At 38.2% G+C, this 72,089-nt stretch overlaps 1 pseudogene across 1 annotated transcript; it reads right to left on the bottom strand.

Annotated features, from left to right (window-relative positions):
- Window positions 1-35,078: 35,078 nt before the first annotated feature.
- Window positions 35,079-35,708, bottom strand: LOC308418885 (large ribosomal subunit protein uL16-like; annotated as a pseudogene). The gene has a single exon. The product of its transcript is annotated as a large ribosomal subunit protein uL16-like (transcript).
- Between the last annotated feature and the right edge of the window lie 36,381 nt (window positions 35,709-72,089).

Below are 72,089 nucleotides of genomic sequence, written 5' to 3'. Positions count from 1 at the left end.
GCCTAGTATCCAAGGTGTACAAGAAACTCAAAAAGCTAGACACCAGAGAATCAAATAACCCTATTAAAAAATGGGGTACAGAGCTAAACAAAACGTTTTCAGTTGAGGAACACCAAATGGCCAAGAAACACCTGAGGAAGTGCTCTACATCTTTAGCCATCAGGGAAATGCAAATCAAAACAACCCTGAGATTCCACCTCACACCAGTCAGATTGGCCAAGATCCAAAACTCAGATGACAACAGATGCTGGCGAGGCTGCGGAGAAAGAGGAACACTTCTCCACTCTTGGTGGGGTTGCAAGCTAATACAACCACTCTGAAAATCTGTCTGGCGATACCTCAGAAAATTGGATATAGTACTACCTGAAGACCCAGCTATTCCACTTCTGGGCATATACCCCAGAGACACTTTAATACACAACAAAGATATATGCACCACAATGTTCATAGAAGCTCTATTTATAATAGCCAGAAGCTGGAAGGAACCCAGATGTCCTTCAGAAGACGAATGGATACAAAAATTGTGGTACATATACACAATGGAATACTACTCAGCCACCAGAAACAATGACTTAACCAAATTCTTAAGAAAATGGCTGCATCTAGAGAATATCATCCTGAGTGAGATAACCCAGTCACAAAAGAACAGACATAATATGCAGTCACTTATAGTGGGATGCTAACCCCAGAGGCTTGCACTCCCCCAGAAACAACTCACAGACTGTATGAAGTTCAAGAAATAAAGAAAACAAAAAAAATACATATATTTACCAAACAAGAAGACTTTGACTATTTTCATGTTTCGTTTTTTTTTGCATGTACTTTATGCTTATTGTAACTATTAGGTTTTCAATGCATACTCTCAAGCCCTTGAAAAAATCAAGTACTGACTAAAAAAATATATTCACATGGTTTTATGTAAAAATTATTTTAATGTCTGAAAAAACAGTACTGACAAAAATGTTAGGTAGTGTTACATCTGATTCTTTTTTATGGAATAATTTGGAGAGTATTGGTGTTAGGTCGCCAATAAATGTCTGATAAAATTCTGCACTGAATCCATCTGGACCTGAGCTTTTTTTTGTTCGGAGTCTTTCGATGACTACTTCTATTTCTTTAAGTGTTATGGGATTATCTAGATGGTTTACCAGGTCCTGGTTTAACTTTAGTATTTGGTATTTCTCTAGGAATTCATCCATTTCCTTTAGATTTTCCAGTCTTCTTGGTAGATGTTTGTTAATTCCATATGATTCATAATCCTCTAGTTTCTGTGTCTATATTCAGGTTCTCCTTTCATAATCTGTCCACTGATGAGAGTAGGGTGTTGAAGTCTCCCACTGTCATTGTGTGTTTTGCAATATATGCTTTGAGCTTTAGTTGCGTTTCTTTTATGAATGTGATTTCCCTTGTATTTGGAGCATAGATGTTCAAGATTGAGTTTGTCTTGATAAATTTTTCCTTATCTTTTTTGATAACTTTTGGTTGAAAATTTATTTTATTCGATTTTAGAATGGTTACTCCAGCTTGTTTCTATAAACTATTTGTGTGGAAGTTTTTTTTTTCTTTTTCCTGACTTTTACTCTGAGGTAGTCTTTGTCTTTGTCTTTGAGATGAGTTTCCTGCATGCAGAAAAATGCTCAGTCCTGTTTATGTATCAAGTCTAATAGTCTATGTCTCTTTATTGTGGTTTTTAGTTCATTCATATTAACAGATATTAAGGAATGGTGATTGTTGTTTCCTTTTATTTTTATTGTTAGAGGTAGAATTATATTTGTGTGTCATTCTTCTTTTGGTTTTCTTGCTTAGTTATTTTCTTGCATTTTCTATTATGTAGTTTTCCTCCCTGTCTTGGATTTTCCATCTGTTATGGTTTGTAGGGCTGAATTTGTGGTCAGTTATTGTGTCAATTTGTTTTTGTCTTGGAATATTGTTCTCTCCATCTATGGTAATTGAGAGTTTTGCTGGATATCTTAACTTTGGCTGTCATTTATGTTTTCTTCGGTTCTGTATGATGTCTGTTCAGTATCTTCTTGCTTTCATAGTCTTTGTTGAGAAGTCTGGTGTAATTCTTATTGGTCTGCCTTTATATGTTACATGTCATGTTTTCCTTACTGCTTTTATTATTCTTTCTTTGTTTTTAACACTTAGTGTTTTCACTATTATGTGTTGGGAAATATTTCTTTTCTGGTCCAATCTATTTGTAGTTCTTAAGGCTTCCTGTATGTTCACGGTCATTTCATTCTTATGGGTAGGGAAGTTTTCTTCTATGATTTTGTTGAAGATATTTACCGTGTTTTTTAGTTGATATTCTTCACCCTCTTCTCCACCTGTCATCCTTAGGTTTGGTGTTCTTATTGTGTCCTGGAACTTTTGTACATTTTGGGTTAGGAGCTTTTTGGTTTTTGCATCTTCTCTGACTGTTTTGTCTATGTTTTCTATGTTGTCTTCACCCCCTGAGAACCTCTCTTCCATTTTTTGTAGTCTGTTGGTGATGCTTGCATCTGTTATTCCTGATTTCTTTCTTAGGTTTACTATCTCCAGGGTTGTCTCTTTTTGAGTTTTCGCTATTTTTTTTACATGTGTTTACAATTCCTTCATCTGTTTGGTTGTGTTTTCCTATAGTTCTTTGAGTGATTTTTCTTTGTTCTCCTGTAATTGAGGAAGTTATTTATGTGCTTCTCAAAGTTCTCCATCATCCTCATGAGGTATGATTTCAAGTCTAAGTCTTTTTTTTTCTGGTGTGTTTGGCAATCTGCTACTTGCTTTGATGGAAGATTTGGGTTCTGATATTGCCAGGTTGTCTTGGTTTACATTGCTTACATTCAATTACCTTGTTATATATCCCAGAACACTTGTGTAGGGACAGTGCTGCCCACAGTGATCTGAGACCTCACACCTCAATCATCAGTCAAGACAATCTCTCACAGATATGGCCAGAGGTCATTCCAATATTGGCAATCTCTTAGTTCAGACTCCTGCAGATGATTCCAAGCTGTCAGTTTGGCAGCTAACACTAACTGGGAAGACACTGATAAAGCATTTAGCATATCCTTTGGTGCCTTGTATTTAATATTATTTATTAATGTTTCTGGACTTTGGCTTAGGTTTATGTTAAAGGCAAAGACTTACTGATTTTTTTAGATGTATGAGACTTAAAATGCACAGTGAATACATGGCTGGCAAATGCATCCTTTTTCTTCCTTCCCTCTTAGGACCTTTGATGTCCATTGGCCCAGGAACCCAGTTTCCTTTATTTTCCTCTGCTGTGGAGTTCTATACCTGCTAGGCTCCTTGCCTCATTGTTTTGTTTCTCAAATGTGGTTTCCTCATTGCTTTCTATCTGGTTGGAAAGCACCATGATAAATGATATCCTGTCTAGGGTTGAAATGATGGGTAATGATTGAAAGCACCAACATATTGGCATCTCATCAGGAGTCTTATGGAAAGATAAGACCTGAAAGCTAACCATGATGTTTTTTTTTTCCCTTTGCCCAGTGTCAGGTTGGAATGAAAAACAGGTAGAGATATTTATTTGTCAAGAAACTTTATAGAACCTGTAAATCATTCATCTGACATGTGGTTTCTTTCTTAGGTCTTGCATAAGACAAGCTCTGTAGGCTCTCTGGGAAATAATTTACTGATGATTAGGATACCTCCACTGACCAATGGGTCTTGTTATCTAGGCACACATCTGTTCTTCATTTTATTCAGGAGAGTTGAGGCCAAAGAGGTCAACTACAATTACAGATAGAGGACAGATGCCATTTATTTACTAGAAGCCAGTCCACCCTTAATACTCAATTACCTAGGACTAGGGTACACACTGCATTCCTTAGTAAGAGAACATTTAAATGGTACCCCTTAGTTTATATTAGAATTGAATTTCAAAAACTCTACGGCATATTATAAAGACACAGCTGTCCATTGTGTATAATGTTTTCTTCAGGAATAATTGTATAATTATATGTATAAACATTCACACATATATGTATACATATATACACACATATACATCTGAGTAGGCTATATATCTATATCTATATCTATATCTATCTGTCTGTCTGTCTGTCTGTCTATCTATCTATCTATATGGAATGTACAAATAGCTAGTTCTCCTGCCCCTCTCATTGGGCCTTCCTTGCTGTTATAATATTGATGTATAGAATCCTAACCTTTTCTCTCAAAGGAAAATATACTTCATTTATAATATTTTGAGAGCCTTTTATGTTTCAAGTCCTCTTTTAAATACTAGGGCCAGAATAATAGGTAGTAAGACAGACCTGCTTCTCTTCTTCATGGGTCACATAGTCTAACTTAGTGCTCTTCAGTGTAGCTGCGGGACCAGCACCATCATATATAGTGTTAGATATCCACAAGCCTTTTCTCAGACCCACTGAGACAGAATCTCTGCGATAAGATCCCATATTTGTAGTTGAAAAAGCCATCCATGTTATCCTGATACATAAGTAAGTTTGAGAACTAAAGGCCTAGTAGAAGAAAATTTGTCATGGTTGATTAAAAATACAATGAGAGGCAATCTATACAGCTTCGTATTCCCACACATAAGATCCTGCGTTTGGTCCCCAGAATTGTATAAACTGTGAAAATGCAACCATAGTCCCATTACTTGGGAAGTAGAGTCAGGAGGATCAGAAATTCAAGGTCATTTTCACATAACAAATTTGAGGGAAGCCTATACTTCATGGAACCTGTATCAAAATAAAAGTGTGATTTCATCATAGGAGACGGCAATAGAAATACACAGTTGGGAAGAGCTCACATAAAAAGTTCGGCTGAGGAAGGTGTGTCTGAACAGGTGAAGTCTGAAGGGGAATAGAGAAAATGTTCTATAGCTGGAGGTGGCACTCATGAAGCCAGCAAGAGCTCTGACTTGAAATTTGTCCATTTAGCCACTTGAAAATTGTAAATCTGAAACAATTATTTTTTCTGTCTGAACTTAATTCAAGTAGATAAATCAATGAACTAACTCCATATTTCCCAAATATTGCAGTTATTCAATAATTAAAAAATCAAATGTACTTGGCATTTAAAGTGTCCAATGCAAATATGGTTAGAACTATGAAGGAAGGACAGAACATCCAAGGCTTATCTTGACTCTATCTTTAGGTTTTGGCCCATGGAAGGAATGGGCTCTTCTGCTTCATTGTTTTTATCTGTAAAATGAGGGAGAGGGGGAGAGAGAGAGAGAGAGAGAGAGAGAGAGAGAGAGAGAGAGAGAGAGAGAGAGAGAGAGAGAGAGAACTTATATTCATTTAGTATTTGGTTTCATGATTCAGAATTAGCTATAAATATGATATCACTGTGTGCTTTTAAAAGTACATTTATATTCATTTATTTCAATAGCTAATTCTGTATGTTGCCTACTGGTAACTTTAAGACAGCCTTCCTACTCTTTTCTTTAAAATTAGAGTCATGAGTTTATCCCAGAAGGATATATTATTTGCTCTAATGAGCTGGTAATTATTAGGTAATGAAATGGCTAACCAAAAGTATATTATTGAGAGAGGTCGCTGTGTAGATTTTTTTTTTTTTGGCATGCAATTAGAAATGTTACTTAGATTTCAGAAATGCCTAGGAAGTCACATGCTGAGGACAAGGAATAAGCAGCCATATCTTTCCATCTTCTGTTAAAATTATTCTTAAATCTGTGCACAAAAAGCATTAGGATCCTAATTCTGTGGGCTGGAGTCTTAAACCAAGCATGTGATATGCTCTATAGTTATAACCAGAGCTGTTTCTCTCAGGTAGTTGAGAATGCTTCTCTCAAGCTGTATTAGACAGCTGCATGCTTCAGATGACCTTCTCGACCTACCTTGCTTTTCCTCTACTAAAGAGAAACTTCACCATGAGAGTACTAATCAGATTGACAGGAGGCTTTGCATAAAAAGTTGGATGGATTATACATCCAGAAGAAGAATGAGGTTTTAGTTGAACTGTGTTGAGATCATGGGATAACTCCCTTTGGGTTATTTGGTTCAAAACTCCTGAAATGATATTAGCTCTTATGATTACCCTTGACTGCCTCCAAGAACATGAAAGTTAAGACCCTATGGCTGAAAATATTGCATTACCTGGGGCACAAGATCAGAGGTATTAAGCTAGAATTGACCTGAAAGCTATGTCCCTGAAGACTAGCTGTCATAGTCTTTGAAGGAGCTATGCCAACTGCCAAGGGGGGAAAATCAGTTGTTCTATCCAGGCATAATGCCTACAAAGCATTTCAATAAACAGAACAGCAAAAGATATATCGAAGGAATAACAATGGCACTTACTCCTGGGGATAGTCAACAGCTGTCTCTTTTGACTTAAAACTCAGGAAAACCATTAGGAAATTCATGCCTGGCATTGGAAGTCTAGTGAACTTCCCACAGCTGGAGGGGTGCAGACCTTAGAGAAGACTCTATTGCTTCCATTTTCATGCCTAACTATTTTACAGATACTTATACTTATCTGTAAGCACAGATGAGTATAGCTCTCACTCCTCATCCAAAAAGCTTCCTTTTGCAACCGATGGAGATACAAAGCTATACAATTGATTGAAATGCAGATTTTAAGTATCTGTGGGGTGGCCAATTCCAGTTGGCATACTTACCATGTAACCCCTATATCCAAGGCCCAGCAACTATTGCAGAAGAGTGGGTGGGTAAAGTTTTTGAAAGCCAGGGTAATTTTGCCCTGAGAGATTTTAGTCTTTGAGTTTGGTAATTCCCCAACTGTCACTGTTACAGTTATGATTTGAAATAAGTCCTAAAAGGCTCATATGTTAAAGACTAGGTTTTCAGCTGATGGAATTTCAGGAAGGGGTCACATTCTGAGGGCTCTAACATAATCATAGATGCATGCTTTGGTGGAGACATAATATAATGGTGCTGTTGAGAGGTGTTGCCCAGTTGGAGGAAGTCAGACTTTAGGAGTTTCCCAAGAAAGATGTCCTTGGCCCCAGTCTCTTCCCTGTTACTCTCTTTCCCTCCTTGTTGCTATGAGATTGAGGCTTTTTTCTCTACCATGGCTGTCAGTGATGTCCTGTCCCATTACGAGTCTGAAAACAATAGAGCCAGCTCATCATCGGTGACAACTTCTCCAACCATCAGACAGCATGTGTCTTTCCTTTAAATTGCTTTTTAAAGGCATTTGTTACAGCACTCAAAAGTCTGACTAACATAGGTTTTTATTATATTCTTTTAATATTCTGTCTCAAGAAATGATTCCTATGATAAGAAGCTGCCAGGCAGTTTTTCTTCCTGGAAACAGCCACCTTTTCCCAAGCTTCAGTTGTTTGTTCTGTAACTGACAACTGTCTTATCTGTTTTTATTTTCTTCTGTGTATGTATTTCCCCCCATGCTCCACTACTAACTCCCAGAGGATCAGATCCATTTTTGATTACTTTCAGACTTGCATACTTGACAGTATTGACTTTGAAGCAGCAGCTTTGTATTTCCTTTGTTCCCTTTTCTACCTCTCTGATAATATGGCCAGTAAAATATTCTGACCCTACCAATAAGTGTGACTTTCTCTTGAAAAATGTAAAGAGACATCTATTTACTTCAGATAAAGAGTCCTGTCACAGGCTATAGAAAGGATTCCATTCAGGTCCAACTTAGAGAACCACCAATGAGATTGTACTGTAGTTACTAGCGAGAACATGGATTTGGAGGCATCTAGGAAGAACATTGGACAGCCTATGGACAGCTACATATCTAAAGATCTCATGGAAGTATCCATCTCTGAATATCCATACACATAGCGCTCGCTCAATGACTTGTGAAATGCTATGAGAATTATGTAAGCAATTCATGGGACTATTATCAAAAGTTACAACCTTTTGAATCTTTTACTTATTCTGTGACTTAGGAGAGAAGTTGAGCCTCATAATTATCTCCTGAGCCTTGTGGGACTTCTTCCTTCCTCCATTAGTGAATTTTAATAGGCTGGCCATTTTTAGGTTTTTATGTCAGTGATCATGGCTATTCATATTCAAGTTAGCAACAGTTTTGTACAGCATGAAGGAAACAGCTACCCAGGACTTCATATCTTGGTCTAGCTGTCACATTCATCCTATTTCTTCTTCAGTATTTCCTACACTTTGTGAAGAAGATTTAAATGTGTGATTTTTTCTTCCATACGTGGCCTAGTATTGGGCCATGAAGCAATAGTATAGACCAAAATAAAAGACAAAGTTTTCCCTATCAGTTTGACAATTAATCGCTGCCTGTAGCTACTTCTATACATTGTAAAAACAAAGTTTCCTTATACTACGGCCAATAGGTTCAGCAATCTACATGTGTAAATGTCAGTATTGTAAAGACAATTTTATAAGCAAACCAATATCCCCACAGTAGGGCCTATTTGCCATTGGTTAACCTTTCAATACCAAACATGATCCCCTCAGTTTGCCTTAAATACAATGGGAAAATCACTTGTTTCATCTGCACAAGAGATTTTTTAAAAATGTATTTATTTATTTGGATATTCTCTGTATTTACAGTTTAAATGTTTATTTTATTTTTTAATTAAACAACCTTATTTTTAAAAAACAGAGATAAATGTACAGATTTTAAAAGCATTTCTGCATAAAACTATATGAATATATTTTTGTCATTACTTGAATTTTTTTAAAGGTTTGACAGTGTGTATTGAAATCTTACCAGTTACAATGAGCATAAAGTACATATAAAAATAACATGGAAATAGTCAAAGTTTTCTTGGTATGTAAAGATTAAACATAATGATTTTTAAATACCAAGAATTGCCACAAGGCTACATTATTAGCTCTTGAATTATTAATGATTTAAGGTCTAGGTATACCACACTCTGAGAGGGTGCTATACACTAATGTTTTTTCTAAGAAGGACTGAGGTTTCCACTTTTAGGCCTTTCCTTTTTTTTTTTTTTTTTTTTTTGAGCTTCATATAGTCTGTGAGTTGTTTCTTGGGTATTCAGATCTTTCTGGGGCTAGTATCCAATCAGTGACTGCATATTATGTCGGTTCTTTTGTGACTGGGTTACCTCACTCAGGATGATATTCTCTAGATCTATTCATTTTCCTAGGAATTTCATAAAGTCATTGTTTCTAATAGCTGGGTAGTACTCCATTGTGTAAATGTACCACAATTTCTGTATCCATTCTACTGAAGGACATCTGGGTTCTTTCCACCTTATGGCTATTATAAATAAGGCTGCTATGAACATGGTGGAGCATGTGTTCTTGTTATATGTTGGAACATCTTTGGGGTATTTGCCCAGAAGTGGAATTCCTGGGTCTTCAGGTAGGACTATGTCCAATTTTCTGAGTAACAGCCAGACTGATTTCCAGAGTCTGTACCAGCTTACAACCCCACCAAGAGTGGAAGAGTGTTCCTTTTTCTCCATATCCTTGCCAGAATCTGCTGTCCCCTGAGTTTTTGATCTTAGCCATTCTGACTGGTGTGAGGTAGAATCTCAGAGTTGTTTTGATTTGCATTTTTCTAATGACTAGGTATGTTGAACATTTCTTTAGGTGCTTGTTGGCCATTCAGTATTTTTCAGTTAAAATTTTTTGTTTAGCTCTGTACCCCATTTTTAATGGGATTATTTGTTTCTCTGGAATCTAACTTTTTTGAGTTCTTTGTATATATTGGATAGGATCCCTCTATTAGATGTAGGATTGGTAAAGGTCCTTTCCCAACCTGTTGGTTGCTGTTTTGTCCTCTTGAAAGTGTCCTTAGCCTTAGAGAAACTTTGTAATTTCATGAGGCTCCATTTGTTGATTCTTGATCTTAGAGCATACACCATTGATGTTCTGTTTAGGAAAATTTTCCCTTTGCCTATGTGTTCTAAGTGTTCCTCACTTTCTGTTCTATTAGTTTCACTGTACATGGTTTTATGTGGAGGTCTTTGATCCACTTGGGCTTGAGCTTTGTACCAAGGGATAAGAATGGATTGACTTGCATTCTTCTGCATGTTCACTGCAAGTTGAACCAGCACCATTTGTTGAAGACGCTGTCCTTTTTGCATTGACTGTTTTTAGATCCTTTGTAAAAGATCAAGTGACTATAGGTAGGTGGGTTCATTTATGGGTCTTCAATTCTGTTTCATTGATCTACCTGCCTGTCTCTGTACCAATACCATTGAAATAATTCTATGCATCCTATCAGATCACCATAACTACGGCTTGTCTTTAATAACAAGAAAAACAACAGAAAGTCCACAAACAGATAAAAAGTCAACAATGATCTACTCAAGTATAACTTGGTCAAGGAAGAAGTAAGGGATGTAATTAAGAGCTTTAAGAGATTTTCAGAATTTAACAAAAATGACACCAGTACATATCCAAACTTATGAAATGCAATGAAAGCAGTACAAAGACTAAACATACACACAAACACACACACACACACACATACACACACACAAACACACACACACAAACACACACATACAGAGACTGCACATTGAGAAAATGTAGAATTTTTCATTTTGAGTATGGTTTGTTTTGCTTAAAAATAATTTCCACTTCCATCCATTTACCCATTTCATGCAAATAACATGTTATCATCTTATTTTATGGCTGAATAAAATTTTATTGTATGTATGTATCATATATTTTTTCCATGCATTGGAGGCTGGCTCTAGGGTAGCTGCATTTACAAGCAACTGTGAATAGTTCAGCTAACAATGTGCAAGTGTCTCTGCAGTTTGTTGATTACAACCTTTTGTGTATATACCCAGGAGTGGAAGTGCTGGTCCATGTGGCATTTCTATTTTGCATTTATCAAGAAAACCCCATAATAACTCCCATAGTGGCTGCATCAGTTTATATTCCTAACAAGAATGAATAATAATTCTCCACATCCTAGGCAGCATTTACTCTTTCTTGTTGCTAGCTATTCTGACTGGGGTTAGGTAGACTCTCCAAAGAATTCTAATTTGCATTCTAGAATATTCAAGGATTCTGAATGTTTTCCTAAGTGTTTTTGTACATTTATATTTCTTGTTTCAAGTTGTCCCATTCATCAACCCATCTACTGAATACATGATTTGATTTTGGAAGTTTTAATCTTTGTACCTTTTATTGTATGTTCTAGATATCAGCATCCGTCTGATGTGTAATTCGCCAGCATTTTCTTCCTGTTTCACAGGCTGTCTCCTCATTCTGTTGAATCATTTCCTTTGATGTGCAGCAGATTTTAAATTTCAAATCATCACACTTGTCAAAGTTTGGTATTATTTGTGTGTTACTGGATTAATTTCCAGAAAGTCCTTGCCACACATGTTTCTTGGCTACTCTCTGTTGTTTCCTAGCAGATCCTAAAGTTCTAAGTCTTCAACTAAGGTGCTTGATCCATTTTGAATAGATGCTGGTACAGAGTAAAAAGTATGTATCTAATTGTACTTTTCAATGTGTGTAAGTTTGTTTTACTCAGTACTTTTTGATAAGCATGCCATCTTACTCGCTAATGTATATTTTCATGTCTTTGTTGTAAGTTAGGAGGCTGTAAATATTTCTTGGTGCATCATCTTTTTCAATTAGTTTCTCTTTCATTTTGTGGGACAACTGACAATTTTTAATACTGTGGCTCTGTAGTATAACTTCAGAGCAGGTATTCAGACATCCCTTCTACAGATGTTTCTAATTGAGATTGCTTTGACTATTTTAGGTCTTTTATGCTTCTAAAATTTTATGATTTTTTTCTGCATCCGTGCCACAAAGTTGGGGTTGAACTCCACAAGGTTGATGTGGACCTCGGTGGCCTGCAGGTGCAGTGGGAAGCCACGGGTGCCCACACCCCACAAAGCCAGCTGAGAAGATTGTGGGTGAACAGCTTCATGCTGTCACACTGGAGCTCGGGAGGCCGGAACCCATGAAGATTATTTTTGATACTCTAACCATTTCTTGTACACCAATTCTGCAAATCTCTGTGCATGGGAGTCTATCTTCTAGGGTCTTCTTCAATGTTTTAAATAAAAAAGACAAGAAAAAAATCCATTCACCATTACCCAAATATAAAGATTAAATGTTGCAGAAGTTTCTTTCTGGGTTCTCCAAAATTGGAAGCTGTCAGAGATATGCACGTGGAAGAAGAAGTCTGTCATATTTGCTGACTCTGATCTTTTCTGTGGTTAATTCTACTGCCCAATTCTATGTTGGAAACACATATGACATTCTGTTAGAGACATCTTTACTTTAGTAGCTTTCATTTTTGCACACTAAAGGCCTCTGTTGGCCATACTTAGCTTTGTAGTCACATTTCACTTCCAGAGTGCTCCGTGGTCATACTCTCTGAACTAGTAAATGTCCTGGTCCTGAGATATGTTTAAAATGCACTGTGGATGTTGATAATAATGTCATGAGATCTTATAGGTTGACTCTTATCTTATTTTTAAGATCTTCTGAATATTATTCACAGCATGTTATTAGGTAGACTGTTAGATGTTCAGACTCGTCCTGTTCCACAGTAGTAAATGACAAATTGGTTCCAGAAATCCATCCATCTGTTGACTTCAGATTGATGCCTACTGCACTCCAGGGTTATTCTCATTTATAGGATCTGCTCCAGTCACTGAGAGAGTGACCATTTTCCCCCTTTACATTTCTTTGCCCGAGGCCTCCTGTTCAGTGTACAATGGTCATGTCCAACAATGAGGGACAAAACTATATAATGATGACATGGAATTGAACACAGGAACTCATGTAAATAAAGCAAACCCTCTACCAACTGAACTACATCCCCAGCACCTACAATCTTATAGAAAACTGAGGTGTGGTGCTTTATTCAGTGACACAAATCTAGTTAGTGCTAGGATCAACATTCAAACCACACATTACATATAGATTTCATCTCAAGCTGGTAGACTTTGGGAAAGGTGACAACCAGGGTGCTAAGTGGCATGCACTTGCAACCAGTAGCAACATAGCCAAGACATTCTTTGGAGCTAAAGAATAAGACTTCTTGATTCCCTGAATTCACCATGAGCTTTGTTGTTATTCTAGTCATACTTCCTTGGCAGCCATCTCTGTTAGGAGTGGGTTTGCTTTTTCATCTTGTTTCATGGGTTTTGTGGTTGGCTATAGTATCGTTTCCAATCCAGTAATGGACCATATCATAATGCACTGAAGTACTGGAAACACTTTGCCACAGTTAATTTTCATGGTAAAGAGGTTCAGTTTTGGGAAATAAAATTGGGAAGAGGTAGTCAGAGGAGTACATCGTTCTGTTGTGTTTCTGTTTTTTTTTTTTTTCTTTTTTATAAATGCTGTTCTATCCCATTTCTTCCTATGAATATTTCCTGGATAGTATGCACGAATCACTATGTTAAATATTGAAAATCAGTAAGCATGATGTGATATATAGGCTCTTTTTTTAAACCTATTTTCTTGTCTGCTAGGGAGATAAATAAAACAAAATGAAATTGTAGTGCAGATAGTTATGAAGTAGAGAAACTTGGATTCCTATGGCAGGGAAAGGTGGGCTTCACTCATGACCAGAGAACACTTGAAGGGATGATTCTCTTTCTTTCTCTCTAAAAAAATTCTTTGTTTAATTTATACACCAATCTCAGCTTATTCTCCCTCTTTTCCCTCCCAGTCACCCCTTCTCTTGTCCTTTAACCTAATCCAGATTCTTTCCCCTTCTCAGAAAGGGAGGTGGTGTGTCTCATGGACATCAGCTAGTCTTGGTATATTAAGTTGCAAACCCTTCTCCTATTGAGGGTAGACTGTTAGGGGGATCTCAGGGGAAAGGGATCCAAAGACAGGCAGTGTAGTCAGTGACAGCCCCTGCTCTCACTTTAGGAGTCTCACATGAAGACTTAGCTACACACTGTTACGTATGTGCAGTGGGCCTAAGTCCATTGCATGCATGTTCTCTGATCAATAGGTTAGTGTATATGTGCTCCTATGGGCCCAGGTTAGTTGCTTCTGTAAGTTTTCTAGTGGTGTCTTTGACCCCTCTGGCTCTTTCAATCCTTCCTCTCCTTCTGAAGGATTCCCCAAGCCTCAAGTAGTGTTTGGTTGTGGGTCTCTTTATCTGTTTTCATCAGTTGCTGGGTGAAGCCTCTCTGGTGACAGGTATGCTAGGCTCTCCAAAAATAACAAAATATCATTAATAGTCTCGGGTGGGATCCTCTTATGGAATGATTCTCAAGCTGGTCAGTCATTGACTGACCGTTGAAGAAAAGGATTATTATTATTATTAGTTTTAGCTGCAGCCTGGGAGACAAAGAATCATCAGTATGGCCAAGTCTATTTTGGTAAGCCAGTGACAGTAAGTTTGTTACAATCAGTTGAGTTGTGCTTCTGCCCTCTTTACGATCTCCTCAAAAGATATAGATTGCTTATGCTGAGGTTGCCAAATTTGGTGAAATGAAGGAAGATTATCTTGGTTTAACATGAGACTCAAGTTTTATTATGTACCTGGGCACTGTACGAGGTAATACTTGTAACTGGGTCAAGATTTATACTCTGAACTCCATTAGATTCATGGAGCATAAACTGACTTGAGTGGTCTTACTCCCTCCAAAAATAATGTAGAACTTTATCCTCAGTAAAGTAGTAAAGCATAGAGCAAGGGAGGTGATTTTATTGTTGGTTATCGCCTCTTGGAAGTGGAATTAACCCTCTTACGAAAGTGTTCAGGGATAAAGGGGGTTCTCTCTTGCTCTTGCATTCCTCTTTTGTGGGGACTCAGTTGTGGAGCAGATAGCAACAAAGCGCCATCTTGGGAGGAGAAGCATCAGGCATCACACAATAATACCATGATTTTTTTTTAAATCTCTAGAGTTGTGGAAAATATATGCATGTCCTTTATAAGTAACCTTAACTGTGGTAGATTTGTTTAAAGAATGGCATGATTGGACTATGGCAATCTAGGAAGATTGAGGGATAGAAAATTTAGATAGTATCATGATAGCTAACACACTCATATCTGCCTGGACAAACCCCACTATCATCAAAGGGCATGGTCTACTTGCAGCATAATTAACTTCATTACTTTTATTATTCCCTTTCTTGTGTCCCTCATCTTTCTGTCTCTACAATGCCAAAAGCCGATCTGCCGAACAGTTTTTAAGACTCTTCCTAGTATCCTTTGCCAGGCTCATAGGGACAAACTCACCGCTTATTTCTTTTACTGGATGAAGGTTTTAATGTTTTCTTCTCTTACTAACCCAAATTGAAGCTAATTTTCAGTATTTCATTAAAGGTTAGTTTTAAGAACAATGATAACTATCATTTACATATCTAGTCTCAAGTTTTACAGTTTTCAATTTTTTCTTCCTTCGTGGTGTGTGTGTGTGTGTGTGTGTGTGTGTGTGTGTGTGTGTGTGTGTGTATGTGTGTATGCATCTGTCAGTCTGTCTGCCTGTCTGTCCCAGAGACTCAAGTTTTTTAAGGAACACCTCTTACTTAATAAAGGCGTCTTCCCCATCAAAATTCTAAAGAAATAATGATGATATGCAAACAAGATCACACATTCTTTACATGTGATGTTGACAATAAGTCACACATAATGAAAATATAATGACTTCCTATTTCTGTAGAGTTGGAGTGCGTGTTAAAAGAGGCATCCAGTGGAATAAGAGAGAAGGAAAGTAGAAGGGGAAGAAAAGGATGAAACAAGAAGCAAATATAGTTATCTTTTCTAGTTACAAGTGTACTTTGAGTCATTATAAGGGCTCCTTACTAGTTTATGTCCATTTATTAGCTGTGTGACTATGAAGAAGTTACATAACCTCTCTGTACTTTGGTTGGTTATCATCTTATTGAGACGTTTGGAAAATAAAAGGCTAAGTATCTAATCAACTAAGGACAGAATAACGACTTTATAAGTATAAGACATCATCTACCGTTTGCCATTTGTGCCTTTCCCTTTTCACTATGGAGTTTCACTCTATAGCCAAGGCTTGAGACTCACTATGTAGTTGTTGACTTTGTGGCAAGTCTCCTGAATGCTGAGATTGTGGGAATGAGCTTCTGCATCCGTGTGTGTGTGTGTGTGTGTGTGTGTGAGAGAGAGAGAGAGAGAGAGAGAGAGAGAGAGAGAGAGAGAGAGAGAGAGAGAGAGAGAGAGAGAGAGAGTCTTATGTATGTATGAGTTGGGGCATAGATGTGGCATGGTGTGTGTTTAGGTACTCTTTAGGAGCAGTTTCTTGCTCTCTTCTTTGTTGTGAGGAAGAATGTCTGCCATTTCTGCTATTTTACCACACTCTCCATTTTAGCTGGCCTGCAAGTTTCCAGGAATGTACCCGATTTCTGCCTCCCATCTCACTGCAGAAATGCTGGAGCTGTAGATGTGCAGTATTGCATCATACTGCATCTGTCTTTTTTTAAATCATGGATTTCCTGAGATCTGAATTCAAATGCCAGTTCTCCTGAGTCATTTTCTAGGTCTACCATACTTGGTGTTTTGTAAATTACAAGAAATCAAAACACCTTTATTTTTTCTATTTATACATTTTAAATCCTGTTTCACTACAGCTAAGACTTTAATAAAGTAAGACGGTTATATAAAATAATAATAGAGTACATTACAGATTTAGGAGTATATTAATTTTTAGAAAGTTGCTTTGGGCTAGCTTAAGGTATGATTGTAAGATGTGTTGTACTCCAGCACATAAGAAAATGTGAATGTTTTATACATTATTATTGCATATTTTTAATAGAAAGAAGTTTTACATTACATTTCATAGCAAATGATTATATTTAGCAAATCTTCACATATCATAAATTATTTTAATTTTTTTAAAGAACATTGTAGGCATGTTGAGAAATACTTTTTACAGATAAACAAATAAAGCATTTAGGAAACAGATGGATCTACATGATATCGTCTTAAGGAAATAGCTGAGATTATGAAAGACAAAAAGTGTGTCTCTCATATGCAGATCACAGCTTATAACACTTACATGTATCTGTACACAAGCTCTCATACTAGGGAAGAGACCAGGGGAGGAGTGGAAAAAAAGTTTGGAGAGAGGTGGAAGTCAATTAGACATAGGGGAGGTGAGTATAAGAGGGAGGATTTAAGGGTTGAGAAGCTTAAGGAGGTGAGGCAAAGTGAGAAAGAGAATTAGGAAAAGCACACTTTGAAAATGCCATAATGAAACATAATACTAAATATGCTAATTTAAAATTAAAATTAAAATGCTGTTTCAAAAGCACTCTCATTAAGGAGTGATAATTTGTCCAGCAGTATTAACTTTATGTGAGAAAAATTTTAATTTATGGGGTTGTTAAAGATTGAATTACCTTGATCTTGCACAATCTGTAGGTCTGATTCCTTTCTTTCTGTTTTAGTTTCAATGACAAACTCAAACACTAGTGATAACCTCATTATTAGTAGATTTTGTTCTAGGATAAGAAAAAAAAAAAACATTGATTTCCTGAGCCCTTGAGTGTGTCTGGTCATTTTGAGTACTACATTTAGGAATATTTTAGTGACACGTGACTCTTGTCATGCTGCAGAAAACAAACTGATTTTAAGGAGTGGTTGGGGAAAGATTTTGGATGTTTTCTTCCTTCTTTTAAACTCAGGAAGTAATCTCTGCATGTATTTGATAAAAGATTTGGGTTGAATTAGCAGCACTCAGCCTTAATGGATGGGATTTTTCATGTAACAGTTCTTGTCAATTCTGAAAGGCAAATAATTTCATTATTAAAGACTTTGGCAGTTGTAACAGTTACGAAACATTTCTGAATAAAAAACGATGTATCATTTCTTTCCCTTTTTATTGTCCCGTCCCCCTTTCTCTTTCTTTCTTCTTTTTAACATTTTACTGATTCTTTTTGAGTTTCACATCATGCACCTCAACTCCACTCATCTCTGTCTCTTGTATTTACCCTTTACCCTTGCAAACTATCCATGCAAAAAAAAAAAAACAAACAAAAAACAACAACAACAACATCTCAGCATGGAAGCCGTAGTGTGTCATGGTGTGTCTCATAATATTTACTTGCAAATGTTCATTGCAATGAATCATTGGTCTGGTTCAAGTCCTCTGACTTCTGCTACACCATCAATACTGGACTGTCACCAAGACTCCTCTTGGATAACCTGCTATTGCCCTGTGTCATGGAGATCCTGAGGCTTATGATATGTAATCACAAGAGGAGCAAAGCAGCCCATACCTTAATTATTACTATTATCATTAGTATTGTTATTAATTATTTACTTACTTTACATTTCTATTGCTGCTTATACTCCCTCCTTCTCACTTCTCCTCTGCCCACTTCTCTTCAAAAAGGGGGCATTCTATGGATATCAATTAGCCATGGCATATGAAATTGCATAAGATTAGGTGCATCTCCTATTGAGGCTAGACAAAGCAGCACAGTCAAAGGAGAGGAATCCAATGGCATGGAATGTATTCAGAGATACTCCCTGCTCCTGCTTTAGGAACCCCACGTGAAGACCCTGCTGTATAACTGTTATATATGTGCAGAGGGCCTAGGTCCATCCCATTCATGGTCTCTGACTGAAAGTTCAGTCTCCATGAGCCCCCTTGGGCCCAAGTTAGTTGATTTTGTAGGTTTTTTTTTTTTTTGTAGTGTTCTTGACTTCTCCACAGGTTTCCTCAATTTTTCCTCCCCCTCTTCCACAGGATTCCCCAAGTTCTACTTAATGTTCAGTTGCCGAGTGCTGCCTCTCTGACATTTGTGTTAGGCTCCTGTCTACAAGTGTAGTCGAATATGATTAACAATGTCAAGGGTGGTTCTCAAGCTGCACCAGTCATTAATGGACACTTCCCACAAATTCTTCTCCATCATTTATCCCTGACCATTTTGTAGGCAGAACAAATTGTAGGTCTAAGGTTTTGTGGTTGGATTGGTCTTCCAATCTTTCCATTCGAAGTCTTGGGAGGGCTACTGAATGTTTTTTGAGTTAATTTTGTATCTAGCCACCTTGTTGAGAGGATTTATGAGCTCTAGGAGTTCTTTGGTAGCTTTATTTGGGGGGGGGGTCACTTAAGCATACTATTATACCATCTGCCAATAACTAGTTAGACTTATTCCTTGACATTTTGTATCCCCTTGATTTTTATTGCTCTAGCTAAAACTTCAAGAACTACAGCTTTAGGGAGAGCCTCTGCTTCAGTTGTGGGGGGCCCATATGGAAATGGCTAAATACATGCCAGGGGCCTTGTTAAAGTCCCTGTGTGTTCTTTGGTTGGTAGCTCAGTCTGAGAGCTCCCAGATGTCCAGGTGAGTTGACTGTGTTAGTCCTCCGGTGGGGTTGCCATTTCCTCTAGGGTCTTCAATCTTTCCCCAAACTCTTTCATAAGAGTCCCTGACCTCCATCCAGTGTTTAGTTGTGGATACCTGCATCTTTTTTAGTTCACTATGTGTGTAGAACTTCTGAGAGGACAGTTATTCTAGGCTCCTGTCTGAAAGCATAACAGAATATCATTAACAGTGTCAGGGATTGGTGCCTGTCCATGGGATGGGTCTCAATTTGGGTCAATTACTTGTGGACAGTTCCCTCAGGCTCTACTCCATTGTCCTGGAATTTCTTTTACACAGAACAAATTTTGGGTCAAAAGTTTTGGGGGTGGGTCAGGGTCCTTATCCCTTCACTAGGGGTCCTGCCTGGCTACAGTAGGTTGTCTCTTCAGGTTCCATGTACACATTGTTAGGCATCTTGGCTAAGGTTACCTGCTTTGACTCTTGGGAACTTCTCCCATCTCAGTTCTCTGGGACTTCCTAAGGACTCTCCCTGCCCTGACAGCTGCAGATTTCTATGTATTCTCCTTGTCCTCTGTATCTCTCTTCTTGTCTCTCCACACATCTGATTCTTTCCCTCCCATTTTCCTTCCACTCTCTTCTCTCATCCTCCTCCTTCTCTTTCTCTGCATCCTATGACTATTTTGTTCCCCCTTGTAAGTGTGTTGTCCAAGCATCCTTGTTTAGGCCTTCCTTCTTGTTTAACTTCATTGTGTCTGTGGAGTGTATCATGGGTATTCTGTAGCCCAACTGTAGTATCAGATCCCCAGCAAGGCTGCTTTGTTTGGCCTCAGTGAGAGAGGATGTTTCTACCCTGGCAGAAACTTGATGTGCCAAGGTTGGGGCCCTACTCACTCAGAGAAGAAGGGAAAAGGAGATGGTCTCTGGGAGAAGGGTACCAGGAGAAGTGGCAGCATTTAAAGTAAATAAATACATATATAAGCAAATAAAACAATTGGGAGAAAACAACAACAACAAAACAAAAAAATTCAAAAACAAAAACAAACACAAATCTTCAAGTATTATATTGAATAGATAGGGAGAAAGTGAACAACCTTATCCCCAGTTTTGGTGGTATTGCTTTAAGTTTCTCTCCATTTAATTTGATGTTGGCCATTTGGATTGTTGTATATTGCCTTTCTTGTTTAGGTATGCGCCTTGTATCTTTGGTCTTTCCAAGACTTTTATCATGAGGGGATGTTGAATTCTGTCAAAGACTTTTTCAGCATCTAACGAGATGATCATGGGTTTCTTTTTCTTTTTTCAGTTTGTGTATATGGTGGATTAAGTTGATTAATTTTTGCATATTGAACCATCCCTGCCACTTAGTGATGAAGCCTACTTGTTCATGTTGGATGTTGTGTTTGATGTGTTTTTGGGTTTGTGAATGTTATACTTAGTATTTTTGCACCAATGTTCATAATGGACGTTGGTCTCAAGTTCTTTCTTGATTGAGTTTTCGTGTGGTTTACATATTATAGTTAATGTGGTCTCATAAAATAAGTTTGGCAGAGTTACTTTTATTTGCTTTTTTTGTGGTATAATTTGAGGAGTACTGGTATTAGCTCTTTGAAGGTCTGGAATAAAACTAGGTGGCTCAGGGCTTTTTGGTCAGGAGACTTTTAATGACATTTCATTAGGGGTAATAATTTTAGATTGCTTACCTTATCTGGATTTAACTTTGGTAAGTCATATCTATCCAGAGAATCATCCATTTCATTTAGATTTTCCAATTTTGTGAAGTATAGATTTTGTAGTAAGACCTCATTTAAAAAAATTCTTCAGTGTCTATTGCTTCTTTTCATTTCTGATTTTAATTTGGATACTGTCTCTCTGTCTTGTAGTTAGTGTGGCTAAGTGTTTATCTATCTAATTGATGTTTTCAAAGAACCAATCTTGGATTCTCTGTTTCTATTTTATTGGTACACATGTATACCATGGAATGTATGTAGGGTCAGGAGACAAATAATCTCTTTTCCCACTATAGGGGTTAGGTGAGATAGCAGGGGTTTTTGTCTGCTAAACCATAGAGTCAGCTATCTAATACTGTTTTTAATTGCTTTTATATGTACTCAGAAGTGGCGCTGCTGCAAATTTAGATTTTTGAGAAGTCTCCATACTAATTTCCACAATGGCTCTATATCAAGGCTCCTGTTATTCCAAGTCTTGCCTGAAAAGGGGATCTGGTTTTTTGTTTATCTATGGGGAGATGTTAACTGTCACTGTGACTGCTATTAAATTTAATTAGAAGGAAAACATGTAAGTCACTTAGCATTCTGACATACACAAAGGAAATGTTTGATATGTAGAAGAATTCTAATAGCACACTAAGATACTGTTTTGATTTAATAGAAATGATTGCTTAGAATGGGAGTAATAGTGTGAGAAGGAAGAAGTAAGGTGGTAAGAATGAAAAAATCATAGAAATAGGATCAACTAATTCCAGAGCCAATACATTTGTTAGCCTCAGAGCAGATAGGTAGGGAAATGACAAGAAGAGAAAGCCACACTGCACCTGCAAGGAATGAGGAATGAACTGCAAGAATGAGGTGAGGGAGAGGCAGTAAGAAGTATGCTGAGGAAGACAAAAATTTATCAAGGTTATACTTGCTACTGTTGCTGGTAGCTTTCTTACCTGTGAAACCCCTCCTCATGATAATCATAATTTGAAGATGTTGCCCAAATGAAGAAATCTTAATAAAAAGCAGAGTTAAGCCTGGTCTAATTATCTCTGCCCTGCAGCAAAGGCTTTGAATGGGTAAGGCAAAACCCTAATGAAGTTTTGTGGGAAATCTTTTGAGGTATAAACAGAACTGTGCTGAGGTTGCTGTATGAGTTCCATAGGTGATGTTGTCTTCTTTCTTGACTTCCTGGTTCCATTCAGGGTAATAAATAGCACAGACTTCTCTATCTTTTTATTCTACTTACTGGTGGCATTACTATTTACAGGTTTATGTTAAGGCGATAACTGATTGAATAGTAGAGAGGAAGGTGGAAAAGGTCTAGGAAGGCAGATGAGGAGGCAGGAGGCAGGGATTGACAGAGGAGGCTAGATGGAAGCAGACATGTATGTTTCTCCTGGTGCATCTCTAGCTTGATAAGGTTGTTATTATTATTTCTAAGGGTTTTATGGGTCTATTTATCTCATATAGATGGACAGTTTTTGTTGCAGTAAATATTAAAAAAAATGATAAATTGTTTATCTTTTTATCAGCCTGAGGTCTCACTCCTCAGGCCCGACCCTGATATGGATCCATGCACACCTCTGTTGCCCGGTCCAAACCGCCAGCACAGCCCAACTTGTTTGTGAAACTTCCTTCCCTGGCAGTTTTCTACTGTTCTCTGCCTCTGTCTCTGGTGTGCTTCTCTACCCCAAAATCCCACACAAACACAACTGTACAGCCCAATAGCTTTTCATTCAGGTTTATATATTCAACTCTCAATCCACAAACCCTCTACACAACAAGATTACACCAAATAGACATCTTGCAGGAGCTTGTGTAGCATGGGATAAAAGGTTAAGCCATCTTTTTAATATTTACTGCAATTATTATTAATTAAATAAACATAGAATGAAAAATAAACAAACAAGCAAAAAAGGAATGCTTATTCTCCTGATGATTGGGAAGGCTAGGAGGGCTTAGGGAGATCTCAGAGGGCTATTCCTTAGTGTTTTCTCACTGTTTTCCTCCTTCACTAAGAAGGAAAGGCAAACAATAAAACAGAGAGCCAATAATCATTATTATGTTTCATATCTTTGGACACATGCACACAAACACACACATGTGCACATACTGTTCTATGGTCACACATACATGGCAACACAAAGTCTTCGGTAGGTATCATACAGGGGACTATGAATCATGAGTTAGAATTTTGACTTATGTGGAGAAAGTTATAGAGGATAGCTATTTGATTTACATGGTAGTTTTAGCCAGCCAGATCCTGAACACTCTTCTGCAGGGTGTAGCCAGACAAACATGCCTGATCCTCCCTCCACTAACTCTCCTGAGCCAGACAAACATGCCTGATCCCCCCTCCACTAACTCTCCCGAACCCCCAGGTATATCCCCCAATTCATGTTGACTTTGGATGCATGTCTTTTACATCAGCTACTCTCTTGTGTCCATCTGACTTTATTTCATCTGTGCATTTCCAATCTCTAGTAACAATGCACCCATATATCTAATATTTTTCCTCAAACTCTTCTGTCAGTATCAAACACAGAACTAACAAAAATTCTATATGCATTGATTACATCACAAAAATCAAACAATATGAAAGGGCAAAACAGTATTTCCCCTACAAAATCTATCAATTCTGTAGAAATGCTTGCTAAAAAATATAAAAATTAAATGAAAAACCACAGACAAGGGACGTATAGTGAATTTGGGGGCACAATGAAGAGATCAAATCATTAAATTATAATCATAGATGAGAGTGAAGAATACCAAGTTAATGACATAGACAATATCTTCAGTAAGCTTACAAAAGAAAATATTTCCAAACTAAGGAAAGACAAACCATACTTTTGCATAAGAAACTTGCACAACAACAAACAGACAAGACCTCCAAAGGAAATCTCTATAGCATATTGTAGTTAAAACATCAAGTACACAAAACAAAGCCTAAAAAGCTGTTAGAGAAAAACATGCACATCATATAAAACGGAAAATTGCATGAGAAGAAGACCTGGCTTCTCAATGGAAATTGTGAAGAGCCTAGAACAATGAATCCCAAGTCCTAAAAGACTGGTGTACCCAATTTCACACACACACACACACACACACACACACACACACATCTAGATTTATGAATTAATAACAGAATGTTAACAGTGGGTGATATTAATATCCTACTGATTCCAATAGGCAGGTCTTGTAGACATAAAATAAAGAAACAACAGTTAAATAAAACTGCAAATTAAATGGAATTAGCATATATTTACAGAACATTCCACTCAAACACCAAAGAATACAAATTTTATTCAGCACCAGAGGGAAGTTTCCATAAGATATATCAAATCTTAGGACACAGAACAAAGTTTTATAAATTCAAGAAGATTGAAATAACACTGTAAATTCTATGTGACATTACTGCAACAAAATTTTAGTAAATATATAAACTCATGGAGATTAAACAGCTTTTTACTGAATGATGAAGGATGAAAGAAGAGACCAAAAAGAAAAATAGCATTTCTTAGAACCCAATGAAAATCAAAATATAGCAGATCAATTGTCTTGGACACACTGAAAGTAGCCCCAGTAGTAGAGAAATTAATAGCCATAATTCTTATATTAGAAAAGCCAGAAAATTTACAATCAAATGACAAAATAATGGAACTGAAACATTTGGAAAAACAAAACAAAACAAGACAAGAAACCAAAACCAAATCCAACCAAAAGCAGGAAATGATAAAAATCAGAACAGAAAAGATTGAGATTGAAAAGCAAAAACAGTATAAAGGATAAAAGAATCTCAGTGTTGGTTCTTTGGGAAAAAAATTGGCAGACCCTTGGCACAACTAACCAAAAGAAACAAAAAGAGGTTAAATTATCAAAATCACAAATGGGGAAACATTACATCAGACACCAAACAATCCAGAGTATTTTAAGGGACGACTTTAAAAGTCTTTACTTCATTAAGTTGGAAAACTTAAATAAATGGTCGAATTTCTAGAAATAGATTTATAGCAGAATTCTTTCAGATTTCAAATACCTATAACCAAACTCCCATGAAGCCAGTATCACTCTAATACCAAAAAAAAAAAAAAAAAAAAACCCCTAAAAAACAACAACAAAAAAAAGGCCAATAGGTATCCCCAATGAACAACTGAAAATTACGCAGTAGAATACTCACAAACAGACATATATCAAAAAGGTTGTCCACCATAACCACGTTGACATCATCTATAAAATGCATCCTCATCATCAGGGCCAGTTTTACTATGCTTCCCAGGTGAGGTGTGGGGACTGCTCTCCAGATTGCTGCATCTAGCAAGGGGCTGTGTCAATAGCTTTGTAAAAATACACTAACAACAAAACATGCAGAGAAAGAGATCATGAACACATTCTGACTCATAATAATATAAAAAAAATTTGCGTAGGGACAAGCATAACCAAAGAGGTGAAGGAACTTTATAACAAAATTTAAAATTCTGAAGAAAGATACACACACACACACACACACACACACACACACACACACACACACACACAAATGTAAAGACATTCCCTGCTCACAGACTAGTAATAATAATATTGTGAAAATGAACATTTTCATAAAGATCATCAATAAATTCAGTATAATTCCAATCAAAATACCAATCTGATTCTTTATTGAAATAGAAAAATTACTGTAAAATTCATATAGAAGCAGAAAAGTTCCCAGAGAGCCAAAAAGAACAATGATGAAGCAATTATCATTCTAGAGCTCAAGAAAAATTTGAGACATAGAAAAAAATATGGTACAGGCATAAACCCAGACATATAAACCAATAGACCAAAAGCAAAGACACAAATGTGAGCAGATGTAATTTCAGCCACTTAAAGTTTGACAGAGATGCCAACTGCAGAAAAGGAAACATCCTTACCAAATAATAATGGGACTGCTGGATGGTTAATTGCAGAAGTAAAAAATTGGACTTGTATCTATTACTGCGCACAAAAAATGACTACAAATGAACTAAAGACCTAATTGTGAAACCTGAAATCCTCAACCTGCTAGGAAAAAAGGCAGTGTAGGAAAGGACTATCAAACAAGAGGAATACTTTGAGGAGCTGCTTAGATCAGAGTAGTCTATGGTCATGTCTCTTGGGGACTGTGTTGATTTCTATTGGATGCAAAAGAAACCAGTGGTCTACGGGTGTCATGAGTACTTGGCAGGTGGTCCTTTGCTATATAAGAAATTCAGCTATCATGAGCTTGTAAACAACTCAGGGACTAGTCTTCCTCCATAGTTCTGTGTTCAGGCACCTGATGTGGGTTCTTACCTGACTTCCCTCCCTGATGGACTGTGACCTGGAAATCTAACATAAATGCATTCTTCCCTACTCTAAGTTGCTTTTGGCTATGTCTGGTTTTTCTAGAATCCTATCTTGTATTATATTCTTTATCCCAAGTATTGCTTCTCACGCAGAACTTAGCTCAGGCTGATATGATAATCTAGACAGAGATTAATTTATTCTCTTCTGGTACTGATCACAGACTGAATTATTTATGTGGGCATAATTTCAAAATCTGTATTTTGCACCTTCCTGACAAAATTAGAACTAAAGTTTGTGAACGGCTCAGGGAAAGGAAATCTCTTCCAAATTGGAACCTCCTGCATGTGCAAACTAGGCATTATTTTGTCTTTTCAGCTTTTTGAAAAATAAAGTTAATTTTAGATTTACAGGAAAAAATTTACAAAGATAGTACCAAGAGTTGATATATGCTCCACACTAGTATCCTGTGTTCTAAATTTATATCTTGGTAAGTTTGTCACATTTAGTAAATGAATATATTAAATATTAGTCAAAGTTTATACTCTGTCTAGGTTTCTTCTGTTTTTAAACCCAAGGTGTTTTTTATTTTCCTGTTTCTGAGTCCCGTCCAAGAAACTACATCATTATGAGGTGACAATTTCTCAGACTTTCTTTGTTAGGTAATTTTGTGGAATTGATTTCAGTTGCAATTAGGCTGATGTATTTCTCATGATTGTTCTGGGGCCTTGGGTTCAAGTAGCAATTTCATAGAAGTGGTATGCTATTCGCACCATACCATATGGACACACATATCACTGACATGACATGTTACTGTGGTTTTGATTAGCTGGTTGGACAAGTGTCCATAGATTTTTATATTGTAAGAATGCTTTACTCTGTTCCCATCTTCCACGCATCATTTTGAAATTTAGTCACTCAGTGTGTTCCACACTAAAAAGTGACAGGTTACTTTTTTTTTCTTTCAGGTCTGTCGTTTGGCTGACAAATGCTTTCACATTAACTTTCTTTGATTTCACGAAACTGTCTGACCTAAAGAGGCAAGGTCTTAAGATTATATTATTTGATCATTTTCAGTCTTGATACTTCATTTTAAACTGGTTTTTCTGGTATAAGGTTTTGTATTTTGTGACTAAATGTGATACCGTATATGCATTAATATTTTGATGAAAATTAACTTTTCTTCCATTTGGTTGTGTGATTTTGCTAGCTGTTAGTTTGAAATTCAGGACTTTCCATTTGTTGGCTTTTAAAGACTTTGAACATTTTGTCTTTGTCTGCTCTACCTGGTTACTTTGCTCTGCTTTTGCTGCTCTATGTCATTGTCCTCGTTGAGAAAATTGTGTTTTCTCAGGACATTAAAGCCTTTTGCAGAAGTTACCACTGTGTTATTGGTTTGCAGAAGGGAGAGCAATAGGTGGTGGCAGAAAGGAAGAGAAGTATTTACCATTGGTATTAAAATGCACATTTCTGATTATGTTTGTTTGCATTGACTTTGATTTCTTGGCAGTGAAACTGAGGAATCAGCACTGCATTCCATATCCTTACAATGTACTCTAATCACAAAGAGATAGGACCACACCATTAGCTAATATCAAGAAAGAAAGTACAAATTACAAAGACTTATCTGGCATGCTATTTTATAGAAAAATTTCTCTGAGATCAAAGACTTCTCTTCTGTGCTGGAAGCTACTCCTAAAGCACGAGCCCAAGTGAGCCATCAATATAATTTTTCCTTGATTACATCCTTCATTTACTTTCCTCAACCATCTCGTGGAAGAGAAGGATTATCCCACTGGATAGAGAAAAAAAATCTCTGGAGTAGGTATTATAAAGGCTGTGAAGGCAGGGAGGTCAAATTACTGTGGGCATTGTTAGCAAATACAAGCAGTTATTGAGAATTTTGTTTAAAACATATATCAGGTCAGTCATTAATAAATATTTGTCCTGATGTAAATTTTATGTGTTCATTATAAGAAGAACAATTTTGATTAAGAGTTTCGGCAGACTGCTGAGCACCTAGAAGAGCCTTATAAGTGCTCTCCCACCTGAACCCACTGGTAAGACCATGGGTGAGCCTCCAGTCCCCTTCCTCCCATCACTGACTACCCAGGGGGAGACTGCGAGGAACACTCAAAGGATAGGTAATGTGGTGCTGTCTGGGAATGGGTCTGTTCTGGCCCAGAGGCAGAGCCAGCTCTCCTCCATCAGGACTCAGTGCCTGCCCACAGACTGCTGAGCACCCAGAAGGAGACACTGTCTCCTACCTGAGCCCACTGAGACATAGCCAGGTCACCACCATCAGAACTCACTGCCTGCCCACAAAGAGCCGAACACCCAGAAACAATCTTGCTCCTGAGCCCACAGGTCCTTACACCCATAGGAGAGACAAGCTCCTATCAGAGACAAGATCACCTAACATCACAGATAACAAGGTAGCAAGATGCAAGCAAAAGAACTTAAGCAATGGAAACCAAGACAACCTGGCAACATGAGAACCCAATTCTCCCACCACAACAAGTGGTGATTTTTCCAACATACAAGAAAAACAAGATGTGGACTTAAAATCATACTTCATGATGGTGGTGGAGGTCCTTGAGAACTTCATGAAAATCTCCCTTAAAGAATTACAAAAGAAAACACGTAAACAAGTAGAAGCCCCTAAAGAGGAAACACAAACATCACTTAAAGAGCTACAGGAAAACACAACCAAACAGGTTAAGGAATTGGAAATGGAAATAGAAACAATAAAGAAATCACAAAAGGAGACAACCCTGCAGATAGAAAATTAAAAAAAAAATCAAAAGTCATAGATGTAAGCATCACAAACAGACTACAAGAGATGGAAGAGAGGATCTAGGGGCAGAAGATAATATAGAAAACATTGACATAACAGTTAAAGAAAATGCAAAAACCAAAAAGCCTGTAACCCAAAAATGTCCAGGAAATCCAGGACACAATGAGAACACCAAACCTAAAAAAAATAGGTGTAGAAGAGGGTGATATCAACTAAAAGGCCCAGTAAATATCTTCAACAAAATTATAGAAGAAAACTTATGTACCCTTAAGAATGAGATGACCATGAACATATAAAAAGTCTACAGAACTTCAAATAGATTGGACAAGAAAAGAAACTCCTCCCAACGCATAATAGTCAAAACACTAAATTTTCAAAACAAAGAAAGTGTACTATAAGTAGTAAGGGAAAAATGACAAGTAACATATGAAGGTAGACAGATCAGCATTACACCAGACTTCTCAGTTGAGACTACAAAAGTTAGAAGATCCTGAACAAACATCATACAGACTGTTAGAGAATACAAATGCCATCCCAGGTTACTATATCCAGCAAAACTCTCAATTACCATAGGTGGAGAAACCAAAATATCTCAGGACAAAGCAAAATTTACACACTATCTGACCAGAAATTCAGCCCTACAAAGAATAATAGATGGAAACTGCCAACAAAAGGAGGGAAACAGCATGGTAGGAAAAGCAAGAAAATAATCTTGCAAAAAAAAAAAAAAAAAAACAAAAACAAAAACAAAAGAAGAATGCCACACAAACATAATTCTACTTCCTTTTTTTCTTTCTTTTTTTTTTCTTTTTTTATAACAACTTTATTTTACAAAACAAAGATAAATGTACAGATTTTAAGCATTGTTTGCATAAAATTATACAATACATTTTTGTCAGTACTTTTTTTCAGATTTTAAAATAATTTTTACATAAAACTGTATGAATATATTTTTTAGTCAGTACTTGATTTTTTTAAAGGTTTGATAGTATGCATTGAAAACTTAATAGTTACAATGAGCATAAAGTTCATGTAAAACAAAATGTAACATGGAAATAGTCAAAGTTTTCTTGTTGTATAGAGATTTTTTTGTTTTGTTTTGTTTTCTTTATTTCTTGGACTTCATACAGTCTGTGAGTTGTTTCTGGGGCAGTGCGAGCCTCTGGGGTTAGCATCCCATTATCAGTGACTGCATATTATGTCTGTTCTTTAGTGACTGGGTTATCTCACTCAGAATGATATTCTCTAGATGCAGCTATTTTCTTAAGAATTTGGTCAAGCCATTGTTTCTGGTGGCTGAGTAGTATTCCATTGTGTAAATGTACCACAATTTTCAGGTCCATACCTAAACATAATAAAAGCAATATACAGCAAACCAACAGCCAACATCAAACTTAATGGCGAGAAACTTGAAGCAATCCCACTTAAATCAGGGACTCGACAAGGCTGCCCACTCTCCCCCTACCTATTCAACATAGTACTGGAAGTCCAGGCTGGAGCAATTAGACAGCAAAAGGAGATCAAGGGGATACAAATCGGAAAGGAAGAGGTAAAAACATCACTCTTTGCCTATGACATGATAGTGTACTTGAGTGACCCCAAAAATTCCACCAGAGAACTCCTACAGCTGATAAACAAGTTCAGCAAAGTGGCTGGATACAAAATTAACTCAAACAAATCAGTAGCCTTCCTGTACTCAAAGGACAAACATGTGGAGAAAGAAATTAGGGAAAAGGTACCCTTCACAATCATTACAAAAACTATGAAATACCTTGGTGTGACTCTAACTAAGCAAGTGAAGGACCTGTATGACAAGAACTTCAAACCTCTAAAAAAAGAAATTGAGGAGGATCTCAGAAAATGGAAAGATCTCCCATGCTCATGGATTGGAAAAATCAACATCTTAAAAATGGCCATTCTACCAAAAGCAATCTACAGATTCAATGCAATCCCCATCAAAATTCCAACCCAGTTCTTCATGGAATTGGAAAGATCAATGTGCAATTTCATATGGAATAACAAAAGACCTAGAATAGCGAAATCCATTCTCAACAACAAAAAAACATCTGCGGGAATCACTATCCCTGACCTCAAGCTATATTACAAGGCAATTGTGCTGAAAACTGCATGGTACTGGTACAGAAATAGGCATGTGGATCAATGGAATAGAATAGAAGATCCAGAAATGAGCCCTCATGTATATGGTCACCTGATTTTTGACAAAGGAGCAGTAAACATTCAATGGAAAAAGGACAGCCTATTCAACAAATGGTGCTGGTCCAACTGGCACTCAGCATGCAAAAGAATGAAAATAGACCCGTTCTTATCTACTTGTACAAAGCTCAAGTGTAAGTGGATCAAAGATCTCTACATTAAACCAGATACACTGAAACTATTAGATGAGAAAGTAGGAAAAACCTTAGAACACATAGGTACAGGAGAAAATTTCCTGAACAAAACACCAATGGCTCAAGCTCTAAGGTCAAAGATTAACAAATGGGACTTAATGAGATTGCAAAGTTTCTGTAAGGCTAAGGACATCATCAAGGAAACAAAACGGCAACCAACAAAATGGGAAAAGATCTTTACCAACACCACATCAGATAGAGGCCTAAAATCCAAGGTGTACAAGGAACTCAAAAAGCTAGACACCAGAGAATCAAATAACCCTATTAAAAAATCGGGTAGAGAGCTAAACAAAATGTTTTCAATTGAGGAATATCGAATGGCCGAGAAACATCTGAGGAAGTGCTGGACATCCTTAGCCATCAGGGAAATGCAAATCAAAACAACCCTGAGATACCACCTCACACCAGTCAGATTGGCCAAGATCCAAAACTCAGATGACAGCAGATGCTGGTGAGGCTGTGGAGAAAGAGGAACACTTCTCCACTGTTGGTGGGGTTGCAAGCTAATACAACCACTCTGGAAGTCTGTCTGGTGATACCTCAGAAAATTGGATATAGTACTACCTGAAGACCCAGCTATTCCACTTCTGGGCATATACCCCAGAGACACTTCAATACACAACAAAGATATATGCACCACAATGTTCATAGCGGCTCTATTTATAATAGCCAGAATCTGGAAGGAACCCAGATGTCCTTCAGAAGATGAATGGATACAAAAATTGTGGTACATATACACAATGGAATACTACTCAGCCACCAGAAACAATGACTTAACCAAATTCTTAAGAAAATGGCTGCATCTAGAGAATATCATCCTGAGTTAGATAACCCAGTCACAAAAGAACAGACATAATATGCAGTCACTGATAGTGGGATGCTTACCCCAGAGGCTTGCACTCCCCCAGAAACAACTCACAGACTGTATGAAGTCCAAGAAATAAAGTAAACAAAGAAAATATACATATATTTACAAAACAAGAAGGCTTTGACTATTTCCATGTTCCGTTTTGTTTTGCATGTAATTTACGCTTATTGTAACTATTAGGTTTTCAATGCATACTGTCAAGCCCTTGAAAAAAATCAAGTTCTGACGAAAAAAATATATTCACATGGTTTTATGTAAAAATTATTTCAATGTCTGAAAAAAACAGTACTGACAAAAATGTATAATTTTAAGCAAAAAATGTTTAAAATCTGTACATTTATCTTTGTTTTGTAAAATAAAGTCGTTTAAAAAAATGCGATCAAAAAAAAAAAAAAAAAAAAAAAAAAAGGACTGAAGGGAACAGTGAACTATTCAGATGTCTTCGCACTTTCTGCCATTATCAAAGATGGGATCCTTTTTAGAATGCTAACATCATCAAGAATTAGGACAGTCCATTTAAGTTGTTTACTGTCATTCCTGTTAGTGATGCTGTACAGCAGATGTGAAAGCTACTCTTTGTTTAAGATTAAACTTTTCCTGGCATTGGAGAACATTTTATCTTGTTAATTAGCCTTTAAATTATATAGAATGCATGATGTTTGGATTCATGTAAATGACTTAAATTCACCCTAGAAATGGAGGATGAGTCAAAGCATTCTGTGAACTTTAGCCTCAAACCTCCGGCTGAGAAATAATGTAAACAGAATTTGGTGTGGTTTGGTGTAGAAAGTAATTGGAATAGATCTTTGGATTTTCTGGTTTGCAGAAATTTATAATAAAGGCACATTTGTTTAAAAAAAAGGAAAAAAGGACAGCTTCTTTAACAAATGTTGTTTGTTCAACTGGCAGTCAGCATGCAGAAGAATGCAAATTGATCCATTCTTATCCATTCACTCCTGTACAAATTCAAGTTTAATTGGATCAAAGATCTCCACATAAATCCAGGTACACTGAAAATATTAGAAAAGAGGGTGGGGAAGAGCTTAGAACACATAGGTACAGAGGAAGTTTTCCTGAACAGAACACCAATGGCTTATGCTCTAAGATCAAGAATTGACAAATGGGACCTCATGAAATTGCAAAGTTTCTGTAAGGCAAAGGACACTGTCAAGAAGACAAAACGGCAGCCAACAGTTTGGGAAAGGATCTTTATCAGTCCTGCATCTGATAGAGGGCTAATATCCAATATATACAAAGAACTCAAGAAGTTAGACCCCAGAGAATCAATCCTATCAAAATTGGGTAGACAAAGATAAACAAAGAATTCTCAACTGAGGAATACTGAATGGCCAAGAAGCACCTAAAGAAAATTTCAACATTCTTATTCATCAGGGAAATGCAGATCAAAACAACCCTGAGATTCCAAGTCACATCAGACAGAATGGCTAAGATCAAAACTCAGGTGGCAGCAGATGTTGTCGAGGATGCAGGGAAAGAGAAACACTCCTCCATTGGTGGGACTACAAGCTGGCACAACTACTCTGGAATCAGTCTGGTGATTCCTCAGAAAAATTGGACATAGTACTGCCAGAGGACCCAGCTATTCCATTCCTGGGCAGATACCCAACAGAAGCTCCAACATCTAAAAGGGTCACATGCTCCACTATGTTCATAGCAACCTAATTTATAATAGCCAGAAGCTAGAAAGAATCCAGATTTCCTTCAACAGAGGAATAGATACAGAATTGTGGTACATTTGCACAATGGAGTACTACTCAGCTATTAGAAACAATGACTTTATGAAATTCATAGGCAAATGGATGGACCTAGAAACTATCATCCGGAGTGTGATAACCCAGTCAAATAAGAACACACATGGCACACACTCACTGATGATTGGATACTAGCCCCCAAAAGCTCTGAATACACAAGAAACAACTTAGAAACCTTATGAAACTCAAAAAACAAAGAAAGAAAGAAAGAAAGAAAGAAAGAAGAAGAAAGTCCAGAATGTGCATACCCCAGTTCTTCTTAGAAGGTAGAAGAAAACACCCACTGGAGGAAATACAATGTCAAATAAAGAAGCAGGGATTGAAGTAAAGATCATTCAGAGACTGCCTCACAGGGAATCCATTTTATATGCAGTCACCAAACTCAAGCATTATTGCTTCTGCCATAAAATGCTTATTGGCAGGAGCCAGATCAGGATGCCTCCTCAGGGGCTTTGCTAGAGTCATACAGATACAGCCGAGGATGCTTGCAGCTAACCATTGGACTGAAGATGGGGGATCCCAACGAAGGAGCTAGAGAAAGGACTGGGGTAGCTGAAAGGGTTTGTAACCTCATGGGAAGAACAACATTATTGACCAGTCAAACCCTCCTCAACTCCTGTAGACTAAAATACCAACCATTGAGCACCCATGGCTCCAATTGCATATGTAGCAGATGATAGCATTGTCTGGCATCAATGGGAGAAGAGGCCTTTGGTCCAGTGAATATGTGTTTTCCCAGTGTAGGGGAGTGCCAAGGCACTGAGTTGGAGAAGATGTTTGGGATTGGGAGCACCTTCATGGAAACAAGTGGAGTGGGAGGGGGATGTAAATTGGGGAAAAGGGGATAACATTTCAAATGTAAATACAGAGGATATTCAGTAAAATAATGATGATAAAAAGAAGAGTGTCAAATGTATTACAGAGATCCTAGATATCAATTTTAACAAAGATTTTTCAATTTTTTTTCAGACTTGATGTGTGATTTATTACTGAACATGATTTTGTAGGGTACAGGAGAGCACTGTGGAAGCCTTCAGGGATGCAGGGCTCTCCACTTGTCCAGGGGACCAAGATTGGGGATACATTTGACACCACAGCCATCAGGAATGAGCCGTTTCTCAGCAACCATGCCTTCAAACTCATCTGCATTAAACTTGGTGTAGCCCCACTTCTTTGAGATATGGATCTTCTGGCGGCCAGGGAACTTGAACTTGGCTCTGTGTAGAGCCTCAATCACGTGTTCCTTATTCTGCAGCTTGGTACAGATGGACATGATGATGTGGTCAATGATGATGTGGCCACTGTGCCCTGGGGCTTCCCAAAGGCATCACACATACCTGTTTGGAGCCTGTCAGGCCCAGCACAAGACAACATCTTATTGATGCAGATGACATGGAAAAGGTGGAGCCTCACCAGGATATGAAAGCCATCCTTGCCATGACACTTTACCATGTATTTGTTGGAGCAAATATGGGCATCCGGTGTTTCAGAATGGAGTTGTTCATATTCATCTGACACAAAGTGGGAATTCATCCACTTTTGCTTTCTTCTGTTCCAAGTCAAAGATTCAGATCTTAGCATCAGGGACACCACGGCAGAAAGGAGACTTTGCATATGGCTTATTATTACAATACCAGTAACACCTGGCAGGGTGGCAGCCCATGGTAATAGGATCATGGGGTGGTGAGCCTGAGGAAAAGAGTTTTTTTCCATTATTAACATTTTAAGATTCATTTTTATTTATGTGTGTATATACTAGATATATGCAGGAGTCTGTAATCCAGAGCAGGACCTTGGATCCCCTGTAGTTACAGGCTACTGTGAGCTGCCAGATGTGAATGCTGGGAACAAAATTCTGGTTTTCTAGAAGAATAATAATTGTTTTAACCACTGATACATCTGTTCAGTCATTTATTTAACATCAGTTCTATATTAGATATATAAGATTGTAATAAATATGCATAGCATTTAAAACATATTAAAGATCCACAAAATCTTAGATCTTCATCTTCCATTGGAATGGACTCCAACTTCCTATAGCTCCAGTTAGAGATGTTCTGACACCCTCTTCTGGCCTTTGTGTGTGTGTACCCACAAGCACATGGTACACACACACACACACACACACACACACACACACACACACACACACACACACACACCAGCACATGCACATTTGCATGTGCCCTCATACAAGTAAATCTTAAAAAAGTACAACATCCACATTATTTCAGAAGATTCTACTGAACATATTTGTATGTAGTTATTCTCAATTTTGAACCTATGTTCTTAATTCACTTTTTGTCTTACTATTGGCACCCCTACCAAATTAAATACCCCAAAAGTAAACTTTTGTCAATAAATGATCTAATGAACTGAAATGAGTTTTCAACAATGGAAACAGATGGCTAATAAATATTTTAAAAAGTGTTCAACATCGTTGCCTATCAAGGAAATTATATTTTTAAAAATTGAAAGTATATTTTTCATTCATACATAATCCTGACCACAGTTTCTTTTTCTCCCAATCCTCTCTTCTTCCCACCTTCCCCTATTCTCCAGATCTACTCCCATTCTGTTTCCCTTCAGGAAGAGGAGGTATCTAATAGGCAACAACCAAAACAACAAAACCAGATACAACAAGACAAGGCAATATCCCTCTTTTCAGAGCTGGACATGGCAAACCAATAGGAAAAAAAGAGTCCCAAGAGCAGGCCAAAGAGTTAGAGACGCACTGCTCCCACTGTTAAGAGTCCCACAGAAACACAAGCTACATCTACAACATATATGCAGGCTAATTAATGAAGTCCCCCATAGGCCATGGTGCTTTCGTCTCTGAACCTATATGGGCTGTGCTTCATTGATTTACTGGGCTGTGTTCTCCTGGAGTCTTCCATGCCCTCTGACTTCTACAATAAGGAAAGGCAAATCAAGATAATATTGAGATTTTATCTTACCTTACTTAGACTGGTTATTAGCCAAAAAAGAAAATGAAAAACAGTGGTGGCGGCGGCAGCAGCAGTAGCAAATACAGCCACAAATGCTGACAAGGACCTGTGGAAAGGTCTTAAATCCCTTATTCACTCCCTTGGGGGTGTAAACCAGTATAGCCATAATGGAATTAGTATGTGTGTTCTTAAAAATCACACACACTTTCTGATGCAGTCATATCATTCATGCACATATATCCAAAGGACTTTGTATTCTACTAGAGATACATCCTCAGCAGTGTCTACTGCTACTCCATTCACAATAGCTAGGAAGGGAAATTAGCGTAGAAATACATCAACAGGTGACTAGATAAGGAGAAAGTTGCATATGCACAATGAAATTTTATTCATCTGTATGAAAGTATGTCATTTTGAGGAAGGCACATGGATCTCAGAATTATTATATTAACTAAGGTAACTGAGACACAAAAAAGTAAATACTGTGTACTCTCTAAGAAAACAGATCCTCACTTTTAATTTTTATCTATTTGTTTCTTTATATGAATGTGGATATAGGTTATGGTTTTAGTTACCTTTCTCTAGTTGTGGAAAAATACTATAACCCAAACAACATATAGAAGAAAGAATTAATTTTGGTTTATAATTCAAGACAGCTAAGCATTCTTTCTGGAAGGAGGCATGTCAGAAAACAGCAGGCATGGTAGAAAGAGCAGGAAACTGAGAGATTACATCTTTAATCACAAACTCAATACAGAGAGAATGAACTGCAAGTGGGACTAGGTTATGATCTCTCAAACTGTGCCTGCCAGTGACATAGTTCCTGCTGCAAGCCTGAACCTTCTAAACCTCCCCAGCCAGCATTCATGACCAACAGGGACAACTGAACAAATACTTGAGTTTATGGGGAACAGTCTCATTCCAATCACAACAGCTGTGAAACTAGAAAGGGGACCACAACATGGATAATAGAGGGCTACAGAATGTTGGAGAGGGTAATGGAACTTGTAATCTGAATGCAGAAAGGGGACTACAGGGAGTAGAAGGGTTTGGGGAAGAAAGGTAGCAGGGTAGGAAGAATAGAGAGGAAGAAGTGCGACAAAAATAATTATACACGAAAACAGCATGATGAAAACCTGTCACTTTATATGCTTCTTGAACAAGTAAATACTGACCTCTCCAAATCCCTCAATGTCTGCCTAGATAAATGAGGAGAGATAAGCAGTGTAGGTTACTGCAGCATTTTATGGGTTCTCTACCAATATATTAGTGAGATTTATTTAAAATATACTACTTCAATCCCATCAGCAATAGAGGAGTGTTCCTCTTTCTACACATCTTCGCCAACATGTGGTGTCACCTGAGGTTTTGATCTTAGCCATTTTGATTGGAGTAAGGTGGAATCTCAGGTTCATTTTGATTTGTATTTCTCTTATCATTAAGGACTTTGAACATTTCTTTAGGTGCTTCTCAGCTATTGGCAATTTTTCTGTTGTGAATTCTTGGTTTAGTTCTACATCCTATTTTTTGATTGGGTTATTTGGTTTTTGGGTGTTTAGCTTCTTGAGTTCATTATATATTTTGGATATTAGCCCTCTATATTAGATGTGGGGTTAGTAAAGTTTTTTTTCAATCTGTAGGTTGCTGATTTGTCTTATTGACTATGCCTTTTGCCTTACAGAAGCTTTGCAGTGTCATGAGGTACCATTTATCAATTCTTGATCTTAGAGCATGAGCCATCAGAGTTTTGTTCTGGAAATCAGTTTGGAGGTTTCTCAGAAAACTGGAAATAGATCTACTGAAAGATCCAGCAATACCACTATTGGGAATATACCCAAAAAATGCCCCACCATTCCACAGGGTCACATGTTTTACTATGTTCATAACAGCCTTATTTGTGATAGCCAGAACCTAGAAACAACCCAGATGTCCCATGACAGAAGAATGAATACAGTAAACATGGTTCATTTACATAATGGAATATTACTCAGCCATTAAGAATAAGGACATCCTGAGGTTTGCAGGCAAATGGATAGAATTAGAAAATCTTATCCTGAGTGAGGTAACTCAGACCCAAAAGGTTATGCATGGTATATACTCATTAATATGTGGATATTTGCCCTACCACAAAATACAGAATACCTGAAAGTCCACAGAACTTGGAAAGGTCAACAAAGTCAAGGTCCCAAGTGAGGATGCCTTAGTCCTACTTGGGATAGAGAAGAAAGCAACCACAAGGGATGAGGGAAGGAGATATCTGGGAGGAAAAGGGAATGGAGGGGGAGAGGGAAACATGATCTGGTATTGGGTGGGGGGAAAAGGACTGAAACTCCAAGGGCCAGCAGAAAGAATGGAAACAAGTGACATTGGGAGGTAGGAGGTTGGGAGGACCCTCCAGAATGTACCAGAGACCTGGGAGGTGAGAGCCTCAGGTCTCAAAAGAGGGGGGGGTGTGGCCCTAGATGAAATGCCCTACAGTGGGGAGAGGGAAATTGTAGAGCCCACCTCCAGCAGAAAGATGGGCATCAAGTGAGGGATGCCAACCTGCAATCAAAACTTTGACCCAGAATTGATCCTTCTGAACGAACTGCAGGGATGGAAATGGAGAAGTGCCTGAGGAAAAGAAGGTCCAGCAACAGGCTCAAAGTAGAATCCAGCTGGGGGGGGGGGTGTCCTAAGGCCTGATACCATTTCTGAGGCTACGGAGCACTCCCAAAAAGGGACCTATCTTGAGTCCCTCTGAAAGACCCACCAAGCAGCTGAAAGAGTCAGATGAAGATATTTGCACCCAACCAATCAACAGAAGCTGCTGACCCCTGTCGTTGAGTTAGAGAAAAGCTGGAAGAAGCTTAGGAGAAGGGTGGCTTTGTAGAAGGACCAGCAGTTTCAATTAACTTTGTCTTCTGAAATCTCTCAGACAATGGATCACCAACCAGGTAGTGTAGGCCAGTTGATATGAGGTCCCCAACACATATACAGCAGAGGACTACCGGGTCAGAGGTCATTCAGAGAAGATGTGCTTTACTCTCAAGAGACTGGAGTTCCCAGGGAGTTTAGAGGTCTGGTGGAGTGGGTGGGACGGGGGGACATTCTTGTGGAAACAGGGAGGTCAGGGAAGAGGTATGGAATGTAGAATAGTCGAAGAGAGGACTGGGGAAAGAATCTAGCGTGTAAAAATAAAAAAAAATATATTATTTCAAGTTTTCTTTTCAATTCAGTGAGTTTAGCTAATTTAAATTTTATTGGAAGAAAATAAGCTAATATTAATTGAGGTCAGTGTAACTCTGTAATAATAGTAATATCATATTAGCTTTTTGGGAGATACCAATTCCAGTCTGCTTGAAGTTCAGGACCTCAGGTCTAATTTACAGATCCCTTTTGGCAACTCTGCAGCTTAATGAGATGGCATAGTCATTGTTACCTGTCTGGTATCTCCAAGAGGCTCTTTAGCTTAGTTTTTTACTTTTGAATCAGCTGCAAAAATGGGTAATCATCAGAAAAATGTCTCTTTACTCTCGGCACAATATTGATAAATCAGCAACACCAATTATATTGCTATGTGATATAGGGACTAGAATCATGTTACATTTCCAAGACATTAGTTTCTCTGATTTCAAGTGAAAATGGAGAATCTTGCTTTTATTAGAGAACTTCAGCTATTAGGATCGTGACCTTACATTTCTTGTTTCCTATGAACATCAGCATTAATTCAAAATGTTTACCAAGTGTTTATTTTTGTATACATGTGCTCACATAGGTATGTTGGTGCATATTTACATGTGTGCATATGTGTGTGGAGGCCATTTGTGCATTGCTCTCTACTTTATAAACCCAGAGCTCTCTTTCCAGCTAGTCCACATAGACAGTTGGATGAGGGGTTCCAGGTCTGCCTATGTACACTGTAATTAATTGTTAGTGGGCCACTATATAGGTACTAGTTCCTTGGCAAAAACTTCAGCATTTAAACTAGATTTCTCACCTTCTTCATACCAACTGTTAATAAGGTTCAAGGAATCTGATTTTTCCTAATTTATAAAGGAGAATACTATAAAACATTACATTCTATAAGATTATATTATAAAATACTAGCTTATTATTCATTCATTCATCTATTTATTTTACCTTTATCAGCTTTCTGGCTGTTCAAAATGTATCTTTTAGGCATGGGTTTCTTTTTCTTCTTCTTTGCCTCCGTGTTCTAACACGGGCAATGAAGAGACCATGAATTTTATCTTCTTGAGAGCTTTAAATGGTTGCAAAAGAAGCAACCATTTCTCCCATACATTGTGACTATGACCATGTGTAGGTTCCCATTGTTTGAGTGCTCGACTGTTGTGCACTTAACAAACATTGATTTGTTTGGTGATAATGATTTGTACTGTGCATGTGTGAAAACTCATCATTTTGTCTCGGGCTATTTCTGGTTCTCCACATGGTTTAGCTCTTTCACAGAGGAGATTTGTTCAAAGTGGACATAAGTGTTCCAGATTCAGGACAAAAGCGGACTAGAGATTTCATATTTTGTCAATGTCTAAAAGTAGTTCATTTTTTAGCAAGTGATTACTTAGAAATGTTTAAACAAATGCTTCCTTGTAGTTTTGATCAATGCACATGGTTTCCCTTTCTAAAATTTTAGTTATTGGCATTCAGCTGTAGCCCAGAAGCATTAAATAGAAAATTTCCAGTAATAATCAATTCATAACTTATGTGTTTGAGACAGTGTCTCACCATGTATCTATAGAAGTTGTTATGTAGACCAGGCTGGCCTTGAACTCACAGAGACCTGCCTTTGTTTATTTCTTCAGTACAAGGATTACAAATGTGGACCTCTGCACCTGGCTTTCTTACCTGGCTTCTAGAGATGGAACTTGGATTACTGTATTGTAAGGCAAATCCTGTGATTCCCGATTCCTCCCACTACACATGCAATATAGTTTTGTCATGGTGCTACTAGATTACTATTGTTGCTAATCTCTTTTCATGACTAATTATAAAGCAAACATCTAAAAAGAGACATTTACTTTTATGTGTATGGGTGTTTTGCTCACATGCATGTCTATGTACCACCAGCATGCCTAGTGCATGCAGAAGCTAGAAGAGGGCATTGGATCTCCAGGAACTGGATTTATAGATGATTTTGAATCTCCACATAGGTACTGGGAACTGAACTGAGCTCCTCTAGAATAGCAGCCACTGAACTTAACCAATGAGTCACCTCTCAAACATTCCTCATAGGTTTCTAGCAGCGTAATTACACATCTATAATTTCAGTGCTTTGGAAGCTCAGGCATCAGAAATGTAAGCCCAGCATGCAATTCATATGTGTGTGTGTGTGTGTGTGTGTGTGTGTGTACATAGTTTAGTTAGTGTTTAGTAATAGTTAGATTGGTAGTATTGACAGTTTCAGGCATTAGAACATCATCTTAACAAATTTAACTACACATAATGGGGAGTTATTCTCCAGTCCTTGTCCCAGTACTAAAAAGTATTTTAAACATTTTTGTTGTTTTGCACTTGAGAACTTCAAGAGACAAAGTGCCTTACTTTACCATAAATGTTTGTTTTAGTTTTGATAGAGTTAGGTGAAGAATTATATTCTAATTACTTGCTGATTCTGTTAGTCAGCTTTGCATTACTGCAGTGAGATATTGGGGCAATTAAATTATAAGGAGAAAACGTTTATTCATGTCATAGTTCTGGAGCTTTCTGTCTAAGATTAGATGCTCTCATTGCTTCGGGCCTCTGGTGAGGGTGACAGATGGCAATAGTAGGAGCATGTGCCAGTGCAAACTGCTCACAGCATGCGATGCAGTGCACACTAACAGAGATCACAAAACAAGGGCTACTCTCTCAATCTAGGGACTGACCAAAGGGGCACCAATAAATTATCACTTCTGAAGCCTACAGACTATCCCAGGGATAACACTTTGGAAACAAGCCTTTAGCACATGGTTGACTGGGGGATAGTAACCATATCCAAACCATAGTGCAGACCAAAAGGGGCAACTCTAAAGATGAGCTGCCATTCAGATTGTTACCAAGGATGTGGGATGCTCTTCGGTTTATCAAAGGTATTTTTTCACTTTCACCAAAACAGGCACAGTCATCTTAGAAAAGGCAAAAATAGTTTCTTTTTGTAAAGATAGCAAACTATTACTCACAGATGCTTATGAATGTAATTTACTGTACATAGAAATAAGATGCTAAAGTATGGTAGCACACAGCTGTAATTCTAGCATATGGGGGTTGAGGCAGGAGGATTGTAATGTAGATTTTAGCTTGGATTATGCAGTGAATTTAAGGTCAGTCTGTGTTACAAGAGTAAAAGTCTATGTCAACAAAACAAAAATACAAAAATATGGAGCATGGGAGAGAGGCATCATGAAGAACAAAGCATAAGGAAACATAGTTGTGAAAATGCCATCCTGGAACTCAATACTTGCATGCTCTTCTACAGAAGATTTTGCATGAAACACATCACCTACCACTCTCATTGTCTGTTCTATCAATTTTCCCCAGCCCCAGATAATAACAGTAGTAACATTAATAAGATTGCTTACATTATTGAAACTTCACTTAAATAATTAAAACATTAATAGTGTAATTTTATGTGTATGGGTGTTTTGCTTGCATGTATGTATGTGCACCACATGTATTCAGTGCCCATAGATATCTGAAGAGGGTGTCAGATGCCCAGAAACTGGAATTATGGGTTGGTAAATTATGATGTGAATACTAGGAACCAGACTTGGGTCCCTGCAATAGTATCAAATACTCTTAGTCATCTCTCCACACCCAAACTCTTCTTTAAATCTTAAACATGGGCTGAAAACAGTATTTTGCTTATTCTGATATGGATTTCTCAATTAGAACCGCCAAAACAATACCACAAACTCAATGGACAGATCATGGAATCAGAAACTGAACAAGGACACAGTGAAACTACCAGAGGTTATGAAACAATTGGAATTAATAGACATCTACAGAACATATCATCCTAAAACAAAAGAATAAAACTTTTTCGTAGCACTTCACGGCACCTTCTCCAAAATTGACCATATAATTGGTCACAGAACAAGCCTCAATAGATATAAGATGATTGAAATACTCCCATGCATCCTATCAGATCACCATGGTCTAAGGCTGGTCTTTAATAACAACAAAGACAACAAAAAACCCGTATGCACATGGAAACTAAACAATGCTCCATTAAACGATAGCATGGTCAAAGAAGAAATAAAGAAAGAAATTAAGAATTTTCTAGAATTTAATGAAAACGAAAACACAACATACTCAAACCTATGGGATGCAATGAAAGCAATACTGAGAGGAAAACTCATAGCTCTGAGTGCTTCCAAAAAGAAACTGGAGAGAGCATACACTAGCAACTTGACAGCACAGCTGAAAGCTCTAGAACAAAAGGAAGCAGATACACCCAAGAGGAGTCGATGGCAAGAAATAGTCAAACTTAGGGCAGAAATAGACCAAATAGAAACAAAAAGAACCATTGAAAGAATCAACAAAACCAAGAACTGGTTCTTTGAGAAAATTAACAAAATTGATAAACCCTTAGCCATTTGTAAGTCTGAGCTGGAGGTACCTGAATGATTAGTTTCTACTGGTTGCAATGGCCTTTCTATTTGGTTGCAGGTGGCTGGCTACCTTTTCACTGTGTTGTGGCCTGCTCTGTGTGTATCCTAGGTTTTTTTTCTCTTATAGGGAATTATTATTATTACTATATAATTTTACTTAAACTTAATTGCTTCCTTAAATGTTTTTTTCTCAAATACAGCAATGTTAGGGAAATATATATATATATATATATATATATATATATATATATATATATATATATATATATGTATATTCTAATATATGGGGTGCAATTCAGTGCATCACAGTCTGCCTTGAGGATTGAATGAGGTAGTATTTATGAAGTGTTCACTCCTAGGTCTGAGACAAAATGAGCTCTTATAAATAAACCAATTTATTTAACTGAGTGGTTGCTATATGCTAATCACAGTTTTAGATGTTGTAAAAAAAGTATTAGAAATTACTGGAGTAGTTTTAGTTTTATAATTGGTTGTCAGTAGAGAAAATGCTAACCAATCAATCCAAAGACTGCAAGCAAACACAGAGGCCATATCTAACGAACCAATCAGTAGTGTGCTCCCACTCTCATAAATAACTCACCCCCAAGATAACAAAGGATTTTGTGAGTTGCCTAGTTGATGAGTTAATTTATTATGGCATAGTCCTCATGATGTAACTCCCTCCTGAGAGGTCACCGGGTCCCACGGCATATTCTTGTCACACCGACAATTACATCCCAACATGTGTTTGTTTGTGAGAGCACACATCATAGTAGAGACAAATCAGACAATATCTTCATTATTTATTAGCAAGGAGTCCTTGCTTAGTTTGAGGCAGGGCTAAAAGACTTACTTTTAGCCTTTGAAGGATGTCCTTTCCATCAAAGGAAAAGGCCAGGTGAACGGCTGTTCTTGGTACCTTTCCTTTCAACCCCTCCTGTGTGCTTCCTTCACTGAACACAGTAAAACTACACAAGGAAGATTTGTGTAGGAACTGTGGTAGAAAAAGGGCAGTACCCATTTCCTCTTCATTCCAAAGCAGTCTCCATGGATCACCATCATTACTGCTCTTGTGAGAATTTACATTAGAGATTAGGAGGTACTTATGAGAAAGTACATATGAGTTAGTACCTATGAGTAGGTTCCTATATGAGAACTGTGTGATGCTTTCTCTGACACTCTTCTCCCCTGTGCTCTGACGATGCTCCTAAATTGATCACTTTGCCCTTCTTTGCTGAGCGTGGATAGGATCTTATTTCCCTATTACCACATTGCTTTGGATGGCCATTAGTAATGACAATCAGCAATTGTCCTGTAAGTTGACAAAGTTTGGGGTTTCTTATCCTAGAAATTTGAAATGTACTCACTCCCACAATTTTACATCCCCCCCTTGCTTATGAGATAGAGAACACACAGGATTCACGAAAGGCCTTGCTTATCAGTGGTATGTTCCACTGGAGTCAAGGACTAGTTGAACTTTCACGTCTGTTGACTTAAAGCAGATGCAACAGATAAAGTCAAGGAACTTGCACATAAAACATTATGTTCTCAGGCACAAGCATGGCAGAAAGACCTTGTCTGTGATTATCAAATTTGATTGCTTCCCTCTTCGTGTATTTCTAGTGTTTCTAATCTGGTTTAGTCTTGTGATTCTCAGATCCTCCAGGACGCTGTCCTTTGCCATACTTATATAAAGATTCTTCCCTAAATATCTTTGGTGTGTATCTCATGAAGTTTATTTTTTTATCATTCTGTGATGATGAAAATGTTTTCCATTTCCAGAAAAAAAATTCTTACTTTCCTGAGGCAATGGAAAAATTCTTTCATGTAGAAGTTCCACTGTTGGTTTGTGGCTGTTGAAAGCTAGGCTTCGTAATGTTAAGACAAAAGACATGGAAAGACACAGATACATTACATTGGTTACTTAAGATTTTCCCACTGGTGTGCTAAGAGTAGATGCAAAAATATTAGGAAAAAACTGGAGGCAGGCAGATTGTAATATTATTAGACTTCATAAGACAAAATTAGTAATTAATACCATTTATTGGACTCATGTGCTGGGCTCTGTGCTGGAAGTCTTTTATATTCATTATTTATTTAAACTTCCTAAATGAGTTCATGAGTGAGGAATGCTTTCCTTTTCATTTTTTAAAAGATGAGAAAATAGAGGCCCAGTGACTTCAGAAAATCTGCTCAAAATTTGTAACTAATAAATAGGTGAGCTCAAAATCAAAAGAAGGTCTGTCTAAACCTGCTAAGCTGTAATGAAGATATTTTCTTTTAGATTTTAGGAACTCCCTAAGATTTTTCTATCTATATATGCATTTATAATCTCAAAGAGGAAGACAGCAGAGATAGCATTTTCCAAATATACTTTCAGAAACTATATTTACCTCTCAAACCCTCTTACAAGACTGCTATTCTAAGAAATATGTCTCAGAATAAAAAGAAATCAGTTTTTATGATTCTACAGCTTTATCTTTATTAATAAGCTTTTATAGCCATGGTACCATTTAATTCTCATAAGCTTGGCACAAGGCACATTAGCTATTATTATAGTTATTTCATAAGGAGTGAAATTTATAGTGTTCCAAGTTCAATAACTTTTTCAAGCCTTGCATTAAACCATGGAAGAGTGGAGAATGAAATATAATAAATTAAGAAAGACATAAGAGACCAGGAAATGATTCTTACCAATTTTATTGCTGATTATGAGAATGTGGCAAAGATTGCCTTTTGATAGCAATAATCAGCTGTAACTATCCTAAAAAATGAACTTGGGTATCTGTCCATTGTTTTCTTTTTTGAGTGGTCTGTCATGATGTTTAAGGATGTTTATAGTAGAGAAGGGAATGAATCTATCAGCAGATTGAAAGTACGTAGTAGAACTTTTCAGTTAACACAGAGTAAAGGAATAGACAGAATATTTCTGCAAGCAGCCAAAGAAACCAAGGAAAAGGTCAACTCAACATAACAAAGTACAAAACTTATATATAATAAGCATTTTCCAGGAAGTCATAGAATATGTTTTATATATGATATTAGTTAATAATGATACATTATATTGTATTCATATAATGATAAATGTATACATTAACAAAACAGGCACCATCAGGCAGTCTTCTGATACAAAACTAAACTAAAACCAAGCCAAGCCAAACCAAAGCAAACAACCAACCAAACAAAACCCAACATATTATAATACTATTTAGGCCTAGGTTAAACGCACACACACTTTGAGGAAGGAGGGGAAACTGTGGTAGAATGTAATAATATAAAAGAAAACATAAATTAAAAAAAGAACAAAAACCACACAGTTATTAAACAATCTAGTCTAAAATAATAAAATATTTTAATAGTCTAGTCTAAAAGCATGAGAGGGAAAAGGAAAGATGAAATATATATTGCTATGTTTGGTGGAATTTTACATTTACAGTATCAAATGGTTAAGGATACTTACCATCTAAAAAAGGACATTATTTACCAAGAAAACATACTTACCACAAACTTCCATGTCATTGGATATTTCAAGCAAAATGAATTGGAAAGGCAGAGAACACTTAATCAATGTTAGGATAGTTGGAAAAAGTCTGTTTAAAGTTGCCCTGATATGGTGCTGAAGGGAGTCACCAATGGTTACGAGCACTTGCTCTTCTGGTCAAGGAGCCAGGTTCCATTCCTGGCATCCACAGAGCCACTAACAATCACTTCTAACTCCAGTCCTAGGCAATCTGACATTCTCTTCTAGCTTCAGCAAGTAGTACACATACATTGTATACAGACATACATGCAGCAAAACATCCATACATAAATACAGTGTTACTCTTTAATATATACATACACAACATTTAATCCCTAAAATAATTAAGGTATAGTTTTTCCCTTATATTTTTAAAATATCTGCAAAATGTGACTTATATTTGACTACAAAAATTGAAATTTCACAGGACTGTGAAAACATTCTAGGCAGAAGTATGAAATTTTAATAATAAAATATGACCAGGAATTTAATGCCCTGAACATTAAGAAATGAACTTACAGATAACTTTTGGAATAAAAGTTAAAAATTCAAATTAACAGCTATAAGGAAAGTAATAAAATACCTACATATACTCACACATGTGGTTTATAATAAAGTATTTAATTGGAGGGGAAATTGTAGTTTTAAATGCCTTTATTATTTCCAAATTAAAAGGCCAACCACTGGTCTTTCTTCTTCCTTTTTAAACATTTTATTTTATGTATATGGGTATTTTACCTTCCATGTTTGTCTATTTACCATGTGCACCAAGTGCACCAGTGAGTACAGAAGCCAGAAGAAGGCAATGGATTCCTGGATCTGGAGTTAAAGATGGTGGTAAGCCACTAGGTATCTCCTGGGAATTGGACCTGGGTTTACTGGAAGAGCAGCCAATACTCTTAACCACTGAAGCATCTCTCCAGTCTATGTGGTCCTTTTGCAAAACAATGATGTGCTAAAATGTTTGTCAGACAAATGGAAATAAAAAGAAGAATGAAACAAAAATAAGTGGTAGAAAAGAAAGCACAATCACAAATTTAGAATGTTAAAATATTCTTGAATATATTGTTTACATAGTTGAGAAGAAGATGGCCAGTGAGAAACATTCAACACTCTTCTGTGTCTTCAAGAAACTGACATTAGTAGCTACTTGGCCATACATACAATGGCCAAGGAGAGTGACACTTGCTGGAAGACAGGTAAAATCCAGTAGTGCTGAATTTTAGATTTACAAAGATTTGAATAGAGTACTAAGGAGGTGAGAGAACCATTGCTGGTGGAACCATGGAGAAGGCCCATGGAGCCTACAAATGCTACAGCTGATGTATCACAAAAATAACGTGTTATGTTACAAACCAGTAAAGTACAAGCAACAGACTCTGGAGAAGGATCTGTCTGTCTTCATACACTTCTCATTAGATTATCACAGCGAATCCATTCTGAGAGTTGCTCATGTCTCAAGCCTCTGAAGTAGGTGAAGAAGACATTGTACTTCTATATATTTAAACCTTGACTGACTAAACCTTCTACTGATTAAGCCAGTGATCCTTTTGGGGGCCAGAGTAGACTTACAGTGCAGGTAGAGGCAATATGGTCTCAGACTTTTAGATGTCAGTCATGGGTTTTGAAGTATGACAAAGCCAGTGGAAGATGTTTATGGAGAAGTATTGGCTGAAGTCTGTATCTAGGCAACCATTATCCCAAGGGAATGCTGCTTACCAAGAAAACCCCCAGAAAATGAAGAATGGGGAAACACAAACATTAGAGCAAAGGAAAGAATTATTACAAAAGCCATTCTCTCCCATAGATGAGTAGAGTTCAATATGTAAGTAGAATAAATATGCAAATGGGTCAACAGGACTCCTTTAAAACACAATGTCAGAAGAACCCAGACTGAAGACACTAAGTGGACTGAAATGTCAGCAAAGAATAATACAAAAGCCTAGTTTTAAAACTTCTCATTTGTCTTAAAGAAAGTTCAATCAACAGACTAACAGTAAGGACATCAAATTCAGGAAGTGGATAAAAATATTGACACACTGGATAAAAACTTGAGCAAGGAAATTGAGATTTTGCAATACAGAACCCAAAACAACACACACACACACACACACACACACACACACACACACACAAACACAACAAGTTAAGTTTCCAGCACCCATGCTGGCCACCTTGCAATCCCCCATAACTATGGTTCCATTGAATGTGATGGCCTCTCAGCACCTTCACAGAAGTGATAGCCAAGTATTTAATGATATATTTCACACCCCAAGAGCAAATAACTTTCCCCCCAAATACTTCTGTTGCCAGCAAAATTATCTTTTATAAATCATCATAGAATAAAGGCCTTTCAAGATAAGCACAAATGAAAGTAATTCATGAGCATTAAGTCAACACTGTAGAAGATACAATGGAATTTTATACACAAAAGGAATTTTATACAGAAGGAACAAAGACCATTATTAATATCAGATAGCAAGAAAAAGTAAACCTTAGAAAAGAGACAGTAGGAAGGTATCAAAATATTCTATTCAGTAAAAGAAGATATTTACATGATCAAAAAGGACAAGTCAGTATTGGATCAACTAATAAAATAAACAAAAATCCAGGAACCAGCAAACAGTAAACATGGTTCTCCATGAACCTAAATTATGCTGGTCTCAACTCTCCAGTTAAAATGTATGATGTTTTTGCTTGGATTGCAAAACAAGAGCTACTTTTTTTGTGTTTTACTGAGTAGAATATTTTGAACCCTTCCTCATCTCTCTCCTCCCTTCTTCCATCCCTCTACCCTCCCTTCCTCCCTCCTTCCCTCCCTCATTCCTCCTCTCTCTTACAAGGTTTAATTTTTTCTTGTTATCTTATAATAGTAATGGGAAATGTAAGAGACATGCATCATAGATGTAAACACAAAATAGGGAAGTGGAGGAGTTCTCAGTAGGTAAAGCACTTGCCTTACTGACAAAGTGATCTAGCAATGATGGTGTGGATCACTCTCCAGAACTTATGTTTACAAGTCAAGGATGCTGATCCATGTGCGTGTACACCTATCACTGAAAACAGGTCAGAAAAGTCGCTGTGGTCACTGATTGGCTAGTTTTGTCTGCTTGGCAAGGCTCAGGCCATTGATGTATTCTCTGTTCCAAACAAGTTTGATAGGACATTTGGAGGAATGAGACCTGAAGTTGTTCTCTGACATACCCTTTATGTGTGTACCTTTACACACATACACATCCCTTCTAGCCCTGCCTCAGACTGAAGATGAGAATTGGGAGAATGACCATCAAGTAGAAGCTATAGGAAATCAGAAGTAGCCATGTTTATATCTGACAAAGTAGATGTCAAGATAAAATTAGAAGAGTTATGTCACTATATATTAGCTGGAGCGGTGCATCATGGAGAGGAATGAGAGCCAGCAATAATGGCTAAGTGGGTAAAGATAGTTGGCACCAGGCCTGAGAATCTGAGTTTGATCCTCAGAACATCTATGGTAAATGGTGAGGAATAACTTCCTTTAGTTGTGTCTTTGCCTTCACAAATGTACTGTTCCACATGACCACCAATCCACATACAAATAAGTAAATGTAAATAAAAGTTAAAGAAAATAAAAGTAAAAAACAGAACAACAATAAAACCAAAATAATTTGTACGTTCAGAAAGTGAGCTATTCTACAAACCATCCTGGAAGGTGGGGTTTAGAATAGGACTTGAGGGCCATAAATCAAGAAATTATGAAAAACTCTGATTTTTAAAGTAACTCTTATATCTTTATGACATCACTAATCTAATAATAAAAGATGTTTTTGCATTGATTGAAAAAAATCAAGGCTGACAAACAATATTATTTAGCCAAAAGAAGAGAGAACATATCTAAATTAATAAAATTAGTTGCAAAAGGACATTACAACAGACAACAGTAAAATCATTCAGAGATTCTTCAAAAAGTTATATTCAGATAAATTTGAAAATCTAAAACAAATAAATAACTTCTAACTAAAATTAAATGAAAGGGCTACAAAGAGCTCACATAGCCCCGTGACACTGAAACAATAGTAATACAAAACAAAGACTGAATCACTATCAATACATTTTTAAGAATTTAAGAAGACTAATGTGCAATCCTCCTTAGATTATTTTATAACATAAAAGAATGACACCAGATGCTTTCTATGAAGCTAATGTTATCCCAATACTAACCCAGTTAAAGACACAACAGGAAAATCCCAAAACACTATTATCCAATTTACCTGATGAACAGAGACAGAAAATCCAAATTAAAATGCTAAAATAGTCACCAGCTGGATTCGGCATATATTTTCAAGGACACAGACCAATGATGTTAAAATTACTTTTGCTCCAGGAATATAACAGTGACTCAAAATATGCAGATAAATAAATGTTATGGAGTACATAAATGAATCAAGAGTAAAAGTCACTTCATAGATGCAGAATATACTTTTGATAGAAAACAGTCCTTTAAAACTAAAAAAAAGTACGTAAGTTATGTAAAGAACATATAGAGCCAATATTATATTGTATAGGGGAAAATTAAGAGAATTTCTTCTATAATGAGAACTGAGACCAGTTGTGTCTATTCTTTATCCGTTTTTTACTATAGTGCTTTGCTACTTTGTTAGAGCAAAAAGGAAGAGAAAGAAAAGCAATGGATGAAATACAAGTCAAGAAGTCGTTTTCTTTACCAACAGACAATGTGATTCTGTTGTGAGGTAAGCCAACCACATGGACACTCTTAATGCCCAGAACAGTCTTTAATGCCATCTGGCAGATTTATGGGAAACTTGCACAATTCATGCAGCCATGAGCCTTAGAGCTCTTTGTTCTTTATGTTTCTAGGCCATGAAGATGGTGGCCAGGAGCTGCCGGAAGTCATACCAGGTTACCTGGTGGATATAAAATAATTTCAAGGAGAATAAGGAGAGCCCAAGGTTTTTTTTTCAGAGGATGATAGAGCCTGAGTTTTCGAATTATACAGGTCATTGGTTGAAAAAGAGACATAAACCATGACAGAGATAGAGGTCTGGGACCACCTTCCTTAAAGGGAAGATGGGGGGGTTGTTTACTCCAGGAAAATGGCCCCTAGAGTCTCTATAGCCAAATGTGTGAAAAGAAAAGAAGGGCTGAAGTAGAAAGGACCCATTCTATGCCCCCCAACACTGCCAGAGAAATAATTACCCCCTCTCTAGGCATGGCTAGGCAACAGAATTGGGGGGCCATATGGTGGGGAAAAGCAAATTTCCTCTGGCAGGTCTGAGAGAATAGGCAGAGCTTTTGATTTCTCTATGTAAGTTGGCTGAACGAAGAGATTTTGAGCCCCGCAGAAGAAATCACATCTCTTAAGCCAGGTTGTGTGTGTCTTGTACCAGAAAAAGCCATTACTTACAGTTTAGGGTGGCTGGGGTTCAGATGGCCTGAACTATTTGGGCATTCAGAGATCCTTCACTGGACCACCCATCTCCAAAAAGGCAAATCAATTTCACAGGTCTGTAGTTTTCTAGGCAAGAGACAGACAAAATATTCCTCTTTACATGGAAAACCTTTCTTTAAGTGTTTTAATATTAACTTGTGTGGTGTCTTGGCTCACTACTCCCTTCCTTTTAGATGTTTACCCAATCAGCAGAACTGATAGAAACACACAGAGCCATGCATAGATTGGAAAATAATAAAGACAAACAGAGGTAGCTACACACAGTCTTAAGCCAGAGGGTCCAGTGTTGTCTTATGTAGGCCCCAGACACTGGAACTGGGCTGCACCAAGTCGTTCCTAAGTGTTGTATTCAGAAGAAGAGTGAACAGACTTATTACTAGAAGTGATTGATTCAGGTGCCGTTCTGTAGTTCCCCATTTTAAGGGGGCTGTATTAGGAACCTCTGAGGCATTAGGATTAGGGGTAGGATTCGTTTGTGGGGCCTTAGAATGTCTCACGATGAACAACCTTTAGAACTATCTATCTTATGTGCTATCCAGAGGGCAATCCAAGATCCCTGGTGTCCTGGCATCTCAGTCTTCAGGGATCTTTCTGGGGCCTCCAGAATGTTGTGAGATAAGCCTAACAGAGACTACCAAACAGACACTCCTAAAACCAAAAGGAACGTCTTTATTGCTGACTGGCAGGTGCACAGGAACTTGCTCAAGCTATACATCCTTGAGCCATACAGTCCTGTCTTTTCTGTAAAAACAAAAATTAATACATCATGGTTGTCATACCTTAGTTAACAAGAATCATAACTATAGAGATCAAAAAGAAAAGAAGTTAATACATTTAGGGGCTTTCCTGAAACTATGGACTATGTCTTTGATGGGTTAGGTCTTTGAACCCATTTTGGCAGATATTGGGGCATATGTTCTGGGTTTTAAGGTCTGAGTGGTGTTTCTAACATGGTGTAAGTTGTGCTAAAATCTGGGGGCCGCTTATAGTCACTAACTTAATAGCTCATGAAGTCAGCTTCAGAAAACACTTAGGTTTTGCAAACACAGAAAAAGCGGCAGAATAGTTGATCAACATAAATTTAGTATCTTTTCTATGTAGCCCTTATATACTTGCTAAACAAGAATTTATATACGTAATGCAATTTATAATAACTACCAAAACAAAATAACTACAAAAAAATTTAAACATGGCAGTGAAAAACCTCCACAGTGAAAACCACAAAACACTGATGAAAGTAATTGAAGTAGACACAAAAGAGATGGAAAGACTTTCTGTGTTCATGGATTGAAAGAATTAATCTTATTAAAGCAGCTATACTGCCCTAAGCCATTTGCAGCCGAATATAATCCCAATTGAATTACCAATGGCTTAATCACATTCTTCACAGAACCAGAAAGAACAATTGTAAAGTTCACATGAAAGCACAAGATAGCCAAAGCAACTGAATGAAAAAATAAATAAAAGCTAAAAGAATAAAAATTCTTTATTTCAAATAACATACTCCAGAGCCCCTTGATAACTGTACATAGTATCATTTGGGTATAGGAAGACAGGAGGATCAGTGGAATAGAGTAGAGGATTGAGGTATGAACTCTAACATCCACAGCTAGATCATTCTTGATATAAAGTAAAGAATATACATTTCTGAAGCTCCCCAACAAATGGTGCTGAGAAAACTCCTATACACATGAAGAAGGCAAAACAAACTTCTCTCTCATTCTAGAACAAGCATCTCAAGATGTACCAAGACTCCAAAGACTTAAATATAAAGACCTGAAATACTGGTAGAAAACATGGGGACAATTGGACATTCACACAAGCCTTGGTTTGTGGTTAGAACGTCTAAGACACAAACAATGAAAAAGTTAAAGATTATTCTCAACCAAATTGGCAAACATTCTGCATAACAAATAAAACAGAAGCATGAGAGATAACCTATAGGATGGGAGGAAATGTCCTCCACTCTTTGTCTAACAGAATGTTACTATCCAAAATATTCAAGGGCTCAAAACCTATTAAATCACATTCACATAGTCAACACACTCACACTCATGCTCAAACACAGAGACTCCCATCACATCTATATAGTCACATACTGTCACCCTGACACTAATTATACTAATACACACCTTCACTTTCTTTCTTTTCTTTTTTTGAAAAACTTTATTTAAAAAAAAATAAAAGAACAAATTTGGAGCATTTTTGCATGAATGTATATGAATACATTTTTGTCAGTGCTTGGCCCACCCCACTTTTATTAAAAAGGTTTGATAGTGTGCACCAAGTTCTCACTAGCCACAATAAGCAAAAAGTACATGTAAAACAGGATGTAACCCGGAACCAGTCAAAGTTTTCTTGGTGTGTAAGGATTGAGCACAATGTTTTTTTTTTTTTCTTCTTTTTTTGAATTTCATGCAGTCTGTGAGTTGTTTTTTGGGGTGTTCAGAGGTTTCTGAAGTTAGTATCCCATTATCAGTGACTGCATATTATGTCTGTTCTTTTGTGACTGGGTTATCTCACTCAGGATGATAATCTCTAGATGCAGCCATTTTCTTAAGAATTTGGTTAAGTCATTGTTTCTGATAGCTGGGTAGTACGCCATTGTATAAATGTACCACAATTTTTGTATCCATTCATCTTCTGAAGGACATCTGGGTTCTTTCCAGCTTCTGGCTATTATAAATAGAGCTGCAATGAACATTATGGTGCATGTATGTATCTTTGTTGTATATTGAAGTGTCTCTGGGGTATATGCCCAGAAGTGGAATACCTGGATCTTCAGGTAGCACTTTGTCCAATTTTCTGAGGAATTGCCAGACTGATTTCCAGAGTGGTTGTATCAGTTTACAACCCCACCAACAGTGGAGAAGTGTTGCTCTTTCTCCACAACCTCGCCAGCATCTGCTGTTATCTGAGTTTTGGATCTTGGCCAATCTGACTGGTGTGAGGTGGAATCTCAGTGTTGTTTTGATTTGCATTTCCCTGATGGCTAAGGATGTCTAGCACTTCCTTAGATGTTTCTAAGCCATTAGATAATCCTCAACTGAACGTTTTGTTTAGCTCTCTACCCCATTTTTAATAGGGTTGTTTGATTCTCTGGTGTCTAGCTTATTGAGTTCTTTGTATACCTTGGATATTAGGTCTCTATCTGATGTGGGGTAGGTAAGAATCTTTTCCCACTCTGTTGGCTGCCATTTTGTTTTCTTGACAGTGTCCTTAGCTTTATAGAAACTTTGCAATCTCAAGTCCCATTTGCCAATATTTGACCTTAGAGCATGAGCCATTGGTGTTTTCTTCAGGAAAATTTCTCCTGTGCCTATGTGTTCTAAGGTTTTCCCTACTTTCTCATCTAAAAATTTCAGTGTATCTGGTTTAATGTGGAAATCTTTGATCCACTTACACTTGAGCTTTGTACAAAAAGATCAGAAAGTGTCTATTTTCATTCTTCTGCATGCTGAGTGCCAGTTGAGCCAACACCATTTGTTGAATAGGCTGACCCTTTCCCATTGAATGTTTACAGATCCTTTGTCAAAAATCAGGTGACCATATATGTGAGGGCTCATTTCTGGATCTTATATTTTATTTCATTGATGCACATGCCTATTTCTGTACCAGTACCATGTAGTTTTTAGCAAAAATGCCTTGTAATATAGCTTGAGGTCAGGAATATGGTGATTCCCCCAGATGTTTTCTTGTTGTTGAGGATGAATTTTGCTATTCTAGGTCTTTTGTTATTCCAGATGAAATTGCACATTGCTCTTTCCAACTCAATGAAGAATTGGGTTGGAATTTTAATGGGGATTGCATTGAAGCTGTAGATTGTTTTTGGTAAGATGGCTATTTTTAAAATGTTGATCCTTCCAATTCATGAGCATGCGATTTATTTCCATTTTCTGAGATTTTCCTCAATTTCCTTTTTTAGAGGTTTGAAGTTCTTGTTATACATCTCCTTCACTTGCTTAGTTAGAGTCACACCAAGGTATTTCATAGTTTTTGTGACTATTCTGATGGGTATCTTTTCCCTAATTTCTTTCTCCACATGTTTGTCCTTTGAGTATAGGAGGGCTACTGATTTGTTTGAGTTGATTTTATATCCAGCCACTTTGCTGAACTTGTTTATCAGCTGTAGGAGTTCTCTGATGGAATTTGTGGGGTCTCTTAAGTACACTATCATGTCATCTGCAAAAGGTGATGTTTTTACTTCTTCCTTTCCAATTTGTATCCCTTTGGAATAAACAATGTATATCCCTCCTTCTAAGGTCTCAACTGTAAACAGGTACAATTCTTCCAACTTTTACTCTGGGTAAACACTGTTGTTTTTAGCCTTACTTATAGAGTAGTAGATTAGAAAATATTGATAGGAATATGAGTAGCTTAAAAGCAGCCATGTTGGAAAGTCTGTATCCTGCATGCATGGGTGGTGGCTGTCTTTTGGCTGTGTAGTTTAGAACTTTTCTGGGACCTTAATAATTTTAAGGGAGAATTGTATACAACTGATTGAGAAGAGTAATTGTATCTTAATGGAGGGTCCCATGACACCCCTTTTATAAATGTCAACGATCCAAGCTATGTTGATCTTTTATAGGCAGACACGGCTGATATGAAGATTGTAGCAGTTTGGCTTACAGGAGAGACTAATACCAACCCACATACTCTCAACAGTATAAGGCTGTCACCACTTAGTCACAAAGAGATGAATGCTGATTCTATCTATATATTATTTCCCCCTTCCCAATGTATATTAGAATTGAATTGGCATTGTGACAGTAAAGGTATAGAACCCTTGAGAGATTAGGCTATTACAACTCCTCCATCATGAATGAACTGATTCAGTCATTGTGGCAAAGAATCAGCTATTGTGGATGTTAAGTTTCCTTTTCTGTTGTGCCTTTTATGTGCTCATTTCCTTTCCAACTATGAGCGTTTCAGAGTCATGTGTTTTGTAATATGTTGGTGTAGTATTCTTATGCTTTTCAGCCTCTAGAACCATTAGACAAATAAATTGAATTTTTTTATAAATCACCTAACTTTTTACTTGTTTTTGTTGATTTCTTTTGGTATGATAAACAGCATGACCATAATCAACCAGGGGGAAGAAAAGGATTATTTCACTGTATAATTTCCAGGTCGTAAGTCATCATTAAGGTAAGTCAGGGCAGGAACTCAAGCAGGAACCATCCATGATATATTGCATTGCACTGATTATATGATTGTTTCCTAGCTTGCTCAACTAGTTTTCTTGAACAGTCCAAGACCATCAGACCATGGACAACAACACCCACAGTGGGCTGGGCCCATCTACACCAGTTAATAATTAAGAAAATGCATTACAGACATGATGACAAGCCAATATGACACGGTCAGTCCTCCATTTGAGACGCTCAGGGAACCAGGTTGTGTTAAATTGACAGCTGAAGTGAACTAGAAGAGTGTAAAGTACCCTGTCCATGAACGCAAAGGACTAAGGACACTGGAAAGAGGCTGGAATATGTGGGAAGGTGAAAGAAGCAGTGAAAGATTTTGTAACTAGCAGGGATGGGCTGTGGCAGAATTGAGAGAGTGGGGACTGCATTCAGACACATCAGAGTTGAAGTTTTGATTCTCCTAAATAATAATTGTGACATATTGGGTAAGCCAAATAACTTGAAATTATGGAACCTTGGTTTGTCTCCAAACCAGTGATAATAGTGGCCGTCTTTGGATTGAAGATTTAAGACATGGTTTTTGTACAGCAGAAGTATTAAGCACGCAGAGGAAGCCAGTGAGGATTTGTATAGAGAACAGAAGGAGGGTAACTGGACATGAGTTGTCTTTAATAATGGAAAAACAGCATAGAGTATGATCAGGAATGATACAATTTTGTGTGGATGGACTGTTTCAGAGATCAGCCTAATTTAAATCTGATAGCAGGGATAAGTACATTTTCTAAATCAGGGGAGGCTTCTAGCAACCAACCAGCCGACATTTTATAGCACTGCTGGGCATCCGCGCAGGTCATTTATAGTTTTTACGAGTCTTGATAGATTTGGAACACTTTGGTTTGCGCTTGAATACAAAATGCACCCCCTCCAAGAAGGGCTGTGAAATACGGCTGGAGAAATCCCTGATATTGTTTATACTGCGGTGGGGATGTGGAACATGACGAATGAGAATAATAGCTGGTAACCAATATTAGATCATGATGACAAGGAAATTCATTGTGGGGAACTTTCCCATAAAGAACGGACGGTACCATCAATCCATTCTCACAGTCAGAAAGTTACTTTTTGAGAAATTATCCCTTCCACTTCTCCTTTGCTTTTTCATGGTGCTATGATTTGATTTAATGCCTTCCTCTCGATGCCTGCTTTTGCGAAAAGTGCCTTTCACGTTTCCAATGCTGTGACACTCATTGAGGATCATTAATTCAGAGTGCTGGGGCCTGCTGCAGTTTTTATTAGGCATTGTGATAAATTTTGTATTTGTGTATTTTCTGATGGTATTGTTTGCCTATGAAACAAGCATGTGTTTCACAGTGGCTTTTGGCTATGGGTTCTCGCTAGTGCAATGTAAGAGCTTTAAAATGGACTTCATTGAGCTTTGAGTTCCCCTGCCCCATTTATTTGTAGAGTATTGCACGGCATCGGAATTGGGATAAATGTGGTCTGGTGGACAGCTGTATTTTTCTCTTTCTTTGCTTTTCATATTTTTTCCTTGCTTTTTGATTGGATACCAGGGATCTTCACTAGTCCATGATTTTATTGCAATATTACTCTTGATCCCTCAGCCCCGCCTAAGCAAGGCGTGTTATTCATTTTATCTTTAATACTCTCTTCCCCGGTCACAGAGATTGCTTTATAGATTGGTGTTTTCACTCATTCACTCAACAGTATTTATGGAATATCTACTGCATGTTAGGCACAATTTTTTTTATTGTGGATATGATAGCGAAAAAAATAGAATCTTTGTACTTATAGAATTCAATTTCTAGTTCGGGAAAGCAATCAAAGGGTGGGTGAAGAGAAATAAGATGTCAGGCAATGGCAGCTGCAACTTTTAACCACAGGAGTCTGTTGTCTGTCAAAGGAGTGACGAGTGGCCTTCCTTATCATGCCAACAGGGGACTTGGCCACATGACTTGTTGGCTGATAGGATATTAAAAGATGTGGCAGTACACAGAACATTAATTTTTTTTTTTTTGGTTTCTTAAAAAAAACCATTTTATTGATTGTGAACTCACATCATGCACCCCAATCCTCCTCGTCTTCCCATTGCTCCATATCTGCCCTCGGCCCTTGCAACCTCCACCACAAACAAACAAACCTCACCATGGAAGCTGCAGTGTATCATGGTGTGTCTCATTTGTCCAAGCATCTTTACTTGCCTATTTTCATTATAGTGAGTATCTGCCTGGTTTAAGGCCTCTGGCTTCTACTGTGTTATTTATACTGGATTCCCATTAGGACTCCTCTCAGATTTTCTGTTGTTGCCCCGTGTCATGGAGGTCCTGTAGCTTTGATTCTGGAGAACCTTCCCTTTCATGTACTCCAGCAGTTCATAGATGGGGTAGATGTTGAGGTGGGCCAACTCAAAGCCCTGGGTCTGGGACTGGGTAATAGCTGAGCGGGTTAACCCATGAGCTCTGCCACACTCATACCCCCAGGGCCAGATCTACAACATTGCTCTGGCTCTCTCTCTCAAGTGCTAAGGCCAGCATAGGGAAGGGACAGGTCTCTTGTTCTCACATCCTCAGGGCCCCACTGCCCCCAAGGCCAGTTCTTCTGTTCTGCTCAGATGAGGTACAGGGTTCTGTTTCCTGAGTGGAGGGTTGGGGTCAGCTCTATGCAGCCCTTGGACATCAACATGGTCCCACGTTGGAGCACAGACCAGGGACATGAGCATGGCCTTTGGTGGTAACATGAACCACATGCTGCTACACGGTCAAATATTCAGACATGGCTACTAGCAACACTATCCAGGTGTCAATGTAGGCTGTGGTAACAGGACCTAGGATGAGGGCTGGGAGGCATGGAGTCAGGTGATCAGTTTCAGGACTCAGACTCTGGAGACCAGCATCAGGATGCAGATTTGAGTCTATTGTACAGCATATAATTGTATATACAGTGTTTGAGTCAATCCCAACCCCCTAAATCCTCTACCAGTCTTATCTTGGCACAATATCACTGTGCTCCAATGAAAGCTCTGCCTGATAAGGATAACTCATAAAAAGGAGGCTGGGGGCATTGTCACCTGTTAGAGCCTCTGTGAAAGGGGACGGGAGTGCCCTGGCCTTCATTTCTTTCTGCTATCTCAATGGATTGTCTTTGAGGAGTCTCTGGAGCCAGTGGCACCTCTCTTTGCATCCCACTCTTTTCTTCACAAGGCTGATTTCCACATTTCCGACATCAGGCTACTCACATCAGGCTGTTCCTCTTCATCCTTGTGTCTCCAGTTCTGCCTCTTTTCTTCTCATGGTGCTCAAACCCTTGGGCATCTCTTTCTGTACTGATTCTTCACCACATACTTGCACCTGTTCTGGATGGCACATGTGGCAGGTGTTCCTGTAGGCTTCTCTTATACTCCCTTTCATTCTTTTTAAAATTAAATAGCCTCTGTATTTACATTTCAAATGTTATCCCCTTTTCCCCACCTGGTCACATCCCCCCTCCCCCTCCACATGTCCACATGAAGGCACATTCTCTCCCAATCACCCTCTCCACCTCACTGCCTTGGCATTCCCCTACTTTGGGAAAACATGCCTTCACTGGATAAAAGACCTTTTCTCACACTGATGCCGGACATTGCTATAGTCTGCTACATATGCAACCAGAGCCACAGATCTTTCCATGTTTGCTCAGTGGTTGGTGTTTTAGTTAATCAGATTTCTGGAGGTTTTGGTTGGTTGATAAATGTTGTTCTTCCTATGAGGTAGCAAACCCTTTCAGCTCCTTCAGTCCTTTCTCTAGCTCCTTCATCGGGGTCCCTATGTTGAGTCCAATGGTTAACTGTAAGCATCCTCAGCTGTATCTGTATTACACTGGCAGAGCCCCTGAAGTGACAACCATATCTGGCTCCTGCCAGTAAGTATTTCTTGGCATCAACAATAGTGCTTGGGTTTGGTGGCTGCATATGGGGTGGATCTCCTGTGAGTCAGCCTCTGAATTTTCTTTAATTTCTGCTCCTCTATTTGACTTTGTATTTCCTCCTGTGAGTGTTTTGTTCTTCCCTCTAAGAAGCACTAAATTATTCACATTTCGGCCTTCCTTCTTTTTGAGCTTCATAAGTTCTGTGAATAGTTTCTTGGGTATTCACAGCTATCTGGGCCTAGTATCTGCTTATCAGTGAGTACATACCATGTATGTTCTCATGTGTCTGGGTTATCTCATTCAAGATGACAGTTTCTAGTTCCATCCATTTTCCTAGGAATTTCATGAAATCATTGTTTTAAATAGCTGAGTAGTACTCTGTTGTGTAAATGTACCAAAATTTCTGTATTCATTCCTCTGTTGAAGGAATCTGGGTTTTTTCCAGATTCTTGCTATTATAAATAAGGCTGCTATGAACATGGTTGAGCATGTGTCCTTGTCATGTTAGAGCATCTTTGAGGTATATGCCCAGGAGTGGTATAGCTGGATCCTCAGGTAGTACTATGTTCAATTTTTGGAGGAATCGTTAGACTGATTTCCAGAGTGGTTGTACCAGCTTGCAATTTCACCAACAATAAAGGAGTGTTCTTTCTCCATATCCTTGTTAGCATCTGCTATCACCTGAGTTTTAGAAGTTAGCTATTCTGACTGGTGTGAGGTGCAATCTCAAGGTTGTTTTGATTTGCATTTCCCTGATGATTAGGAATGTCGAGCATTTCTTTAGGTGCTTCTCAGCCATTCAGTATTTGTTAGTTAAGAATTCTTTGTTTAGCTCTGTACCCCATTTTTAAATAGGACTGTTTGATTCTCCGAAGTCTAATTTCTTGAGTTATTTGTATGTATTGGATCTTAGCCTTCTATCAGATGTAGGATTGGTAAAGATCCTTTCCCAGTCTGTAGGCTGACATTTTGTCATCTTGACAGTGTCCTTAGTCTTACAAAAAACTTTGCAATTTCATGAGGAACCATTTGTCAATCATTGATCTTGGAGCATTAGCCATTGGTGTTCTGTTCAGGAAAATTTCCCCTATGCTTGTGTTCTAAGCTCTTCCCCACTTTCTCTTGTAATAGTTTCAGTGTACCTGGTTTTATGTTGAGGTTTTTGATCCACTTAGACTTGAGCTTCGGTACAAGGAAATAAGAGAAGATTTGCAGTCTTCTGTATGCTATGCCAGTTGAACCAACACCATTTTGAAGAGGTTGTCCTTTTTCCACTGAATATGTTTAGCTCCTTTGTCAAAGATCAGATGACCATAGGTGTGTGGGTTCATATTTGGGTCTTTAGTTTTGTACATGCCTATCTCTGAACCAATACCATGCAGTTTTTAATCATGATTGATTGATCTGTAATATAGCGTGAGGTCAGGGATGGTGATTCCCTGGAAGTTCTTATATTGTGGAGAATAGTTTTAGCTATCCTAGGTATTTTTGTTATTCCAAATGAATTTTCCAATTACTCTTTTTAACTCTATAAATAATTGAGTTGAAATTTTGATGGGGATTGCATTGAATCTGTAGATTGCTTTCGGTAAGATGGCCATATTTGCAATGTTGATCCTTCCAATTCATGAGCATGGGAGATTTTCCCATCCTCTGAGATCTTCAATTTCCTTCTTCAGAGATTTGAAGTTCTTGTCATACAAATCTATCACTTGCTTAGCTAGGGTCACACCAAGGTATTTCATATTGTTTGTGACTAATATGAAGGGTATCTTTTCCCTAATTTCTTTCTCAGCATGTTAATACTTTGAATAGATGAAGGCTACTGGTCTGTTTGAATTAATTTTATATCCAGCCCCTTTGCTAAAGTTGTTTATCAGCTGTAAGTGTTCTCTGGTGGAATTTTTAGGGTCACTTAAGTATATTATCATATCATCTGCAAATAATGATATTTTGACTTTTTTCTTTCTACACTAAATCCATCTGGTCCTGGGCTCTTTTTCCTTGGGAGGCTTTTGATGACTACTTCTCTTTCTTTAGGTGTTATGGAACTGTTTATGTTTTTTTTATCTGATCCTGATTTAACTTTGGTACCTGATATCTGTCTAGAAATTTGACCATTTTCTCTATATTTTTCTATTTTGTTGTGTATAGCCCATTGTTGTAGGATCTGATGATTTCTTGAATGTCCTCAGCTTCTGTTGTTATGATTCCTCTTTTATTTCTGATTTTGTTAATTTTGATACTCACTCTATGCCTTCTAGTTAATCTGGCTAAGGCTTTATCAATCTTGTTAATTTTCTCAAATAGCCAGCTCCTGGTTTTATTCATCTATAGTCTCTTTTAAATGATATTTTTTTAATTCTTTGAGAATTCATTGCATTGTATTTTGAAGAAATTTTATGGTATCTGCTTCAACTCCTCCCATAACTACCTTCTTCATTTTGCTACCTTGTCCCTCACAGTTTAAGATTATTCCACTACCTTATTTCTTATTTTTCTTTTCTTTCCCCCATTAAATTCAGCTTGGGTTGCCTAGCTAGTTTTGGGAATAGGGTTCACTTTGGTGTGTGGTTGACCAGCTAAGGATCATATCCTCAAAGAAAACCAGTTTTCTCACAGAAGAGGAATTGGAAAGATTGTAGGAGTTAGAGGGGACAGAGAACACCAGTAGAACATGGCCCACTGAATCAAATAAGCTGGGCTCACATGAATTCATAGACACTGAAGACACAAGCATTATACTTGGATGGATCTGCACTCTGTCCTCCATGTATGCTATGGCTCTCTGCTTGATGTTTGGGATTTCTAATTGTGGGAATGGGTGAGTCTTTGATTCTTTTGTCTTGGGATTCTTTTCCTCCTGTTGCGTCATCTTGTCCAGATTCAGTGTGTAGGCTTTGCCTTGTTTTACTGTATTTTGTTTTGCCATATTTGGTTGTTGTCTCTTGAAGGCCCTCTCTTTTCTTAGAAAGAAAACGGGAAAATGGTATCTGGTTGGATGACAACAGACTGATCTATGGCCAAGAAGCAACAACATCTGGGGATCCAGCCCAGTGTAACGCAACTAAGCTCAGTAAAATGTCAGATTATTTGTGAACCTAGGAATAAGAAACAAGCACTTATTTTTGTGATCTACTGTATTCAAGCCATATTTACTACCCAACGGCATTGCAGCAAAAGCTGACAAATGTCCTCAGTAAATACAATTGTCTGAGAAGGACAATTTCTGTGCAAGAAATTGAGGTGAGAAGCAAAAGAAATAGCTCCCAGTCTGTGCATTTTCAGAGGCAAATAGTGAGAAAAGGCAAATTACCAGTCATGACAAAGACAAATGTGCTAAAAAGAAACCAATAAAAAGTTATTAGTGGGTAAGTAAATGTTCATGAGAAATAAAATAAATTGTTCATAAAAATAAAGTAAAACAGTATAGGGTAAGACTGTTCTGAGTGTCTTTGGCCTGGATATGGTTGAAGATAATTTCTTCAACTACACTGTTGTGTGTTTGATTTTTATCAACCTTCAAGACCAGAGGAATACTTTACTTTATAGCAATTGAACCTGACTTGGTAGGTCCACATGACTGCCCAATAATCTACTTAAACTGCAGCTTGCAAATAATTCATTTAAAAGCAGAGTTGTATTTTGGCATGGAAGCACAGGCAAGTAATCCAGTACTCAGGAGGCTCAGGAGAGAGGATGCTGAGCCCAAGGCCAGCTCTGTCTATGTTATTTTTATGTGGCTGTGGCCAAAATGTGTGGGTCTTAAGAGAGGAAGCATTAATTTGGGCTAACATTTGGAGGGAATATACTTCATGGCAGGGAAGTCATGATCATATGGCGGCAGATGTGGTAGGCTGTTACAGCTCTGTGAACTAGGGAGCAGAAAGTTAGACAACCCTCAAAGTCTATTCTCAAGGCCCTGCCTCTGCTGCAGAAGTTCCTCTTCAAATGATAGTACAATCTCCCCAAACACCAGTAGCCGGGACCAAGTGTCTAAACACATGCGCCTCTTGGGGACATTTTATATTCAGCCACAGCACTGTCTCAAATGGCTTTAGAGTTATGGAGCTAAGGGTATGGGAGAGAGCTTGTCTAGCATACACAAGGCCTGTGGTTTAATGCCAAGAACCATAGAGAACAGAAACAAACAAAATGAACAAGATACTCCCTTTCCCTCGAAAAACTCTCCAAAAAAACAAAACCCAAAGAAGGCAGAAAACCTGAAGGGGAAATGTCAATTCTATGAACAAGAAAGTGCTCCATTAAAAAAAATAGTTCTGGATAGTTCTCGATCTCATCCTGAAGGTCAAATGCTGACTAGGCAGCCTGTCTAGGGGCTGAGTTGGAGTGCAATGAGACTGATGTGCTACCTCCTGCACTAAGGAAGCAGGTAGTCTTTTAAAAAGTTCATTTATTTCCAAACTTGTATTAGAAATACCATACACAATATATCATCCACCATATATTATATACCATTGTATTACCATTTTCCCATATCTTCAAGTCTACTTATTTTTCTGTTTCTTATATATAAGGGGCCAGAATTGCAAGAAGTGTGTGTGTGTGTGTGTGTGTGTGTGTGTGTGTGTGTGTGTGTGTACAGAAAGCACACAAACACAAATTTATGCTTATATGTGTGCATTTTACATTATGCTCCTTTAGAAAATTCTGCCTGATAGAGATGGCAAAGCCACAGAAAGCAGTGGCCTGGCTTTTGAAATGATCAGGTAGATGAAAGCAAGTTGCAGATCAAGGATTGCCTTCCTGTGTGATAGTCAGCTTCTTGTTGCCATGAGAAAACACCTGATATAATCAGCCAACCAGGATGGGAATCTCTTTTGGCTCACAGTTTCAGAGGGTTTATCATCAGCAACATCACCATCAGGTCAGAGCCTATTCTAGAATACAGCTGCTAGGATGAAGCAAAGAAAAAGAGGAAGAGGCAAAGGCCTCAATGTTCCCTTCAAGAACATATCACCAGTGACATTACTTCCTTTCATTAGGCTCCTTCTAATATTTGCTAATAGACCACAGACAAGTTTTGAGGACATGTTAACTTCTGCCAGGGACATCAACATGGCTCCCCGGTTGCTATAAGACCATGGAAATCCACATGAACATGCTGGACAGCTTGCCCAGGAGCTGAGTTCGAGTGAAATCTCTAGACTCCTGCAAACCACCTTGCTGGCCCTCCTGAACATTTTTCTCATATACCAGAAGCTTCTTTTATACCTGGCACCATTGTCACATCTTTAGTTCTACCTCTCCACTGCTGACTCACTGCTCCATTCCTCTACCTTTCCCACCTCTCCATCAAATATTCACTCATCACAGTGGTATTGAAAAATCAGTGTATCACAATATATGTATGCATTTCTGTATATGTACATGATGTCTAGGTATAGGTACATGTAATGTATTTGTATGTGTATATATACATATATATCTGCCCCAGACATCTTTGCATGCACATATTCATTGCAATGAGTCATTGGTCTGGATCAGGGCTTCTGGTTTTTGAAGCACCGTAAACACTGGACCACTGGTAAAACTCATTGCAAACATTCTGCTATTGCTCAGGGTCAAGGTGATGCTGTAGCTAGGAAGGGCAACCAAGGCAGGTTCTGTGTAAGCTCCTGGCTGCTGCACACCTCCCTGCCGTCGATGTCTGCCACCCCAAGGCTAGCAAGGCTTGACCTCTGCCCTTGTAGCTTACAGGCAGCACTGCTGCCCTGCACTCTGTCTCCTAGCAGCAGCATAAGCAGCATAGGCTGCAGCTTCAGCAGCTTAGTGCTAGGTGCAGGCCAGCCCTGTTTAGTTTTCATAGTTACGTTTCCATAGCAGCTCCAGGCTGCAGCACGAGTCTTTGTTCTTGGTGCTGGCTGCCGAGCATGCATGACTATTGAGACTTGAGGAGTTCTCCTTCTCCCGGAAGGGTAAGCCGCACAGACTACCACAGTGACAGTTTAAAACTGAAGGCTGGCCGGCCCTACTCAGCAACGCTTTAGGAGCTCCAGGCCACTGCAACCAAGGCTGCCTTGGTACCAGTCACCAGGCTAGACCACGTACTTGTGGGTTACAGCAGAGTTGCTGTCACTCACGTTCCATCTCCTAGCTGAATAAGCAGTGCAGGGTAAAGCTGCAGTGGTTCTATCGCATTATTCTCTTAAACTGAGGGGTTGGAGATATGGGTCAATGATGAAGAGCACTTGCTACTCTTCCTAGTACTAGGGTTTGATTCTCAGCATTCCACATGGCAGCAGGCACTGCACATATATGGAGCACATACATACACACAGATATCCTCGGTCAGTGTAACTGATAAGTGTGCCACACAGTTAGAAAACTCATTCTACTGCTTGTAGATTGAGGAACTGCCAGGAGGATTATATGTCCTTTCCTATTCTTAGATCCTTGCTGATGGTCAGTTTGAGTATTTGTTTTTTATTTTATAACATTTTTCACCTGCAGTTGAAATGTCACTAACCTTGAAATGCTACCAAGTCCTGTCAGCATTTATTTGATCCTTGGGAGAGCAGTCAAAACACACTCAGTTATTAAAAACAAGGCATGAGTGATGGGTCAAGCAGGGCATATACCTCCCTATGTGCTTTCCAGATGGCAAGTTTCTTAGTTGAACATGTCCATTATTATCATTCAAAGCTCATTTCTGTCATGGCCAAGGTGTGGTCTTCACCCATGTCCCTACAAGTCCAGGGGAAGCTGCAGAACTTTCTCCATCTACCCTGCAGCCTCCTTAGTGTTGATTTTGCTACTTTCAATAAAGCAGAAGAGTTAAGAGCTGGGAGTATCTCTATGTAGCGTGCCTGGTATATTAGTTAGTATGAGTAATGTCAGCTGCTCTAACATGAAACTCCTTTGTAGTGCTCTTGATTAGGGGGCAGTCTTCTGCTCTTGTAATCACTTTGGATGTCTTATAGCCTTGATGCCGTTTGCTCTAAGCAGGTGGGTGGGTAATAGAGAATCATGTGTGGGGGGTTTTTATTTTTATCTTTTTCAGTGATTTCATGGTAAGCATTTTTTGCCAAATCCTCTTTTTTGACAAATGCAGGCTCACGACCAAGAGCTTTTTAGACTGTGTCATGAATTCTGCCCCCAGTTCCCTGTTTTGTAAAGAGTTTCTGGCACTGTCTCAGTCCTGTGGGATCTTTTCCCAGCTGCCCTGTTGTTCAAGGGGCCTCTCCAGTTCTCAATACAAAGCTGTTGATGGGCCCCATTGGGCCAAGCCTTGGCAGAGTCAGTCATCATATGGAAAGTGATTGTTTGTTTTATTAGAAACGATTTCCCGCAGTGTGTTTTTCCTTGTAGTCCTAGGAAGAAAACCCAGGGCTTTGCATATGCTAGGCAGGTAATTTGCTACAGAGCTATATTCCTAACTTCAAATGTCTGTCAAGAGCTCAGTATGCACCCATTACAATATGCTTCTACCTAAAGATGGGTCCATGCTGCAAATCTCCATGTGCATATGTCCTAGCATCTGTCTTTATCATGGAAGTGAGTTATTTGTTGGTAGTTTGTATGTAATAGAATATCTGATGTGGAAAGTCTTATGGATGACTATTTATCTAGTAGGCTCCATTTACATTTTGAAATTCATACAAGTTCGAGACTCTGAGAGTGCCCTGAGGTTCGTTCACACCTACGCCTGTTCACTTGTTGATGTTTGCTCTGTCATCAGTACTGCTTGGTCTCAAGTGATGCCTCTGTCCTGAGATGTAAAGAAATGAAGCCCAGAATGGTTTGCTGTTCAGTATCTTTTTCCTGAATGGCACCTCCTCTCCTCCTCTCTTGTTTCAGTCTCTTTTCTCTTAACCATCACACCGTTGTTCCTCCCACCAGGAGCTTAATGGCCAAGAATTAGTGGAGTGCTTATCTATGTGATTTGTACCAGGCTGGTCATTGCTTGTTTGGTATATGAAGGTTTGTTTGTTTGTTTTAATTTGTTTACTCGCCCTAAATTCAGCTTGCCCTTATTAAGTGGGTCAACAGGTGTAAAGCACTTTGCTGAGTCCAACAGATGCTCCTTCTCCCAAAGTGACAGCTCTCTTGGCTGACATTTGTCTTATTTATGTCATTGCTCTGTCATTTTCTCAAAGATTCACAGTGCCCACAGTAGTAGGTCTCAGAGTAAATCCAGAGGCCAGAATTTCCCTCCCCAAATGCTTCCTTAGTTCATTTCTGCTGCTGTAACAGAATACCTGAGGCTGGATTATTTATAAGAATCAGAGATTTATTTTACAGTTCTGGAGGTTTTCAAGCCTAAAGTTGAACAGTGTCAAGGGCTAGGGCCATTTTTACTGAATCATCCTATAAGAAAGATAGCAAGAGAGAAGAAAATAATAATTGTCCTTCGGTTTCTGTGACAAAACAACTTGGCAAAGCAACATGGGGAGAAGTGCTTTACATTAGCTCCTAGTTCTAGGATAAGGTCTTTAAAACAGTTACGTCACAGGAACAGAAGCTTGGTGGAAATTGGCCACAACCATAACCAGGAGTAAAGTTCAGTGGCTGCAGGAACACTACTGCTCTGTTCACTTTGCTGTAACTCTCAGTGGGCACGTTTTCTCATTTTAATTAATCCAGATAAGATAATCCCCCGTAGACACGCCTACAGGCAAACAGTCCAGGCAATGCTTTACAGAAACTCTCTAGGTTGTGTTGAGTTGACAATTAAAACTATTGCAACGCTCCTGTTCTCACAGCAACTCTCCTTGGGACATTACAGTTGCAGCACTTCCTCATTGGGCAAAGGTGATGATGAAAATAAAAAGAATTATGAGGACAGGATCAGGTTTGGGGATGCACGCCTGTATTGCCAGCATCTCAGTACCTGAAAGGATGGTTGCAATTTCCTGGGCAGGTTGTGCTACATAGTAAAACCTCATCTCCCCCTTCCCTAATCCACAGAATAGTTAATATTCACTACAGAAGATTAACTGTAGGATTGATAGCCTGTGTCTGCTCTGCCACTGGGCATGGTCGCATAGGGAGGTGGAATGAGGGGAGTTTGTCCTGGAGACACTGTTTCAGGGGTGGAAAAGTGCAGTTTGAGGTGTGGGAAAAGCAGAGCTGGCTTGAGGGTCCCCAAGCCTGCAACAAGGCCCAGGCCATGTGGTTCTCTGGCTCTTGGACATCTAGGCACTGTAGGGAGTCACAGAAGAACAGAGAACAGAGTTGGGACTGGCAGGCTGCATCTAGCCCGGGGCCTGGGGTAAAGGAGAGCTCTGGCTGGTCCCAGCGGGGAGAGTCCTTGGCTTGAAGGTGGCAGGCTTGGTGGTGGTTGTGGCTGAGAGTGCAGAGGCCTTCTGAGGTAGTAGACTAGACTGTGGTTCTGTTGGTGAAGTCCTTGATGGGTCCTCACAGCGGATCTCCATGGAAAGAACAAGCCCATGGTTCCAAAGAGTTTATTGTCATGGTGGAAAGTGGATGCGTAAAACAATACC

This window comes from Micromys minutus, assembly GCF_963924665.1.
Source record: "Micromys minutus genome assembly, chromosome: 3".
NCBI classification, from domain to species: domain Eukaryota; kingdom Metazoa; phylum Chordata; class Mammalia; order Rodentia; family Muridae; genus Micromys; species Micromys minutus.
The sequence above is the reverse complement of the archived record's forward strand: the minus strand, read 5'-3'. Positions and strand labels throughout refer to the sequence as shown.